Here is a 68,704-nt window from a genome sequence, read left to right as displayed (position 1 = left end):
AAGTTAGTTATGAAGGAGAACTATAAAGCCTAAAATTACTATCTGGACATTGACAGAAAAAGTTTGCTGATCTCTGATCTAAATTAGTGAATTTGTATTAGGATTATTTTATGTAACTGTTGTACATCAGAACTTTAAAAAGGCGTTAATACTGATTGGATTAAAACCTAAGTTTTAAAAAATAAGATTTGTTTGCATTGGCTAATGTAAAGCTATCATTTTTATTCTTTGTTGTAATGTTAGTGTTACCCTGCTCCATGACTTGATAGGTTTAATTAGAAAAGGAGAGACTGAAGCTGTATTTGGGTTTAATTCTTTGCTCTCAGTAATTTAGTGTTTTAATTTTGGGGGGTGATTCCCGCTTTTTATAAAAGTAGCACTGTTAAGGAAATACAACTCTTAGAACTTGATTTTTATTCTGAGTCACATTTGAAATGGCTATTCTGAGGTCCATTTCAGGCATTATTTCTTGACCAAGATGAATATTTTTGTGTATACCAAGCTCTAATTCATTTTAAAATTTGCACAGAATTGGAAAATTCTCCCTTTATACAAATCCATTTATCAGCTTCATGCTTTTCTTAGGTCTTCTATATTCCAATCTGAACTCATTGCCCTTTAGAATTGTTGAATAATTTGAGTTTGGGCTTTGTTATCTTTGGGAGGGATCCCTTTGTCTATCAATTTAGATCCTTCATTTCCTGAATCCCAGAGCTTTTCCTTTTGTGCAGCTCGTCTTCTGAGACCATGTCTAAAAGGGTCTGTTTCACTCTGGATTAGCAGTTTGGCTAGGTAGAGAATTCTAGATTTAGTGAAGTAATTTGATACTATCTTGATTTTTGATTGTCCACATGAAATATTTTTACTCTGAAATAGCTTAGGGTTTTCCCTCTGTCCCCAGTGTTCTCAAATATGACTGCTGGGTACTCAATGGGTTCTATTATTGTGTAAACTTGCTCTTTAATTTCTGGGAAATATGGAACTGATTATTTTCCTTATCCCCTTCACCACCACAATCTCTGTTCTTTAGAATTCTTGTTGTTGGTGTGAGCCCTGGACATCTATTTTCGTATTTTTCATTGCAGTCTGTTACACTTTGAATTATTTTTCACAACTTAATCTTCCAACTTTTTAAAAAGTTAAATTTCATCTCTAATTTCTAAGACCTACCCCCTCCAGCCTATGTTCTAAACAGCAACCTGTTCCTACATGGTCATGTTTGTTATCCATACAAGGTTATTAACTTCATCTGTAAAGTTTCCTCCAAGATGCTTTGCTTTTGTGTTGTTTTTGGCCTCTCCTTTTCATAGAGATTTTCCTCAAATGTTAGGTGGTCCTTGGCTCACATTTAGGAGTGGAGTATTTTAAAAGCTAATTGGATGTTGTGAATTAGGTTGGGAGGTGGGAGCTTGTCAACCATGGGGTTCACTATTGGGTGATCTGGCTGTGTCATTTTGAGGAACCCTTGAATACATTTGTTTAAAACCCGTGGAGTTGGTCAGGTTCACCAGAGAAGTCTTTCTGCTCTGCTGCCTAAAGGGCAAAAAAACCTGGCTGCCAGTATTCTGGTATCCCAGTGGGGAAAGAGCTGAGAACAAGTACTATTATTTTCATCACTATATGCCTGTGAACCCAAGATCACCCTATCTTACTGGAGATAATCTCTAGTTTTGGGATGGAGGAGTTCAGTTGTCCAATGATACAGACGTCCGGGGTGGGGGGCTTACCTGCTTGTCAAACCGACCAATCCTGTTCTAGTCTTCCATTTCTGAAGGTGCCTGGGCTGTGAATTGCTAGCAAGCCTTAGGGGCAAGGGGTGTTCTGTGGTACAAGCACGGATATCCACTACAGGCAACATTCAGTTTTGTTTGCCTAGTCAATTCCCTTTTGTCCACAAACTGCAGCTTTCAAAATTGGCTGTTGTCTCTTCTTTGTCTTTTATGGTTTTTTATGTTGTCCCCCCTCTTTAAAATACTGAGTTTTAGCAGGATTTCAGAAGGGTCTATAAGTGATACGGTCTATTTTTAGCAGCCTTGATTATTTGTGTGTGGTTGGTGATGGAAGATTTAGGGAACAAAAACAGACAGGTAAATTAAAATACAGGTAGCTCAGTACTCTTAAGAATTTGGCCAACAAAGTTCATAAGTAGTTCACTAGTTTATTATAGAATCAATCCCTGCTTATTCATGGACAGTGTTAGGTAACTGATTTCAATTCTCCCGTCAGTTTTGTACCCTTGTTAGAGCTACTAGTCCTTCTTTTCAAGTAATGTATGAATTTTCTAGGTCTGCTGTCCTAATTCAAATTTTGATACCTTTTGATTTACTAGATGCCTGCTGTCAGGTGAGTTAATCTCTTCCTGGGGTTCTGGGTTTCCTTTTATTTCTTTCTTAACATTTAACATGTGTAAGAGTCCAAATCTTGTTACCTTAACTTCACACGGGAATGGTAATTGCTTCATTATTCTTTGTTGGTCACAAGTATTAGAATAAAGTGTGGAATACCTGTCCAGATGCCATTCATGCTGAGATAATTTTGAAAGGTAGTCTCACTAATAATGTTAGGATGTAATTCGGCCTTTGTGTTCTGTACTTTAGTCTGTGCTTTTATTGTTTTACTGCTTGGAAAAGGTTTTTAAAGGTATCTTGTACTTTAAAAAGTAGTTTAGGCTTAGAGCCTTGAGCTATTGGGAATTTAGAAAACCAGGAGCCCATTGTCCACCACAATGTATGTGTTGGTCCTGAAATGTATAATGAGTTTATTTGGTTTGGGGTCATATTAAGCAAGTGTCAAAATCTAGATCCATGCATAATAAACACACTGACATCTCAGTAAATTTCTTTGGGAGGACTTCAATAGTACAGTTTATGAGTGTGTTAATATTTAAGGATGATCCCAAGCTATTCATAAAATGAATTTTATTACCTGCTTTTGACAAGGTTGCATACTTTATCGTTTCTTCACTACTGGTCATACTTAGTTTAGGAGTCTACCCTGAAAATTCCATGGGTAAAAAAAATGATTCTAGCAAGATGAATATTGAGTTGTGCAAATTGAATGCTTGAATGGTTTAATTGCTGTCAGTTGCTTATAATCTGGAAAAATGGGGAAGTGTTGGTTATAATCTAGTTTGCATTTCAAAGAGGACTGTAGACCATTTACATCAGAATCATTTAGTAAATCAGTTGTTGGGGGTGTTTTCTGGGATTCTGTATTTGACACTCCCAAGTGGTCTTAGCTGCATTAAAGTTTTAAGGTCTGTGGCTTTAAGATGGTTCGAGTTATAAACATTGTTTCAGTAAGGACTGTTTTTCTTGTTCTGCTAAAGACAAAGGTGCATGTTTCATAAAACTTAGACCTCTCAAGCATTTTAATCATGGACTCTGTCTAGCTTGAAAGGAAAAATCACAAAAGACAGCATTGTAAAGAGTGTACAAGATGACAGTGAGCAAGTATACCAAGTGGGGAAAGGGACACGGTGGGGGTGGCGATAGGCTGAAAACATAATGAGTTGGTTTTATTATGTTTTAATTCTCTACAGGCAGTACACTCCCCCTGTTGCCTGCATATTGCTCCCTTTGGTTTGTCACTGATCTCACTCATCCATTCCAGTATGAATTGGTCATCAGCAACTGATTGAAATTGACTTTCGCAGTTGTCTTGAGTTGGGCTCGTTAAATTATTGCCTTGTTGTCCTTACTACCTTTTAGATTCTCAAGGATATGTAATTCCGGCAGCCTCAGGTCCTGGGATCCAAAGGACTGTGTAATTTAGGAATACGTCAGTGGGTAACTACTGTTAATTTTGTGCAGTAAGCCCTGTAAAAGGTAACTTTGGGGGACAGAAGGGTACTATAAGGGCATGAAAAAAGGACCTTAAAAATTACTGTACTACTTAAGAAGGGTGAAATGCCTTATAGGAATTAGATCCTAAGTAAGAGCAAGGTATTCCTTGTTACAGCAGTCCAAGTCGCTTATTTTAGTTGTCATAGGAGGAACTGTTTCAAGTCTTCAAAGAAAGTACAGATGAGCATTAGGAGAGGTGCTATTATAAGTCGATAAACAGTGATAACAGGTTATTGGATTCTATTTTGAGACACATCTAAGCCACTTGGGAAGATCGTTTACTTCAAGGGTAGTTGGTATACACTTTTATTTTGTAATTGGACAGGCTATATTCTGTTCACACTTTAGAATTTGAAAGCAAGGTTACTTTCCTGGCTTTTCTCTAAAATACTGGGAGAAACTTAAGAGGTCTGTTAATGCCAGTACATGTGACATTTAACATGTCTTGGAAGCTATGCTTTGAATAAATACTTTAGAAGGAATATATAATTGCCCCTCCCCTTTTTTTGTATGGATGGCCTTGGATTACACAGGGCTTAATCACATTTTTAGAAAATACTTGCCAATCTCAGACTGATGAAGTGGAACCCTTTTTAAAAATAAAAATTGAAAGATGGCTCTTTGATTATAAATTACAGTGTAGTTAAGAGATTGGTTAAGGCAATAAAAACTTCGAAATGCTCAGAAATTTGTTGTAAATTGCTTCTGCAATCGATATATATATAAAGCATGCTACTAATCAATTAGTTTTATGTATTAAGACCTATCAGCATGTCTTTTTTAAGTACCTGGTTGACTTGATTTTAAACTAACATGATGTTCTCTGTATCATTTAACATTTTCAAGACATTTTCCCCAAGCAAATTCTGTTGGAACCAAGTGTTTCCAGTTCTAGAAGCCTACTTCTAGAGTCTTCATATGAAGTTTATAGTGGGCTTTAATGGGATTTTAATTTGCACTAAATTTTCTTTTCTGAAAGATTACTTATGTTCAAATTATAATGTAGTGCTTTTGTCTCACAATTAAACTCTTACAGCACTCATGCATTTTTTGCACTGTCTTTTTTTTTTTTTAATTTTTTATTTTTTATTTTAAGCTTTCCCCACTTGGATGAATACCTTGAATAACAGGTCTTGTTTTCTTAGTTGAAAAGGTAAGGCAACTATTAATCATGTTTAAAATAAAAATCTTATTAAATGATGGGTTCTTTTGAAAGATAGCGTATGCATAATTGGTCAAATAGTATTACAAGTTGAAGAGTCACTAAATTTGATAGAAGAATAAAGGGTAATTTTCCAGTTTTCCCCAAAATGTTCATGAGGAAGGATAGTCAGAGTAGGAAGATTGTATATGGGGATGTTCAGTCTTTGGCATCTACTGGGTTTGCTGTAAAATGTAGTGAGACCACTAAAAGTGCTGATGGGCATTTGCTATCCATGTACTTTTGTAAATTTTTCAGAAAATGGCAAATGGAATCAAATGTGTGTAATAGTAATAGCATTTACCAAGGTACTTAGGCTTTCTCTGTAAGCCTAACAGTATTGTGTCACTATTCTACTTCCTACATTTGTGTCCCCTGAGAACTTGAAGGAATATGAGTCACTCATAGGGCTGGCCTACCAAGAGAGAGGTTGCCATTGTGGCAGGTCATGGTGTGCTGAGCGGGTCTGCTCCTCCATAAATGAAGGGTCTGTAACCAGCTCGTGATTTTCCTTTTCTAAAAATCAGGATGGAATTAAACAGTGAGTTTTGTTATTCTAGGTTCTGCCAAGATTTTATAATGAGAATACGAACTTTTGAAACGAGTTAAAAATAGTCCTTTTCAGATTTATTAAAATGTGTGGGACATTCTATTTAGCAGATTTTTAAAAAAATTCTAGTTTAATATATTCAATGGAATAAATTATTGCAAATAAGTAGTTCTGAGGTCCAGCTATCATTTGCCCTGTAATGGGCAGATAAAATTTAACTTTTCCAGGCATCAGTTTTTCCAACTGTAAAATATCTCCCTTGGCTATGAACATTGAATGATAGTCATGTGAAAAGTGCTTTGAGGTTAGTTTTCAACTTCATCATGGGGTTACAGACACTTTGAGGCCCCATCCCAGCCTTAAGCACAATCTTCAGGGGTGGAGCCCAAACCTAGTACAATCGATCCCTAGGTGATGCTGAGGGTTGAAAGCCAGAGCTTCCTATTTATTGCAATGACTTGAGGAAATAAGGACGGAAATCATGCATATGAGAAAGTACCAAATGTTAACGCCTGTATATGCTGGGCAGTGAACATGAAGAGTGTGGTGTGGCGAGGCGGGAGTAACTGGTCCACCATGAAGCGATGAGTGCCCTTTCCGAAGTTTGCCTGGGCACCTGCAGGGACTCCCTGCTTTCTGTAACTCCTGGGCTTCTCTGGCGGTGAACCTTCTGGAGCCCTGTGATTTTGGTGAGTACATTTGGGAAGATGAGGCTAAGAGAGTTCTAGATTCCGGAATAGCTGTGATTACCTTGATAGAGGAATTAAGGCCAAATGAGCAGTTTTGTGGGGAAAGGAGGAAGAACATACAGTTTTGGGATTTAAAATTTGAGTGTTTGCATGATACGCAAGTGGGTGTGTCCAGTAGAAAGTTGGGAAATGAAGAGAACCAAGGCTGAGCTCTGCTGGAGGCCATCTGAATGAAAGAATGATAGTGTGATTGAACTCCGAAGGCCTGCTCTACCTTCTGCACCCCCACAGCAAGCAGTGTCTTCATTTGTTGATCTCCTCTTACTAGCCCAGTGGACTCAGGCAAGTGACAACTTGTGCTTGCCTTCAGTTTTCGCATCTGTAAAATGGAAACTTCTAATAAGTTGGTGCAAAAGTAATTGTGGTTTAAAAGGTAAAAAGTAATGGCAAAACTGCAATTACTTTTGCACCAACCTGATAGTACCTATCTCACAGTTATTGTGAGGATTAAATAAGAAACTTTAAAGTATTTAAACAGATACTAGCACATAATAAGTGCTCAGTAACTTAATTGTTACTGTTGACTGCCTTTACCTATTGAGATAAATTGGATTTCTAATAAGATCCAATGCCCATCCGACTTAAAACCCATGAAATCTTCCTCAGTGACCAGAGCTGGTGGTGATCGTTATCTTTCCTGAATTTATTCCCTATCGGTGCACACTGAACTAAATGTTTTAACACGCTTAGGATTTTTATTTGTCTTGCCTCCTCAACTGGAATGTAAACTTCCCTTAGGAATTAGGACCATTTTGTATACTTCTATATATGGCCATGAATTTCGCAAACCGGTTATTCTATTAATGTGGTAATTTAGAATAAATCCTAATGTTTTACAACTGTTTTGGAGGAGTTGGAGCTCTACATTTGAAAGCATAAATGAATGAAAAATCTAAGGTTGCCTTAATACTTGTATCTTTCTACTCAGTTATGTTCTGACAGGTGTAGCACAACTGGGAAACACCCTTTACTAAAGGAGTGTTTTGTTTTTGTTTTTACTTCTTCCTGGTAGCTTTCAACAGTTCATAAAAATGCAAGTCATCCTGAAAACTCCTAAGACTATCTAGGAAAACGCATTACACATGGACTTGCTGCCTGGAAGCTGGGCGATTCCTGTGCTTTAAACATGCAAGTGGAGAGGAGCTTGCAAGGCACATTACTCATTTTTAGGCTTCTGGGTCTTGGCATCTTAATATGTAAAATTGGGGGCTAAATTAGGTATTTTTACGTTTCATGTCGTCTAGCAATAAATTTGCCAGTATTCACTGGCAACCAGAATACACATACATTGTTTTATACATAATTATAAATTGTAGAAATGTTAGGCAAATTGTATAGAGCTTCAAAAATAATGGCAGCAAAATACATGACAATACCTCGTCTCACAGTACTCCTTTAATTCCTGTCTCTACCTCCCAGAAACAATCTACCAACCTGGGAAAAAGCCAAATGGTACTGAAGTGTCCCGTCTGGCCCATAATGAAGGGGTCAGATAATATACTCTGATTTAAATACGGGCTTCACGGTCATATACCACAGTCACTACTTGAATCAGTCAAAATCTCATCTTCCTAGCTGCATGATCTTGGACATGTCATTTAATTTTGCCTTTTTCTGGTCTGCAAAGTACAGATAATATGAACTAACATTTTCATAGCACTTAGCATTATGCTAACTTAGTAGTTTTTACCTCTTCATGTCATTGTATAATTAATTAAATGACACCCATTCCCCCAAAGCACTTAGTACATTGAATCAAAGTAAATATTCAATAGAATATTCCATAATACGTGTATTTTTTTCTGAGTATAGATTACAGAAACTCCAAAGTTTCTGATTTAAAATCCTTTAAAAAATTTTTTGTGAATGGCAAGGTGATACTGTACTAGAGGACTTGGTGCCTATTTAAAATACTGGTATTTGATCATTATCAGAATTAAAATGAGTTATCTAGCAGGAAGGAATCACTGTTCTAATCTTATTTTTCCCCATGGATCATTAAATGATTTTTAAAACCAACTTTAGACCTCAAATTCCCATACATGAAACAACTCATGAAACCTTGTTACAAACTGCTAAGTAAAGCTGCATGCTTTGGTTATTAGAAATCTTAGTGATTTGAAGTTAATGGATGAAGTGTATCACTAAAAAAAAGGCTGTTAGGGTGGCAAGACAGGAAGACAGGATCTGTGATAGAGAAATGATACAGCTTCCCAATTTTTTAATCTTTACTCAAGGAAATGCCTAATATAAAACACAATGGTTTGGATTTTCATTTCAAATGGAAGAAGAAGAGGTGAATGTGTATCTCTGGACTGTACTCATGTTCAGGTTCTTATATTTCTAAGGAAATTTCAAGGTCAAGACCATTTCTGAGTAAGGAAGGAGTAAGACAATTGGGATTTAATCAATGCCATTCAATGCTATCATCTTTTTCTATGTAATAGTTAACGGTTAAGTAACATTTAGTGTGTGGTACACATAACAAAACTCCATGTGGTCAGGTTGGTATTACATTTATACTTAGAAGAATGATGATGATTGAAAGGAGAAGTGCCACAGAGATGAGTATAATCTTTTTGAAACGTTTCCACCATATCCTTCTAAGACTCTTTCTTGTTTTTTTGGAGTCTTTGGCCTGAAATAAAAATAAACACAGATTTAAAGTTTTCATTTCTGGGTTAATCGGCACACTCCAATACTTATTAGAGCTCTCTAAAAGAACAGATTTCGTTTGGCTTTGACCAATCTCCAAAAGTCTCAATAGAGCTGAACAGCTTTTATAAAAGGATACACCAAGATTCCAGGTGCCTTCCTTATTGTGTTCAGCTGCACTTTTACTAGCTTTATTAACTTTGTGACCTTGAACAAGTTACTAACACTTTGAGCCTCAGTTTCCTCATCTTCATGATTTTTCTTAAATGCCACTGTCCGTTACAACCCAATTTAAATTTGCAACCCTCATATCTGTATCCCAGAAGCCTTATTCCACTTCAATACGTTATTTTTCTCCAAAGTACTTATCTAACATTATGTAAATTTTACTTATTTACTCTTTGTTGAGAATGTAAGTTCTATGAAGGCAGGGATTTTTGTCGGTTTCATTCACTGTTATATTCACAACAGTGCACAATATAGGGCAGGTGTTCAATTAATATCTGTTGAATTAATGAGTAAATATATTAAATGGGGATAATGATACCTGTCACATAGTAGCCTAGATAGTGAGGATTAACTGAGATAATGAATATAGTACATCTAGTCCACTGTATAAGAATAAATTATGCCGTTATTAATATTTTTGGTAAATAATGAGATGGATTTTGTTAAGTACTTTATGATACAAAAAAGTTTCATTACAAACCTAAATAAAACAGCTCACTGTTACTAACATGCACAAAATTACTGAAAGAACTCAAGGAGCAGTGGGAAGAAATGAAACAAGGCCACACAGAATTGTAAAATTCTTTTTATTTTTTTGTTCTGAGAAAAGCTTTGTTGTTTCCATTTGGTCCACTCCATTTTGTTTTTTAAATCTATATAACTGCTTCTCATATAGGCATGATACAAACAAAATGCTTGGTGCTTACATGGACTTCTGCTGTCTGCCACTTGGGTAAGAAGTAAAACTGCAACCAGTTTATTCGTGCATCAGATAAGTTTCTTTTACTCTCAGTATATACAATGACTTTCCAAGAGCAAAGTCAAGGTACATAATTACAGTGAATGCTATAAATAGCATATGTCCCATTATGCTACTCAGATGGCCTCACAATTCTAATGTACAAGTTATGGGAGCCCCAGGTTTATATACCCAAGATGCTGTTGGTTATTCCCAAGGATCTGGCACATGGAAGCTAGTGGACTAGGTGAACATTCCAGGATGTTATATTTTATTGAATGCTTTAAATGCAGGTACTACTGGTATATGACATACATGATATGTATTTTTGCATCATAATATACAATACTCAAAATACTCTTGGGTGAGTATTCCTGTTTTACATCATTGAAGAAAATGAGGCTCAAAGGTTTTAAGTTTTCAGGTTATACAGCTGGTAAGTGGTGGAGCTGGAATTTAAATCTAGAATTGCATGACTATATTGCCTTGTGTAGAAACATTTAATTAAGATATAAGCGGACTTTACATTCTTAGATTATTTTCTTTCTCTTTTATTAATGTAATACGCATATATAGTTAGAAAAGTCAGAATTCTACAAGGCTTATGAGTAAAAACGGCATACTCCTGCCCTACTCCTTCCCACCCCTGATCCTATTTTTAGAGGTAATCACTCTCAGCTCTTGTCTGTTTTGCTTGTTGTGTTATTCCTATTGCCTGGAACAGTGGTTCTCAACTAAGGGCGATTTTGTCCTTCTGGGGACATTTGGCAATGTCTGGAGACATTTTGATTGTCATGACTGGAAGGGGTGCTACTGGTATCTAATGTGTAGAAGCCAGAGATGCTGTTGAACATCCTACAATGCAGAGGACAGTCCTGCTACCTCCACCCCACCCACCCAACAAATAATTACCCAATCCAAAATGTGCCAAGGTTGAGAATCCCTGACCTAGAACAGTGCCTGACACATAATGGGTGCTCAATAAATGCTGGTTGAATGTACCTTATTTAGCTCTTTATTTTTCTCTGGTGTTTGTTTTCTTCTGCATTACTAGAAAGCATACATATATATTTCTTGAGCTTTCTATTTCCAACTATGGAAGGAAGTGTATAACTCTTAACCATATCCCCAAATCTCCCTTCTTTAAATACACACCTTTCCTTTCTTTCCTATCCTCTCTTTTTGTTTAACACATTGTAAATATTCGCTGAACCATGGAGTATATTTGATTACATTGACTTTAATGTATAACTTCCTGGTTTCTGTAGAGCTACTAACAGGTAGAGAGTTAAATGAAATCTTTTCAATTGTTAGTTTTTACTCTACCAACCAGTAATCCATTCCCAAACTACAAAGGAGCTGAAAAATATCCTTCCTTTGATTGCTCCCGTGTTGGATCCACTTGTTTTATCTTGAAGAAGTTCACCACAGAGCCTTTTGAACCACTCCAGCCTGGTTTGGTTGAGATCTAGGTTTATTTACCATTTCCCTGAAAATAAGACCTAGCCGGACAACCAGCTCTAGTGCGTCTTTTGGAGCAAAAATTAATATAAGACCCAGCCTTATATTTATTATATATTCTATAAGACCCGGTCTTATAGTAAAATAGTAAAATAAGACCGGTTCTTATATTAATTTTTGCTCCAAAAGACGCATTAGAGCTGATTGTCCAGCTAGGTCTTATTTTCGGGGAAACATGGTATATGCTTTAATCTTGGGTCTTTGTTCACCAATATCCTGGATATGCCCTCCTCTTGTGTTGGGCCTTCTGTTTTCTCAATTTCATCCTTCCCTTTCCTGATTTATTCCCTCCTATTGAAAAATATTTGCCAGAAACTACCTTAGAAAGGGTGAGTGGGAGGTATAGTTCTGAATTTCTAAGAACCTATATGCCTAGAAACATCATTTTTTTACCCATACGTTGAGTTGGCAATTTGATTGGGTATAGAAACCTAGTGGAAATCATTTTCCCTCAAAATTTTGAAAGCATTCATCCATTTTTCTTTAATACCCATATATTTCTATTGGGAAATTTGATGCTATTCTAATTGCCAAATCTTTGGTTTCTTCTTTCTCTGAAAGCTTTTAGAATCTTCTCTTCCTTTTTAATATTCTATAATTTCAAGATTACATGCCCTGCTGTGGTCCTTGTTTTTGTTCATTGAATCTGGAAAGTCATGTTATTTAGTTCTAGGAATTTTTCTTGTATTACTCTGATTTTCTTCCCTCTGATTCCTTCAATTTCTTTTCTTGAAACTCCTGTTATTCATATGTTGGATATCTTAGACTGATTCTCTTGTCTTCTTGCTCTCTGTTTTTGCTCTACTTTCTGAAGGAATATTTCAATTTTATGTTACAATAATTCTGTTAACTTAAAAATTTTTACTATTGTTTTAATTTTCAAAAGATCTTTTTTCTATGAATAAGCTTTTATATAGCTTTCTGTTCTTGTTTCAGAGATGTATTATCTAATACTCTTTCTCTCAAGAAAGAGGTTTTTTTTAAAACACTTTCTTTTGCTTTTGCATTATCTATTTTGTCTGAGTTCCATTTTCCCTGTTTCTTTAAATATATATTTTTAATTATAGAGATTTTCCTCAAATATCTCATGATGTGTTGTTGATTTACTAAAATGATGATTGGAAACTGTATAGTGAGTGGGGCCTGTCGTTTGGTGGGCTTCTCTGTAGGATACTGTGGTATGGACCTGACCATTTCATTGGGGGAATGCCTCAATATCTGTAGGCAGGTCAGTAGCTGTAGGTCTTCTCCCTTTGATCTAGTCAGTTTTCCTAGACAGAAATCCCCTAATTTCCTGCCTGGGTAAAGCTGACTGGGAGAGAGGTTGCGGAGTGGTCACCATATTCAGGATGCAGATTTTCACTTAGTCTATCTGATTTTAATATGATGGTTAGTCTGCACCTGGTGTCTAAGTTAAAAACATCTCTGGTCTATTGTCTTTAGATAATAAAATTTATTATCCTTTGTCAGTGATAAGGAGAGGAAGCAATGTGGCTGTGAAAAGTAGGGAAGTGGCAACAGGTAACACGTTCCTTTTAAAGATTTTATACCTAGTCTCTTCTTTCTAGACCTATACTGCATGTCTTCTTTTAGATGTACCATATGTCTCCAATTTCTGATCCTGGCCTGGATCAGTTTGCATTTTAATGTCTTCTGCTTACAAGCTTATGTTTCAAGCTTTTATTGCTCTATTTGGACTAATAATTACTGATAACCTGTTTTCTAGCTTCCAATATTGTTGACATTTCTTACATGTTGTCTTTTCTCTTGTTTTTTTATCCTAGTGGTTTGTACATTAAAATCTCTATTGTTTTACATATCATTTTATTGGCATTTTGAGAGGATATCAAGATAAATGTATATGTTTAATCTGCCAAGTTAGAATCCATGACCCATACTTATCTGTACACAGGCTGACAGAAACCTTATTGGCCTACTTTTAGTTAAAAAACAAATCTGCTTTTTAAGAATATTCAGTAGAGTCTTTTACGAAAAGACCAAGGGAAAAGACAGGGAGAAAACTAATTTAGCTAGACAAAAATAGAGGGTTTAGTGAGAATGATTATGTGCTGTGTGAATATAATGTGTGAAAAACTGTAAAATACTTCAAATTTTATCCTTTATTGAGCTGCTTCTACTCAACTGGCTTCAAAGAGGAAGTCATTTTTTCTCCATATATTCATGAAAATACAATGTATACATAAAAATGGGATTTGTTGGAAGGTAAGGCAGTAAAGTGAAATAAGTTAAAAAAATTTTTGTTTGTTTGTTTTGCTGTAATTTTCTGGGATTTACTATAGATGTTGCTGCTTGTCCCATAAGAAACACACATATAATCTAATAAAAAAGTAATAGGTCTGGCGATATGGTGGATTATGTAACCCCATAATCCTGGCACTATTATTAATCAGAAATGTTAGACAAAATATAAGAACCAAATGTTTAAATGCATAGTTGAACTTGGAAGAAAGTAAGACCAAGGCCAGGTGCAGGAACTTTGGAAAGCAGGGAGAAGTTGCCCTGATGGTGCATGGTGCAGCTCCTCTGGATTTGGGAGGGAGATGATGCTGGCCTCTGTTGCCCAGGGCTTAGGATTTCAGTGCTCATAGGGACAGGAGGCGAAGCCGTGGGCTCACAGGAAGAGAGTGAAGTGATGGAACTATATGGAACTCCCTTCCTGTTAACGGCTCGGAGCTTTGGAGTCTTCCTTGATTCTCTTACCACACATCCAATTTGTTAGCAATTCCAATTTCATCTTCAAAATATAACCACAATCCTACTACTTCTCACGGTCTATACTGTAGTCAATATTCATTTAGTGCTACCAACACTGACACCACTTTCTTTGCTCTTCATTTCTTGCTGAAACTCAAAATTTTCATCTGAGATCATTTTCAATCTACCTGATATACTTCCTTTAGAATTTCCTTTAGTGCAGATGTGATAAAGTGAAGACTTCAGTTCCCCTTCCATAATGTGGAGTTATTGCTAGCAAGAGACTCTCCAATCACAGACCACATTTTTCAGGCCCTTCACCCATCTCATATATGCCCCTCTCTACCCCTTGTACTTATACAAAGCTATAAGACTAATTCTTACCAACGGATTGTGAGTAGAAGTGATGGGTGTCACTTTGGGGCTGAACTGGCTATAAGTAAATGTGTTTCCTCCATTCCCTGTTTAACCAACTGCCACCTGAAACTGAAAGACTCTGAGACCCAAGGCAATGGCAGAGTCACAAAATGGAAAAAGCTTGGGTTCCTGGGTTACCATATGGAAGTCTGCCCATGGAAAAACCTGCCTTAGACTGTTATACAACCGAGAAATAAACCTCTATTGAATTTAAAACACTGAAAACTTGAGGTATGTTGTTACAGCTAGTGTTTCTCTAATATTGAAATTGATAGTAGGATGAGATATTGTTACTACAAAACTCTAAACATGTGGCATTGGCTTAAACATCAAGTGGTAGGCAGTGAAGAAACATTAAAGGTTGGAAAGATAAAAACCGATGCTCTGGAGAGTAAAATATTTGCTAAAACTATCACCTGTGATACCTTGGAAAGCAGACAAAGCACTTATTGAACCCTGTCACTTTAGAAGAAAAGGTTGGAAATAGAATGGTAGTAGTGGAGTTTTTGTTCCTGGCTGCATTTAGCCAGGCAACAATTGATTGGTTTGCAAGAAGAAACGAAAAGGAACAGAGAGGATACAGAAATGTAGAACACTGAAAGATTAGAAAATTGATGGCTTTTTTGGCCAAACAAGAGGAAATAAGATTGAAAAGGTCTTTAAATGACAAATGCCCATTAAGATTCTGTCCTTCCTCAATAACAAAAAACCCCAAAACCAGTAAAAAGTGAGCCAAGGACCTGAATAGCCTTTCTCCAAAGAAGATATACAAATGGCTAATAAGCACATGACAACATGCTCAACATCATTAGTCCTTAAGGAAATGCAAATCAAAATGCGATACGTCATACCCAGTAAGATGGCTACAATTTTTAAAAATGGAAAATAAGTGTTGGAGAGGATGTGGAGAAATTAGAGTCCTCTTACATTACTGGAGGGAATGTAAAAGAGTCCAACTGCTGTGGAAAATAGTTTGGAAGTAACTCAAAACGATTAAACCTTGAATATGATCCAGCAATTCTATTCCTATGTATATACACAAAACAATTGAAAACAAGTATTCAAAAAAAAAGATGTGTAAGAACATTCATAGCAGCATTATTCAAGGAGCCAAAAGGCAGAAAAACCCAAATGTCCATCAACTGATGAGTGGATAAACAAATTGTGGTCTATCCGTACAATGGAATGTTATTCAGCCATAAAGAGGAATGAAGGACTGATACTTGTTACAACATGGATGAACCTCAACATTGTGCTAAGGGAAAGAAGCCAGACACAAAAGATCGCAGATTGTATAACTCCATTTATATGAAATATCCAGAATAAGTAAATCCATAGAGACAGAAAGTAGATTAGTGGTCGCCAGGGGCTGGGGAGTAAATGCTTAACGGGTACGAGGTTTCTTTTTAGGGTGACGAACATGTTTTGGAACTAGATAGAGGTTATGGCTATACAACATTGTGAATGTACTACATGCCACTGAATTGTATACTTCATAATGTTAATTTTATGTTATATGAATTTTACCTCAATTAAAAAGAAAAGATTCTGCCCTGCAGTAGACATCAGATTAGGGGTATAAGCTTCCTATCCAAATCTAATGGCTCAAGGTAGTGCCTTTAAATTAAGAGGGAGGAATGAGGGCAAGGAAGCAAAGAAATACGTCTAGAAAAGAACTTTATATGTGGCTACAGGCACTTGGAAATGACTAGAACCAAAGAGATTAGAAATCAACTAAATTGTAAATGGAATTATAAATAAACCAAAATCTGGTCCTTTGAAAAGACCAAAGAGAAAATCTTGATTAAAAAGTAAAGAGTGGCTAGGAATGAGAAAATTAACCATAGGCAGAGGACAGACTAAAATAATTATACACACACACACACATATAATCTATGTTAATCTAAAAAGTAAGAAGGGATCGAAAATGTATTAATGTTTAACACATGGAGAGGCACTGAGAGGTGTGTATGTGAGATGGTATGTTATGAAAGTTAAGGTGTTTGGGGGGCAGAGACATGAAGAGCTGACCACTGTATATTCCTTTATTCATTTACTTGTAGTGTGTTGCAATTCCTGCAGTAATCTAGGTAAATGAATTTATGGGTAATATTTAGTTTTAATTAAACTAAAAAGTAGACATTTGCCTTAAAAATCATACTAATAGAGCAAACATAACAAGAAAACGACAGAGGCTATATCTCTGACAGAGGCTTCTAGTTTGAGTACTCTATCTACCATATTTATAGTGATATATAATCACATTTGACTTTTAATCACATTATCGTTAAAATACACTATTAATATTTTTCTTAATCAGAGAGAAAGTTTTAATTTTCCTAAAACAAATTGTTTAATATTTTATTTCATCTTTATCTCATTCTTTTAAGTTCTATTTTTCTGTATGTTTAATAATATATAACATTATTATAGAATATATAGAATTTATATATATTTAAATGCATTCTCAAGAATATTTTATGAATAAATATGCATGATCAAAAAATTCTATAGACCACTGTCTTAGAAACATTTTTGCAAAAGTGTACCAAAAAGAATTACCATATGACCCCACAATCCCTCTCCTGGGTATACGTAAAACATTTGAAAACATTTATCCGTAAAGATATATGTGCTCTGATGTTCATTGCTGCTTTATTTACAGTGGCCAAGACATGGAAACAACCAAAGTGTCCTTCGATAGATGAGTGGATAAAGAAGATGTGGTATATATACACAATGGAATACTGTTCTGCCATAAGAAAAGATGAAATGGTGTCATTTGTGACAACGTGGATGGATCTTGAGATTATTATGCTAAGCGAAATAATCACAGAAAAAGTAAAGAACTATATGATTTCACTGATATGTAGGATATAAAACTGAAAGCAACAAAGGAACAAGACAAAAAAATAAAGAAACAAAAACTCATAAACACAGACCAAGCTTAGTGGTTACCAGAGGGGAAGGGGGAAGGGGGGTGGTAGATGAGGGTAAATGGAGTCAAATATATGGTGATGGAAGGAGAACTGACTCTGGGTGGTGAACACACAATATGATATATAGATAATGTATTACAGAATTGTACACTTGAAACCTATGTAATTTTACTAACAACTGTCACCCCAGTAAATTAAAAAAAAAAACCTGTGGAGTTTTCCTTTCAAAATGGAAACAATTTTACTGATTTTCTGCTTATAAATTTAGTGCCTGCTCTTGGGGGGGGGGGGGACGATGGGGAAGGAAGCAGAAAATACATAAAAATGTAAAGCAAAGAATAAACAATTGTTCTTAATCCCTCAAAAAAAAGTGTACCAAGAGACATGTGCAAGGGTGTTCAGTGCACTACTGACCTACATTACTGTTTATTAAAAGGAGAAAGAATAATTACATTGCATTTTTAAAAATAGTAATGATATACTGTCAGAAGTTAAATTGATAAATTAGAGCAGCTCAGTGTATCAAAATGAATACATTTCAAAAACATGTTGAATTAAAAACTCAGGTTGTATAAGGATATGTACATTAATTATGTCATAAAGTTAAAAATGCAAACCAATAATATAGATACATATGCAGCTATACATACATAGCAGAGGAATAAAAATTGCATACAGATGATTCATATCAAATTCACAATAGTGGCTCTTCTGGTGAGGGAGTGGAATGGGCTTGGGAAAGGTGCACAGGGGACTTTAATTATATTTATAATAATTTTGTTTCTTTAAAAAACAAAGGCCAAAAATGTGGTAAAATATTAAGACCAGATTAGGTAGGCTGATGATTCCAAAGATATTAGACATATTATTTTTCAAACTTTTTCATATGCTTGCAATAAATATTTCATTAAAATAGTTTAATTTTCTCAGGATTCGTAACTATGGCCTCTGAGACACACAGTATTTAAATATCATACATGCTTTCTAATATAACAGAATGAGGTAATATTGATTGTGGAATTTTATGACTGCAATTTGAAAATGCTTTGTAAGAATATAGATACTATCAGTTCTCCACTGTTTGGCTGTTATGCTTTATCCATCTATTAGGACACTTAACATGTACTTTATATTGCAGTTATATTTATACAAATCTGTCTCCTGCAGTAGATTAAACTGTGGTAAGTATCTTATTTCATTCTTTCATTTCTAAAAATAACCAGCATATCTTGTACATAATAGGCACCAACAAATGTTTATTAATGAATATGGAATGAATCTCAATGGCTTCGACAGTATTATCTGAACTCTTGTATTGTACCTCTCATATAGTACAACTGCAATCCTAGATAATGGTTTATTAATTTTTCTTTGTAGATTATATAAACTGATGCGATCTTATCTTTTTCCTGCTATAAAAATAGAGTGTTTTGTTTAAGTAAATAGTATTTAATTTAGCTAACATTGAGTGCTTGTTGGCTGGAGTTGTGGCTGTTAAATTCATCATTATATTCTTGGTGTTGAATGTGGAGCCTGGCAGACAGTAGCCCCTCCACAGATATTTGTTGAATGAATCAATAAATACTGTAAAAGGTGCACAGGGATGGCAAAGATGAGAGAGTGATAAACACAGCCTGGACAATGTAATGAGTAGAAGACCCTTGAGTTGGGTTTTGGTGGATGAGAGAACAATATTCTTCCAGGGTAAGGATAAAGAGAGAGAACTATATGTGTAAAGGTGTGACATCATGTAACATATATTTTGGGGAGCTACAAGTAGTTTGGTATTTTTTGAGATTTGTAAACTGCAAGACTGACCTCTGGGTGATATGATTGGTGATACACAGTCAGAAGAAAGCTCTTTATGTTAAGGAGGATGGACTCTACCCTGTATGGACAAAGGTACATCACTGAGGCTTTAAGAAGTCAATAGATAATGCTCATACTTACATTAAAAAAAATATTCTAGTGTCAGTGTGGAGGACGACTGGAGTGGAGTAGAACTAAAAATAGGGAGAACAATTAAATCCGGGGATTACCACAGTTAGTTAGACAAGAGAGATAGACCTTGGTGTGACACTGAGTAGCACTGGGATGGGTAAAAAGTGGATTGAAAAGAGATTCAGCCATTCTGTGGAATACTACTCAGCAGTGAAAAGGAATAAAATATTGACACACACACAACAAAATGAATTAATAACAAAATCTATACTAAGTGAAAGAAGTCAAACACAGAAGACTATGTATTATATGATGCTATTTATATTAAGTTCTAGAAAAGGTAATACTACAGTGACAAAGCAAATTAGTGATTGGCCTGGGTTAGGGGTGGGGGAAGAGTCAACTGCAAAGAGCATGAAGATTTTAGGTTAAAAGAGCTATTTTATAATTTGATTGTGGTTACACAATCGTATACAATTAACACAATTCATCAAACTCCAAACTCCACAGTTAAAGTGGCTAAATATTATTATTTGTAAATAATACCTTAATAAGTTTTTCTTGTTGTTTTAATTTTTCAAATACAGTTGACAGTCAATATTATATTAATTTCAGGTGTACAGCATAGTGGTTAGACATTTATATACCTTACAAAGTGACAACCCCTGGAAATTTACTACCCACTTGACACCATACATAGTTATTACCATATTATTTACTATATTCCCTATGCTGTACTTTACATCCCCATGACTATTTTCTAACTACCAAATTTTACTTCTTAATCCCTTAATGAATTGTTTTCAAAAGTGATAAAATGAGGCTTAGAACAAAAATGATTTAGGAGGTAGAATCAATAGAACTTGGTGAGTAAAAATTATGTGTATACTTTGCTTTACATTGTGGTTGTGTTTCTAGACAAGATCTGTAAAAATAAAATTTAAAATGCTCCAAGGGAACTTTCCAATCCTTAGTGATTGCTTTAAAACTATTTTCTAATAGAGAATTTTGAACACATACAAAACGTGACAGAATGGTATAATGAACCCTTACATATTCAAAATCCAGTTTTAACAATTATCAATTTATGGCCAATTTTGTTTCATTTATACCTATCCTTCTCCCCATTTCCTGACCTATTCTGAGGCAAATATCAGATGTTATATAATTTGATTCATACTTATTTTAGTGTGTATCTCTAATAAGTAATGACTCTTAAAAACATAACTACAATACCATTATCACACTTAAAAAGTTAGTATTTCTTTATGTCATCTACTATCCAGCCAGAGTTCAAATATCTAATTGTCTTATAAAGTTGTAAATTTTCATTTTTATAGTTTGAATCAAAATCCAGATAAGGACCACGCATTGCAATTGCTACACCTTCTAAGTCCATTTTTTGGTAAGTTCCCTCTTTTTTTCTCCTTGCAATTTATTTATTCACTAACCTGTTTCTTAAAGTAAGAAACCCCTCTGTTAGGCAAATAATCACCTCCTACTTTAATGTTTTTTTAAAATTTGGATTGTTTCATAATTATTCTTTTATTATTTTAGCTGTATTCCAATAATTTTTTTTGTAAAGCCATAATGTGGTCACATAGGATTCTCTCACAGTGTCCATGGTATGTTTTTGCTTTTTGCCATTTGTCTCAAGGGCATTAATCCTATGGCGTAGATTACTGTTTGGATCTCAGGACAGGTGTGGATCACTTACAGTTGTTTGGAGATCATCTGTTCTGTCAGGGAAGATATTCAGTCTTTCTTCACTTTCCAATAGTTTATCAATATTTTGGGTCATAACATTTTTTACATCAGCTACTTGACTCCCCAGTGTGGACATCGAGCTGTTATCTTGAATTTTATTGTATTTCATCTATATGGAAGTGAAATATAATACAAATTTTATTGTCTATAAATGAACTCTATTATACAAATTAGAATGAAAGTGTCCAAAGACAATATCTCACTTGTAGTTCAGCACATGGAATCGACTAAGCCTCAACTTGCCCTACCTTAATCTTGCAAACAAAAGGGGGGTCCGTGGGAGAGGGATATATCAATGTATTCAATCAGCAGTGGGGTGTTTGTTTTTTAATTTAGATTGTTTATTTTTCTGAATTTTTTTAAAGGAGCAGTGCTAGGTTCACAGTAAAACTGAGTGGGAATTGCAAGTACAGAGTTCCCACGTGCCCCTCACTGCCCCCCCCCCCCACACAGCCTCCCTCACTGTCACCATCCCACACTACAGTGGTACATTTATCACAATGTGTGACCCTGTTGATGCATCATCATCACCCAGAATCCACAGTTTACATTAGGGTTCACTGTTGGTGTTGCACATTCTATGGGTTTGGACAAATACATAATGACATGTATCCACCATTATATTATAGTATCGGGCAGAACAGTTTCACTGCCCTTAACATCCTCTGTGCTCCACCTCTTCCTAAGCTCTGGTCTTTTTACTGTCTCCACAGTTTTACCTTTTCCAGAATGTCATATATGACGTATGACAATTAAGTTCACGAACCCATCCTGAAAAAGTACTACATACCTCATTGCTGAATGTCACTATGGACACCTTTGAAGTACTCCCTTTAGGAAGCTATGCACAGACGCCAATACCTAGTCCACCCTTCAATTTGTGGAACTCTTTTTCTGGAATGGCCATCAGAGCTGTCATACTACTCTTGATGTCCTGCATGTCATCAAAATGTCTTCCTTTCAATATTTCCTTTATCTTTGGGTAAAGAAAGAAGTCAGTGGGGGCCAGATCAGGGGAGCATGGAGGGTGTTCCAATACAGTTATTTGTTTACTGGCTAAAAACTCCCTCACAGACAGTGCTGTGTGAGCTGGTGCATTGTCATGATGCAAGAGCCATGAATTGTTGGTGAAAAGTTTAGGTCTTTTTTGTCTAACTTTTTTATGCAACCTTTTCAGCACTTCCAAATAGTAAACTTAGTTAACTGTCCAGTTGGTACAAATTCATAATGAATAATTCCTTTGATATCAAAAATGGTTAGTGAACTCGGTGCAACAAGTTCGTGAACTTAATTGTCCAATCTCGTAGTTGGAATCATACAGTATGTAGCCTTTTCAGATTGGCGTCTTTCACTTAGTAATATGCATTTGAGGTTCCTCCATGTCTTTTCATTACTTGGTAGCTCATTTCTTTAGTGCTGAATAATAGTCCATTGTTTGGATATACCACAGTTTATCCATTCACCTATGAAAAGACATCTTGGCTGCTTCCAAGTTTTGGCAATTATGAATAAAGCTGCTACAACATCTGTATGCAGGTTTCTGTGTGGACAAGTTTTCAGCCCCTTTGGGTAAATGCCGAGGAATGTGATTGCTGGATTGTATGGTGAGACTGTGTTTAGTTTTGTTAGAAACTGCCAAACAGTCTTCCAAAGTGGCTGTACCATTTTGCATTCCCACCAGCAGTGAATAAGAGTTCCTATTGTTCCACAGCTTTGTCAGCCTTTGGTGCTGTCAGTATTTTGAACTTTGGCCATTCTAATAGGTGGTATCTAATAGATAGTGGTATCTAATAGGTACCACTACTATCTCATTATTGCTTTAATTTGCAATTCCCTAATGACGTATTTGGAAATAAAGTCTTTGCAGGTGTAATCAAGTTAAGAAGAATGGTTAATCTTTTTCTTTTTGATCCTTTCTCTGTTTCTCTCCTTTTTAAAATACTTTGTCTTTTTTAATTTAAGAAAATTGTTTAAGTTTTCTTAAGATAATATGTTCATAGTCCATTCAATGGCATTTGGTATGTACATATATATTTAAATCTGTCAAAACTACTTTTTTGTGTGCTGTGCATTTTCTTAATTACAGTATAAGAAATTCAACAACTTATATAACATTGTCTACAGATTTAAAAATTACCAGGTTAGCTTTTAAATGTTAAGCAGAAATTTCTTTGATGTCAGATGTGTTAACTGCTTAAAATGTACATATTTTCATGTAGTAACTAGTTTGCAGGGAGCTATGTTAATATATTTTGGTTGTCTTGAACATACTGAATTCTTATAAGAATATGTATGAATGTAATATAAATGCATCTATTCTTAGTTATTTTGTCAGGCATTGTGGTAGACATACCCTATGGTGACCCCCAGGGAGTCACATCCTTATAAAGTCCCCTCCTCTTAAGTATGATTTGCTTCTAACTAACAGAACAGAAGTAAAGGTGACGGAATGCCACGCCCATGATTATGTCACATTATATAATATTTAGTGGATTACAGTGAGAGAGATTCATTTGCTGGCCTTGAAGAAGCAAGCAGCTGTGCTAAGGATGCCCACCTTGGGTGGCAAGGAACTGATACCAGTATCTAGGACCTGAAAGTGTCCTCCAGTTAAAAGCCAGCAAAAAAACTGCATCAGAGAAAAAAAAAATACATTTTTAATTTTAAGTGTTTATTTGAGCAAAAATTGATCCTAATCCAGCAGCACCACACTGGAAGTAGTTAAAAGAGCTCCTAGGAAATGAATTCTGCAACAACCTGAATGAGCCTGGAAGCAGATTCTTCCCCAGAGCTTCCACATGAGAACAGGCCTGGCTGGCACACTGAGAAGAGAATATAGTTAAGCCATGCCTCGATTCCTAAGCCACAGAACTGTGAAATAATAAATGTGTGCTGTTTTGTAATTTGTCACACATAAATAGAAAACTAATACAGGTAAACTATTTTATTATAGAAAAGCTCAAATACATACAAAAGCAGAGTGAATAGCAAAATGAACCCCTATATACCCATCACCTAGTTTCAGAAATTATCAACACACGGCCAATCTTGTTTCATCTATGGTACTACCAATTACTTCTTTCTCAAATGTATTATTTTAAAGCAAATAAAAAACATTCTATTATTTTAGTCTGTAAAGGCTTCAGTTTATATCTCTAAAACAGGGGTGTCCAAACTTTTTTCAACGTTTTTGACCAAGGGCCATAAGCAGTAAAATACACAAACAGCCGGGCCACTCACTTGAGGTGAAGTACGTATTGCCTCACCTGGTTTATTTAAGTAAACTAAATATATTTTTGGAATTTGCTGCGGGACAATCAACAATGGATTGCAGGCCACAGTTGGCCTGCGGGCCACAGTTTGGACACCCCTGCTCTAAAAGATACATTTTTCTTCAAAACATAATCACATCACTATCACATCTAAAAAAATTCCTTAATATAATCAAATATCCAGTTTATATATAAACTTATCAAAAACAAATCATAGCTTTTTCTTATAGTTGTTTTGTTGAACCAGGATCCAAAGTCTACATATTACATTTTGTGTCCACATAGTGATATGGGTCTTAAGTTTCTTTCAGTCTATGGGTTCTCCTAAACTTCCCCCCCACCCTTTGCAATTTATTTGTGGAAGAAATTGGGTCATTTGTCTTATAGACTCTCATATTCTAGATTTTGCTGATTGCATTGCTGTAGTGTCATTTAATGTGGTCATTGATGGTAGTTACATCTAAAGGCTCAGTCATAATCAGGTTTGATATCTTTGGCAGCATACGTCAGAGGTGTGCTGTAGACTACTCATTTGGTGACATCAGGAAACACATTAACTGCTGGCTGATTGCCTCTTTATTGTGACCGTAGGAATAATTAGTGGGTTTAGGTGTTTTGAGCCTGTTTCATCCATTATGAAGTCCTGCATCAGCTTTTCACCTCATTTTTTATCCATCACTGATGATGACTGCATAGAACCATTATTTCAATTTTTCATTAAGGATATTTTATCACCTCTTCTTCATTTATTAGCTGGAATACTTCTATAAAGATGAAAAAAAATCTTTTCCCAAGTCAACTATTTGGTTCCTTTGAGGTACAGTTCATATAGGAAAGATACAATAAATGCTTCACCCTTTTATTTATTGGTTTTCAGAGTGATGAGGTGGAGGCTTAGTATCTTCCACAGTTGACTTGGGAGTGATTCCCCCCCGCCCCTTTTGCAGTATCTAAGAACTCACAGAATTTAACATATATGATGTGTTACAATCCACTGCAGTTATTATTCTTTTTGATGTTCAAATTATTCCATCATTGGCCAGTGGCAGCCTCTTCAAGTTGGCTCCTAAAGTCTTTTCACATTAAACCTAGATAGCTTCTTGGTTCTGGTATGACAAAATGTTTCTGACTTATGTGTTTTCTTCCCCATATTTGGCATGAGGTTCCTTTTAGTATAAAATTACTATTTAGAAACTATAATCTACATACCGAGAGCCATGCTGCTGCCGGATTGGCCATTTTGGGTTTTTTAGTGAGTAGGCTAGGAAATACTTTTTTTTTTTTTTTTAAGAGAAATATACCATGATATATTTTCAATTACATATTTCTCAGTATTTAATTTTCAACTAAAATTTAGGTTATAAAGTTTTACTTAATTCTTTGACTTTATATTTGTAACTCCTCTTGCTGAAAATCTTGATTCCTAATAACATTAACTGGATTATTCAGGTAATGTACCTATATATCTATATCTATATAAATCAATTTCAGAATAGCAACACCAATGTTGTTACTAACAATGTGACACTTGAAAATAAATAATGTATTATTTATTTTTAGTCCTTTTTTCATTAGGGTATAATCTCACTAGGAATATACAATCAAATTGTTGTGTCTTAAAGTCATTTGAAATAAATTTTCACTGTCTTTTAAGCCATCATCAACTCAATATACAGTTGGGTTTTTTGTTTGTTTTTTTTTCTTTGAGTTTTAGGGATTAATTTTTAAAATAAAAGAAAATTATTATGGTAAAATATACATAACATAAAATTTAAAATTTTAACAGTTTTTAACTGTATATTTCAGTGGCATTAAGTCTATTCAAATTATTGTGCAACTATCACCACCATTCATCTCCAGAACTTTTTTCATCTCCCCAAACTGAAATTCTCTATCCATTAAACAACTCCTCTTCTTCCCTTTCCACCAGACTCTGTCAACCACTATTCTACTTTCTGTTTCTATATGTTTGACTACTCTAGGTATCTCATATAAGTGGAAGTGCACAATATTTGTTCTTCTGTGACTGTCTTATTTCACTTAGCAGGGAGTATGTTTTAAATATTTAGTTTGATAGTATTTTAAAATTATGTAAGATATATACATGGTTCCCAAGTCAAACTTCTAAAACAAATTTCATTCAGAAAGGTCTAGTTTCTATTCCTGTTCCCTCATCCCTACATAGGCAACCATTGGAATGTTTTTGATTTATCTTTGTCTTGCACCTCCACCTTTTTTTTTCCCTTTCTGTAAGTAAACAAATACATATATTTGTATTTATTCCCTTTCTTAAACGATTGCATGTAAGAATGGTAAATAAATAATAGTGTACCATACCTATTTTCTCTAGCTTGCTTTTTATTCCTTTATCAATACTATGTTTCCCCAAAAATAAGATCTAACTGGACACTCAGCTCTATGCATCTTTTAGAGCAAAAATTAATATAAGACCCGGTATTATATTATATTATATTATATTATATTATATTATATTATATTATATTATATTAGACCCGGTCTTATAGTAAAATAAGACCGGGTCTAATATAATATAAATTTACTTATATTAATTTTTGCTCCAAAAGATGCATTAGAGTTGATTGTCCAGCTAGGTCTTATTTTTTGGGAAACACAGTATATCATGGACATCATTACTTATCATTTATACAGAGATAGAAATTCTCAGTTCTCACTCATCTTTACAGCTTTTAACTCATAATTCCTAACTGATTTGTCAGCTGTAACACTAACAATGTTTAAGAATACAGTTGGAGGTTACATACCATATACTTTCCTAATACTTGTTGAAAATCTGCAGCAACTGCATTTGAAGGAGAAAAATGTTCCTGTGACATCAAAGGATTTCTCACAAAAGTATCACTAACCTGGGGAAATGAATGGAAATATTTAAGCTATATAGATAATTTCAACTGGAGAATTACAGTGAATGTTTATTTGAAGCAGTCTAGCAGAAACCTGAAATAAAAGAAACCAGAACATTTCTAGATTTTTAGTGGCAGGGTGTCCTTTTTAATTTAAAGATGCAGTATTTCTGAAAACTGCTTGCCCAGTCTTCTCCACTGCTATAGTACAGATTACAACCCCACACCATGAGATGGTAGGTGCTACTTTCATTCTTTAGTGTATCTGAGGACTTGTAGGGAAGAGCAGATGTTTACCTCTGGCAGACAAGGAAAGATGGGAGTCCATGATATTTTCTAAATAAGCACTTATTTTCCCCTCCTGTCCCTGACCTCAAATTCCATTCAACGATAACAAAACAATCCCAACTAAATGTCATGACACTATCTTTCAAACTCTATAGGGTTCTTACAGGACATTTCAACGTCTCAAGAAGAAGGAATTATGACAACCATTTATATTTAATGTTGTATTCCCCACAAGTAGTGGTAAAATTATATGGTTAGCAATTTTGTGTCATCTGGTTTTGGAAAGGTGGTAAAATTGGGATGTTTTGTCATAATGGCAGAGAGAAAAAAATTTAGAGTATAGTCAATTTAAATGGCTAACAGTGTTTAGCATCTAGACTCTAGCAATTGTCTAGGCATAACTGTAGAGTGACAATATTGAGACTTATCCTTGATTCTATATATGGTTACAGTTTCAACTGTGTTAAAAGAAGTTGGTACACTAAACAAATGAAACATATGCATGAGTCATGAATGTGACTGGAGAATAACCATTAGTAATTATTAAAATAGTATAAGAAATTACTTACATTTTTAAGAAATGCAGATGGTGTTACAGTATCCAAGACATTGTCTGAGGCACATAGGTAAGTGATTCCATCAATAAAGAGACTATGATAGATAAAGCTTTGAAAAGAATACATTCATTTACATGATAATGTTGGAGAAATTAAGTACTCATGCAGAGAATTTCATTTTCAAGCTCTTGTTAATAGTATAAAAGATATATAGACAACTTTTTACAATCATAATAATTAGAATATCTTTTATATATTTGAAAAAAGTAAATTGTGTTAAATGAAAAACTATAAAATTTGAATATGTATTTAAAATAAATTATATAACTAAAAACAAATTACAATAAAAAGAAAAATCTATTAATTATATATGTGTGTGTATATACATATATACATACATACACATATATATGTATTAATTAAATGGCTTTGATAGAAGTAACTCACATTCCATGACTGAATCAAGATTCTGATCAAAGAGAAAATGCTATATTCACTGATTTTTTTCTATCCTTATATTTTTAGGCAGATATATTCAACTTTGACAGTTTTTGGCTCTAGTTCTATCACAATAGATTAGAATTTAAAAATTGTAAATTGCCAACACCAAATATTCTGGAAAACAGTATGAGTTGGGGAGGAGGAATTAAATTCCCCTATACCATGCTAAAGTGTACCTTATAACCTGACCACTCCAACTTCTAGACCTTTCATGCCTTCTCAGAGTCACCTATGAGGAGGCTAGAAGAATTCTGGAACACGCCTCCCTCTTTACTGCCCAACAAACCAGAAAATTTAGGGAAATGCAACAAAAATAGTTGCTTGGTGCCTAGGCTTTAATCTACTCATTCTGAACAGTTTATATCCAAATGGTTTACAGGTAACTGACCTGGTCAAATGCTAAACTGGATAGACACGAGAATGAGGCATCTCAGAAACAGGTAGAAAAGATAATCCTAGAGGCAGAAAATTTAAAGTATGTGCCCTTTAAATATGAATCCTTCATATCATATATCATGAACACAATATGCTACAAATATATATATATATATATTTAAAGATATTATTGGGGAAGGGGAACAGGACTTTATTGGGGAACAGTGTGTACTTCCAGGCCTTTTTTCCAAGTCAAGTTGTTGTTCTTTCAGTCTTAGTTGTGGAGGGCGCAGCTCAGCTCCAGGTCCAGTTGCCGTTGCTAGTTGCAGGGGGCGCAGCCCACCATCCCTTGAGGGAGTCGAACCGGCAACCCTGTGGTTGAGAGGACACACTCCAACCAACTGAGCCATCCGGGAGCTCAGTGGCAGCTCAGCTCAAGGTGCTGTGTTCAATCTTTAGTTGCAGGGGGCGCTGCCCACCATCCCTTGCGGGACTGGAGGAATTGAACTGGCAACTTTGTGGTGGAGAGCCCACTGGCCCATGTGGGAATCGAATCGGCAGCCTTCGGAGTTAGGAGCATGGAGCTCTAACTGCCTGCGCCATCAGGCCGGCCCCGCTACAAATATTTTTAATGATGAAATTGGGATACAAAATCCCTGCTTGGAAAATATTTTTATTTCTAAGTTGGGAGGAATCTTTGCTGAAAAAGAGTTGCTAATTCTACCATTTCTCTGAAAGTAATTTATGTGATTTGAAGTAAATTGATAGTGGATGTGAAAGGAGATATTTTAAATTTATGCTTAGTATGTTATTAGTGAGTTACATCCAGAAAACATCTTTCAATGTTAAAGTTGAATACCTTAAAAAACTTCAATAACTTAACAGTATGTCCAGGACATTCTGTTAATTGAGAAAAACAAGGTGGAGAAAAGTGTATATGATGTATTACCATTTATCTATCATTCTCATATGCTAACATAAGGAAATACAAATATATGTAGGTGTCTCTTATAGAAAAAAGGGTAATGATAAACTAAAAACTTATTCAAAATGGTTACCTATATAAGGGGAGAGAGTGTAGTGTGGATAGGAAAGGAATGAAAATTAGACTTCTCAAAGGAAACCTGTTTTGTAGGTTTGACATTGGAACCATATAAATGTTTTGCATAATTATAAAATGTCATGAAATCAAATTTTAAGAGTATAACCCTTAAAAATCAAAAACAAAATGAAGAAAATGAACCTAACTTTATATCAGGTAGCTCAAAAGATGATGGTAATGGGGCTGGTACTGGTTTTGGTGGGGCTGGTCAGACTCTGGATATATTTGGAAGGTAAAGACGAACAGGATTTGCTGATGGACGGGATTCAGAAGTAGAAGAGACAAAAGTCAAGCATCATAAAGGTTTTAGGCCTAAGAAACTGGAAAGTTAATGTGTGGAAGACTGCCAAGAGGACGCTTGGTTTTGCACCTAAGTTTGAGATGCTTATCATACATCCAACAGAGATACGGAATGGGCAGCTGGATACACGAGCTTGGAGTTCAGGGAAGAAGTCCTCAAAAGATTGAGATGAGAGTGTACAATACAGGTAAGCATATCGTAGACGGGGAAAGTGTCTCTTTTTTGGAATCATTCATACTAATAAGTGAAAACAACTAGAATATCACCATTTTAAAACCTCCAATAAATGAATGGCTCTAGGGTGTAGACAATGAATATCAATGGCTGCTAGCATGTCAAAAGGAGGTATAAGCAGACATTATGTACCATCTGATGAAAAAACACCCATAGTCTTGCCGAAGGGATCAAGCCTCTTGATCCAGCTGTTTGGAATGTGATGAACTTCATTTTGAGTATGCAATCAGCAAACCCAGTCTGTGGGAAACTCTATAGGTTCTTCAACAATAAATTGTAAGGATAGGAAAGGGAAGGAAGGGAGAATAAATAGATTAAAGAAATTTAAATAACACCACACCAAATTAAAAATGGTCAGGACTGAGCTGTACTAACTGAAGGGTGTATTTAGGTGCTAAGGCAAGAAAGAGACAGGCTAAGTGACTGCTATAGAAGCTGAAATGGTGGGTGATTTCGGGGAGAGGAAGGAAGCTGTGAATGGATAGGACACACGGTGGGGTTTTTGGGGTGGCTGGCAGTGTTCTATTTTTTTGGCTTAGGTGGCAGTTGCAGTTGGTAGAGGGGTTCCCTTGTAAAACTTCATAAAGCTATAAATTCGTTTGATATGTTTTTTGTATTTTTAAAAAATCTTTTGACCCCTTTCACCCATTTCTCCTACTCCTCCCCTCTATCTCTGGCAACCGCTAATCTGGTCTCTATTATCTGTGAACTTGGTTTTTCTTTTGTTATTTTAGATTCTAAATATAAGAGAGATCATACAGTATTTGTCGTTCACTGTCTGACTTATTTTACTCAGCAAAATGCCCTCAAGGTCATCCATGTTGTCACAAAAAAAGATTTCATTCTTTTTTTTATAGCTGAATATGTATTTTGTTTTATTTTACCATATGAACGTTAAAACAAACCTACTCAGACAATGACGAGTCTAACAATAATGGAAGTGCTCTTATTCCCTACCTGTTCCTTTACTATCAAAATGTTTTCAAGACTGTTCAAGCCCATACCACGCAATGTCCCAAGTAAAGCTTAGAGTGGTCTTATTAAAGGTATTTACAAGTGGAACTTTCCTTTTTTATTAATGAAATATTTGGGATATACCAAAAAAGTATGGAGAATAAGATAACAAGAACATTTGTAGATTCACCATTCAGTTAAAATGTTACAGATACAATTAATGTCCCCTGTATATCTTTCCTCAATTTCATGCTTCTCCCTTCCCTTTGTAGAGGTAACAACTACGTATCTTGAATTTGGTGTTCCCATTCATGATTTCACACTTTTACATATAGACGTTCTCATTTTTGAGGGTTCAATCAAGAGTATATGCAACTCATATATGTTTTTCCTCATGACATTACCATTGGAATGATTAGCTGGTAATTGTTAAAAAGCTGAGTTTTATTAGAATATACCTTACCTTCCCATTTGAATTGTGGTGTTTCGTTCAGCTCTAAGAAGCACTAGTTTAAGCACTGTTGCTGCTGTTTCCTAAAAATAAATTGTCAGTGTTTACTTTGTAGAAGATTGTAGTATTGTTCATTATTCTTCTCCTAAATTTACCTATGCTCTGATTAGTTAGTTTATTAAGGGACAGCTGTTTACTAGAAGAATGGGTGGTTATTCATAATTCATGGTAAGAGGCCAAGTTATCATGAAATATTCATATGAATCTGAAGGAAAATATTAAAATTACATAAATATACATACACTGTGAATATACATATAAGTGTGCAAATATAGGTTGTACCAGATAATCAATCTTATTTTTACAGTCACATCTTATATATGGCTTCAAGACTGGGAAGCACTATCTAATCAAATATTTTTTCAGTGACTACTAGTCACTGAAACTATAAATAAAATGTTAATGGATTAAAAGTATTCATCTCTTATTCTCTGAACACCATAAGTCTTTATTAAAGATAAAAAAATTTTATTGTTATTCACTGATCTCTTTCTATAAAACAAATAATTGCTAAGATGTATTATATCTGTTTAGAATGGGGCTCATTCTTTGGTTAAAATTTGCAAGGTGTTACAATTATCCAGAATATTTTACAAAAATGAACTGTATGGAATCCCATTAACTTACTTTAGAAGTATAAAAGGAAACTGAAAGTTATGTTAAGAAGCCTTGAATAGCCACACTCCTAATGAATTTTTCAATTTTCACAAAATGACACTTGAAATAAAAACTTTTTAGGAGGTAAAGCTTATTATTAACAGTAGAGAGTAAAACTTGAAAATTCTTGGTATTGCCGGGATAATCCAGGTGGCATTCTCTAGGAAAGGATTTCCTAAGAACCGTGAAAAACTAAGGGAATATATAAACCTTCATTTACTCTATTATTATCACTGGAACATATTCCCCTAGCTATCCCCAAGTGTCTCTTTTAGAGTGTGTAAACAATAAAATCATAGCAAAATTTGAAACAAAGAAAATGGCCACATGAGGCAATAAAATGAGTGACAAAGTGGGCTCTAGTACTGTTTTTGGAACTAACAGTGCCGCACAATTTCAGAAGAAGACTTGTCTGGCTTTGTTTCTTTGTGTGAAAAATGAAGGAATTGGGCAAGATGATCTCTACAATCCTGTCCATCTCAAAGCCCCTACAATAGCAGTCGCTTTGATTTCATAATTAAACTTTGGTAGGTACCAACACTTCTCTAATGAATATAAAATATTTGTGACATTAATATTTAGCACCGAGGAAAGACATAATAGAACTGTCCCTTAAAGCACCTTGTCATTTCCTTTTCTTCTCCCAGGTTGGCTTTTTGCACAACAGTCATTCTAAACCTTTAATCCTTTCCTCCAAATGCACACTGCTCCACCCCCTTCCACTTTCTTTCCTTCCTACAGTCTTCATAAAGAGAGGCCACTGGGCTTATGAACTCCTTCGACTTTTCCCCTTCTTAATTAATTAAATGTTTATTGAGACCCTACTATGTGAAGACAGTCCCTGTCCTGACGGAGTCTGATGGCAGAGACTCAGAGGTAAAAAAAGATTCTAATTCAGCTTGTAAGTAGTTTGTAAAAGGACGTTTAGGGCAGAGACTCAGAGGTAAAAAAAGATTCTAATTCAGCTTGTAAGTAGTTTGTAAAAGGACGTTTACTCAGAGGTAAAAAAAGATTCACATTCAGCTTGTAAGTAGTTTGTAAAAGGACGTTTAGGGCATAGAGAAGGCTTCAAGGACAAATTGAGAAAAGTCTCAAAGTGCAGAAGAGGTGATACAAAAACTGGAGACAAGTGGGTTCCAGGGAGAGGGAACAGGCGATGCAAAAGGAGACCTTGGTGACATTGGAGAACAGCATGAAGTTCAGGAGGGCTGGAAGAGAAGATGATAATCATGGAAAAGCCCTACTAGGGAGGGCCTTGAATGCCAGGCTCAGTAGTGTAGGCTTTTACTCTGAACTGTAGTCAGGTGCCACCAAATGATTTTCAGCAAGGGAGTGACACAATCATATTTGCTTTTAGGAACAATCACGTGAGCAGCAGTATGGGGGCTGGTTTTGAGAGGGACAAGGCTGAAGCCTGGGAGATCAGTTAGGAGGCACTTTCAATAACCCTGGTGACAAGTCATGAGGGCCTTGATGGCTACGTGGTTCAGAAACAAGGAGATGGATTCAAGACATACTCAAGAGATAGAACTAATAGAACTTGGTGACAAAGAATAAATGTGAAGGTGAAGTCGAGGGGAAAAAAATCGAAGGTGATTCCTAGTTTCCAGCTTGAATGGCTCAGTAGAACTACTTAGTGAGACTACAAATACATGAGGAGCGTCATTTAGGAAATAATTAATTTAGTTCTGGACATGATATGTTTGAACTTCTAGTAGGCAAGCTACCTTGGAGATTACTTTGGAAATGGATTGGACAGTGATGAAAATCAGGGTGTCCATGGGTGTGAATGAATGTGTCAAGGTAAAAGAGGACTCAAGTTAGAACCCTGAGAAACACAGCATTTAAGGGACTGGCAAAGAGAGAGCCCCAGAAGGATACCAAGTTCTATGTCTCTATATCCACACTCCTAATTTCTGCAAGAGAAAGGGCATTCCTGAATTCAAGGCTCACATCCCCACTGCCACATTGGATTCCATCCCTTTGTGCTACTTCATTTCTCGCTCCACCAACAGACCCCTTCTCTCTGATATCTCCAACCTCTTCTCCTTCTCATTAGCCTACATACATGCGAAAGTTTTCCCTGTATTAAAAAATGAGGCCCCTTCCTGGACAATGCTTCTTCTAGCTTTCCCCATATCTCATTCCCTTTCTAAGTTCTTGAAAGAACAATCTAACTTCACTCTCCCTATTTCCTCATCTCTCATTCACCTGGCCTAAAGCAATCTGGCTTCAGTCTCTACCACTGCTTCCAAACTGCTAACGGTCACCAGTCGTCTGTTAATTTCTAAGTCCAATGAATATCTTTTAGATCTTGTTCAACTTCTTTGGGGTATGAAACATTCTTGTAACTTTCTTCTTTTGGCTTTCAGGACACCACTGCTCTTAGCTGGTGACCCAACTCTCTATTCTGTTCTTAAACAGTGTCCTACCTTTTGGTCCTCTTCTCACTCTCTATACTTTTCTTGGGCATTCTTACTCACTTCTGCTATCTTCAACTGTTAGCCCTGACCCTCTGAGTGCTACCTAATGGACGTTTTTATAACTTAAAGCTTTTGGAAGGAGCTGGAGGAATAAATACACAAATGATTGGCCAATTCCAACAGGCAACAAAATTCAAGCTGTCTCAAATTATGCTGTCCTCCCCTGCATTCCCTCTGACTCCCTCCCTTACAATCCTGCTCTTCCACGTAGTTTCTATCTTGTTTAATGCCACCTAATAAAAAAATTGACAAATCATGTTGTATACTTTAAACTTACACAATCTTATGTCAATTATATCTCAATAAAGGGGGAGAATAAACAAAAAAAATTAAAAATCATAGTAGGCATGACCCTGTCCCTTATCTCACGTATTCAACAGGTCACTAACTCCTGAGTTCCTATTAGTTTTTCAAAGTCTTTTTTAGGATCTGCCCCCTTTCAATCTGCACTGTCATTACCTTAACTCAGGCCCTTAGATCATCTACATAAACTATAACAGTATCATCCTAATAGGTTCTTTCTCCTCCAGTCTGCCTTCTAGACTGTAACCAGAACAGATTTGCTGAAGATGAATCAGATCATGCTATTCCTCTATATTTAATTGCTTCAGAGTTTCTCTAGGGTAAGGAAAACAAACTGAACATAGGACACTTCATTAACTATCCTCTGCCCACTTCTCTGACCTCATCTTTAGCCTCTACATGGTATTACCCTGTGACTGAGGTTCTTGAGGTTCCCCAAACACACTGTGCTGTTTCCTCTGCACGGAGTCCCCATCCCCCTTTCTGTGCCTGGCTTCTAAGCCAAGCACCCTAACATCACCTCCTTTGTGGTCAGCAAGCAGCCACTCACCCTGAATGCTAGAGAACCTACCTCCATTAAAACACTTTTTACATCGCAGGATACTGTATACAGCCCTTGGATATAAAGGGACAATGAGCTTATCAAGCTATAACTCCACGTGCGTTTTCCCGTCATTGCTGCATCCTCCACACCTTTACCCAGGGATTATGCAACTAACACATATTCAATAAATGTGTGAACAGTCAGTCATTTCTTTAAGGAGCCTCAGGAATTGACAGGGCTGCGAACCATCACCAAACGGGGCGCGTGCAGCACCAAGCCTAACCCCTAGGAGGCGCACGCGCCGCTCCGTTGTTTTCCGGGCCTGGAGGGCTGCGGCCTGGGATTTACCGTTTCACAAGCACGGCCGCCGCGCGTGCCCTCTCGCGGGGGCGGGGCCTCTGCTCCCCACGCACTGCCTGCTCCCCACCGCCCCGCAGCGCCGTGTCCTGAGGGGCGGGGGGGAAGGAACCACCCTGGAAGAGAAGAACGCGCGAAGGAGAATGTGCCGACTCAGGTGTACCTGATAGGAACCACCGGTCAAGGCCAGATCCGCTAAGATCGCTCGGCCATTAGCAATGCAGCTGTAGGTGATCGTCATAGTAGGCGGGCCAGTGAAGGAAAGGTTCGTGCCGGACTTAACCGCCAGAGACAGCCTTGGGGCGGGGCTCCGGGAGAGGGCGGTGCCTGCGCAGGCGCGGGGAGCGATTGATTGGCAGAGAGGGAGGCGGGGTCACATCTTGCGTGGGCTGAGCTTGTGGTGAGACTGGCGGTGAAGTCTGTAAAAACAGGCTTAGGTGAGTGAAGCCTTTCTTGTAGTTATCTCTAAAATTATTTAAGAGTCAGTTTACTTCACAGTGTACTTATCTATACACAATTAATCCACAATATAACACAAGTAAAATATAGGCATTGATTTAAAATAAAACTTATTAAGAACTCAGCAAGCATTTGTTGAACTCCCACAATGAGGTGAGTGCCTTCGGGGTTAACAGTCATGCAGACTTGTAGGCCCCAGACCCTCACTGTGAGGCGTTCATATTCTAGTAGTGGTTACAGAGGCACATGCAGATAAATGCCAAGTGTGCGCCTTGATGGAAAGATGAACTAAGTTGCAGAACCTGGAGTGGAGGCAGCTAATCCTTGGGAGAGGGAGCAAAGCTTTCAAAGTCGCTATCTGGCTTAGAAGATGGGTTGGAATTCTCTAAATGGGAAGGAAAGATAGTAAGTAGAGTCTAAGCAAAGGGAAGTGCTCTTAAAGGCTTAAAGGATGGCAGGTGGTTTTAGGGAACGGATGTAAGTGAGGGTGGCAGAGCAAAGGTGTGTGGTAGAGTGGGCAGGAGATGAGAGTGGTAGGAGTGTGGTAGAATGACTTTTGTTATCCTAGACCTTGAGTTCCTTGACAAGAATTTTTAGAAGTATAAGTTTAAGATAAGCTTATATATTTTCATTAGCAAGGCATTGTGGAAGAGTGGAAAGAAGTCAGACAACCTTTATTCACACATAGACATTGCTGTTTACTCTGTGCCTTTAATGTAACAACCTTTCTGAGACTCAGTTTCTGAATCTATAAAATGGGGATAGTTGTCAAATTTAAGTAATTGTGCAAAATAGCATACAGTAGATATGTAATTACAATCCTTATTGTGATAAATACATTAATGAAAATTACTTTCTGGCTCCCAATGGTATAACTTTAAAGGTAAAACAATCATTGTCCTTCTGGGGTCCACGGCAGGATGTGACGACAGGTAGTCAACTGAGTTTATACTAACTCAGTGCAATGAAATTGGATTTGACAAGCAAGCAGCAAAACTGGTCTGGACTGTAGCTCTTGATAAAAATGCCTTGTTGAATCAAGTATCTTCCTATATAAAGGAAATCTCGAATCAATGTGTCTAATCTGCTTAGAGATAATGCTTTGTATTACAGGTGGGGTAACTGAATTAAAAGCTCTGGTTACATTACTTACATGAAGGAAAATAAAATATGTCACTTCTGAGGTAATGTGTTGGTATATTCTTGCTTACAGTAAAAATAAGTTGAGTAAACTTGGCCACATTGCAGTGCCCTTTCTGGTTAGTAAATAGTGGAGGTGAAAGTGACTAGGCAATATCATGAGCTGTAGTAATGACAACAAGCATCTGATAGTTGGAGAAGTATATATGGGACCTCCTTGTCTCAGTTTCACCTCGTCATTAAAACAGTCCTGTGTAGTGGGTTCACTTTGCACAGTCCACAAATTCAGGTCTACAGCAATGTAAAATGTAATTTATAACACAACTCTATCTTTCTTTAAGCCCCATTTTACCTGATCTCTGAAGATTAATCTAGTCAGTGTCAGGTTTCCTCAGTTAACTCAGGAACTCCCCCTTCCCCTTCTTTCTACATGGAGTGGTATCAGTGTGTGTGGGGAACTTGCTAGAGGGGGAGATCTTCTGATTTATGACCTTCATCTCTCTCTAAGGTAGCATCTGCTGTTAAAGTTTGTTTTTTATCTGTTTCTGGTCATTAGTTGACATACTCTCTATTTGGAACCTCAAGGCTCCTTCAGGTGCTCTGGTTCTCTCGCAGCCACATTTGTGGCCCTCTTGGGGGTGAGGAAAACTTTCTGCTGCTCCCTCATGCCATTCTGAGGTGTTGGGAGCCTTGGGATGACATGCTTGCATCCTTCCTATGGTGCTGTCACTCTGTTGTTATGTGGGGAGCAGCTCTTACCTGGGAAGCAAGCCCTGGATCCCCAATTTACTGATAGTCTTATCACCATCATCCATCACTTCTCACCTCCCAGTGGGGACTCTGTGACTAATTGGACTGCTTCCTTTGGACTCTCTGCCCTCCTTCTAAGTTGTCTGACTTAGAAGATGGGTTGGAATTCTCTAAATGGGAAGGAAAGACAGGACAGTCTAAGCAAAGGGAAGTGCTCTTAAAGGCTTGAAGGAAGACAGGTGGTTTTAGGGAATGGATGTAAGTGAGGGTGTGGAAACGTCAGCAAATCTAGTTTGGACCCTCCTATCACCCCAGACATTCTTCTCAATGTGTGGCACCAGTGTTGGCTTCTGCTGTCCCAAATCTTTTCTTTCTATGTACTCTCTCTTCAGGGAGTTTCCAAAATCTATTCTGAAACATTAAGAGGTAAGAATTTTTTTTCTTCTTTCCCTGCTCTTGCCCCTCTGTCCTTCCTCTTCCTCCTCCATTTTCTTTGTTCTCTATTTTTATGCAAAAGAAATAACTGAGAACAAAAACCACATCAGGTAATATAAAAAAACCATCACAGATATTTCCATCTTTCCCTTGATAGCTTGACAAAACCTTGAGGATGGAGCAGAAAGAGTGGTGAAAAGCTGGATCCTTGGGAAGGAGAAATGGGACATTTCCTCATTGTCCATTTCTTTTAAAATAAGCTTTTAGACCTCATAACTACTTTTATTGACCGGCAAATCTGCTGTCATTGCTTTTTAGAGGTCACCTTCTCAGAAGGAGAAGTCACTAATTTTTGAATCATCCAATTTCTAAGGTCACTAGAGAGTTTGTAAATATTCCATAAGCTGGAGACTTTCAAGTACACCCTAATTCAAGATGCTTTTTATTAAGTATCGACATTCTCCTGTAAATATGTAAGAGCTCTCTTTTACTATTGTTCTTCAAAATGGAATATTTTTATAGTTTTTTTCCTTATATATGATCTATATAGAAATTCAAACAATATACCAGTAAAAACCTCTTTATTTTTACCATCCCATAAAAGTATCCATGTCAATAATCTAATTTATATTTGCCTTTTTAAAAATTTATTTTTATATTTAACATTAATGAATACATGTCTACACATTTTTCTGAAAATTCTTTTTTGATTAATAATATGTTATCTTTGACTAATGATATGTTTTTCAAATATTTCCGCTGAAGCTACCATGTTCTTTTTCTTTTTGGTGTCTGTTCTTTTGCAGATATATTTACTTCTTACCTAGTCAAACATTTTTTATTATGATGTAGGACCTTTCTGTCATGTTAGGTAAGGCTTCCTTTCTTAGCCTCATATAAAAATAGTTCCTTATTTTTCTCCTGTCACTTTTGTTTGTTTAATGTTTAAATCTTTAATCCACTTGGAATTTGTTTTCGTGTCTCTTGTGAGATAGGAATTTGTGTTTCCCCAAATTCATACAATTGATTGACTATCCTTTTCTCACTAATTTGAAAGTTCACTTGTGCCATAGACTAAATTACCCCCATACATTGTAAATTGGATTTGAGAGTTGATTTTTATGCCTGTTTCTGTGCTGATATCACAATGATTCAATAACTGTAGTTCAAATTACTTTAAGAAATTGGAGAGAATTAATGTATTTAGAATATTGAGTCTTTCCATCAAGGGACGTAGGTTGTCTTTCTAGTCATTCTTTATTATGTCTTCCTGTAAAAGTTCCGTAAGTTTCTACATAAAGGCTAGACAAATTTTAAAATGTTCCCCTGCCCCGCGGTATTTTGGATGCTTTTGTTAATGGAATTTGTTCCCCGTTATGGTTTGAAACTGGCTGTTTTTGGCATATAGAAAATCTATTAGCTATATTAATTTATTTTGTATATAGCCCCTGCCCCATTATACTGTGAGCTCCTGAAGTGCAGGAGCTTCATAGAGCACACAGTACTTTGCCCCGTGTGAACATGATGTAGGATACTATTGAATGTCGGGTTAGATTTTTCCATTATACTCAGCAACCAAGTGGAGGGCAACCTCAGGTAGCTATGATATTTGTGGAAACTGGGTAATGTCTGAGGGTAGTATAGTGGGAAGCAAAGCAGGCCTGAATTTGAATGCTGACTTTCCCACTTTCTAGGTGAGTAACCTTGTCATCTTTGAACCTCAGTTTCTTCCTTAGGCCCACTGCTGAAACTGGTTTATAAAATGAGCTAACATACACAAAGCACATTGTGACTGGCTCCTAGTAGGTGTTCCATAATGGATGGCTGTTAAGATCATTATGAGTCCATAGTGTTATGTAACCAAATCTCTCCAATAAGATGCATGTTTAAGAAAGCACAGTCTGGCTATGCGAGGAGCCTCATTATAGGTTCAGTGAACATATTTGAATCATCATTCAGGGCACATGTTACAGTAATTTTCTAAAATTCTTCCTTTTTGAGAAATATGTTATATATTGGTCTCTTTTCTCTAACTTGTAAGATTCCTGAGAACAGAGGCCAAGTATTACTAATCTTTTTATCCCCGGCACCTCACACATTGGTGGACACAATTTAGGTGGCTGCGTTTCATAGAATGAAGTACCATTCATTTAACCATTCCCTTCCTACCTCCCTTTTCTTTTCTTGTTGCTAATTCTCATCTTTGTCAGGAAGTTTAGCCAAGTGTAAGAGAGGATATGTAGATGGCAAATATCCCTGCAGGCCACTGAAATGTAACCAGGGTACCCTAGTTGGTTTTAAATCTAATTGCCATGCAGGGCCAGCAGAGGGAGCATAGAGCACAGCTTTGAAGGAGAAAGCTGCATGCAGCTGTGCTGAAGATTTTAAAAAGGCCACTCAAAGCTTTTACAGAGGAAGGAAATGAGAGCCAGGAGAAAGGTCATTCCTCATTTTCATTTCCATCTGCCTTTTCCTCTTTGTAACTCATTCAGGCCCAGACAGGTCAGTGCTCAGCTTGTCTTTTGTCCTTTGCTGAACAGTTTTTCACAACCCTTCCCTTTCCTCTAGTTAATTACACAGAAAAACCAACAAGTGCCATCACGCTCTTCAGGCTGGTTTCTTTTTTAGCCAGCTTAGTTATTTATCTCCGATTCAAGGGATGGACATTGGTGATGGTCCCAGAAAAACACTTAAGAACCTAGGAGTCTTGAATCACCATCCCCATTGAATAAAGCCATTTGAGGGGACTTGTAAGGTGGGGGAGAGGGCTGGGGTCAGTTTCTTCTCTGCATGAGGAACTTAGAGGCAAATGAGAGCTCGACAGGAAGGGTTGTAGGGCGTGGGGTTTCTAGCAAGTGGGGCAATGCCACTTCCTGCTTTATTACGTTATGTAAGAAGATCTATGGTGGGTACAGAACCACATATGACCTGTCCGCAACCACATAGGAGCTAATATAGGCCAGTGTTTCTCAATCTTTTCTATGGAATAAACTAGAATATTAACAGGTATTATGTAAGAGTAAGATCTGTGATCAAATAAGTATGTGGAAACTCTGGTTTCTCTGCTGTGGGAATTCTTCCATCTTTTAGTAGACTAATTAATGTGGTTTGTGAATCTCTGTTAGAAGGGGATATGATTTGTGGGATTTCCCAGACTTATATGAACTAAACCTTTTTAAAAGATGGCCTCTATGGAATGAATAGTCTATGAATTTACATTTTGGAAAGTACAGAAGTACACTTGTCTAATGTTTAGGAAGGCAGTTACACCATGAAATGCAGTCATTGAAGCAGTTTCAAAAAGGCAGTGTTTTCTTCAACAGTTCCCTGTGGCTTTTCATTCCTATTGAAGGAAGTGTGGAGGCATGAGTGGGGTGGTGAAGGAAGGAATATCAGAATCTCAAGTGGTGCTTTTTGAAATCTCTCATGCCCCTCACTTCCCACCTCCCCCCCCACTGAGATTGATACCATTCTTACTACCTCATCCCCATATCTGAGGATCTCTTGAGTTGTGAGTCATTGCTGTTACTGGGAGTGATTGCATTTCTCAAGTGTATTGGAGGAGAGAAAATGGTTGTGAACCACTGTCCTAAAGTCAAATTCAAAATTCTCTGCCTGTTATTTGAAATTTCCTATTGTCTTCTCCATCCTCAATATCTCCCTAACTTTAACCTTCGTCTCCTTCCCACATTACTTACCACTATAGCCAATTAGTCTGCTCACTGATCTGAGGTCATATGCTGTTTCCAGACTGGAAGGTTGGCCGTATAATCTTTCTCATATTCTCCTAATTCTTCTTCTATCCTTCAAAATACAGTTTAAGTGTTACTTTCTTTAGAGGTCTCCAATAATCTACCAGTTTACACCACTTATTTTTTACAATATTGATTTCAGCCATTAATTGCATACAACCAATTGTTAACAAACTTGTTGGGCTTAAAAAGTTTGTAAGGTGATTGGAATATAGAGCACATTTCTCTGTAGAAATGTAACGGAGTCAAGGTGTATTTGAAATAGAAATAGTACAAAATAATCGCTAATAATTAAAACAGTAACTCTAGTGATTAAACAAAATGGAGTCAATAAGATTGAATTAGCTTACTCTCATTTATCTTGGTGCTGTGTCTAAGGAAGAGCAGGTTTAATTAAAGGAGGAAGAAGAAGTGTTGGAAATTAGTGCATATTCTGAATGGGCCTTATGGGGCAATTCACAGAAGACACATCTTTTTGTTATGTCTTCATTACTTTACAACTCCTGACTCTCCACTTCCATGATGCTGGTGGCTGGCTACTAATGTTTTTGTATTTAGCCATGGTTTTGATTATTTTTGGTTTAAAAAAGGTTATGGGAGAATTTCAGCAAAAATGGCAGAAAAAAGGACCTCCCCAAATCCTCCCCTACTTAAGAGCAATGAAAAAACTAGCAAAATTTTTCAGAATTACCTTTTTCAGAATTCTAGAAATTAATGAAAGGTTTGCAGTAACTTGAGGATTGTTTATTCAAGAAAAATGGCTGCATCTTAGTAAGAACAGTAAACTCTGTGGCATTTTAACTTGCCCTAGATCCCCACCCCGACTCACTTTCCAGCTATACAATAGCCTTAAAGAAATAATAGCTCACATTCCTGTGGCAGCTCTGCAGCCACAGAGAGAGCAGAACGTATTTGGAATTCTTTCAAAGCCTTATTCTCATAGAAATGTCATTATCTGACCTGTCTGGTGGTTACCTAGAAGACTTCACTTACAAAGTTGACTCAGAGTTCACTCAATGCTGAAAAACTTCTCCCCACATGGGAAGCATTGTCAAAAACGATTATAGGCCGGGTTTTAACTTTGCATATCCTTAGGTGATGGATAACAGGGCATAAAAAAGGAATAGTTGGTGAAATGCACAATCCGTAGAGACTTTTAACAGCTTCAACATAGTCTTGGCAATCTACAAGGACATGCACATGGACGAGCTGTGAGCATGCTTAGGAAAGACCTAAGCTCTCACTTCTGGTTGACCTTGAGATACTATGCAAGCAGGAAGTGAAGGCTAAGGTGGAACTATGAACTGTGTTTCAAAGGCTTGCCCCAATATTCACAGAGAGCCACTCACAGCAAAGTCTTGGATATATATTGGTTTCAGGTGGTTAAGGAAATTTCTGTCCAATCACTACTGACCAATAAGCTAACCAAGTAGAGGCACTAAAATGACAAAAATGTAGACTTCACAGAATTAGTTCAGAAAGTTACTAAATAAGCAAACAACAACTATAAGAAGTGGCAACAGCAACAAACTATAGGTGAAGGTGGGTGGATCTTATTGCCAGAGTTGTCACATTATATATTTTAAATGTCTGGTTATTAACAAAAAATTATTAGACATACACAGAAACAAGAAAATAAGCTCCATACAGTGAAAAAAAGCAATCAATAGAAATTGTACCTAAGTAAACCCAGATGTTGGACGTATAAGACAAAGACAGTACATCAGTTGCTTTAAATATTCCAAAGAGCTAAAGCAAACCGTATCTAAAGAATTAATGTGTGATAATGACCTCTCATCAATAGAATATTAATAGAGAGATAGAAATTAAGAAAAGGAAACAAAAAGAAAATTTAGAATTTAAAAGTATAAAAACCGAAAAAAAGAAAAATCTGTACAGAAACTCCACAACATATTTGCACAGGCAGAAAAAAGAATCAGAGAGCATTAAGATGATACATTGATATTACCCAGTCTGGGAACAGAAAGAAAAAGAATGAAGAAAAATGAACAGAGCCTCACAAACCAGTAGGGCACCAACAAATGTACCAACATAACCATAATGAAAGTTCTAGAGGAGAGGGGAGTGAGAAAAGGGCTGAACAAAATACACAAAGAAATAATGGCTAAAATCTTCACAAATTTGGTGGACAACAGTTATCTACACATCCAAGAAGTTAAAAAAAACAAAAACTCTACATAGGGTAAACTTGAAGAGACCCACACCTAGACACATCACAGCCAAATTGTTGAAAGTCAAAAGCAAAGATAGAATCTTGAAAATAACAAGAGAGAAGGGACTCATCACATATATGAGAACCACATCAATAGTAACAGTTGATTTATCATCAAAAGCCATGGAAGCCAGAAGACAATTGGATGACATATTCAAAGTGCTGAAAGAAAAAAACACACACAGAACTTGTCATCAAAGAATTCTTTGTCTGGCAAGGAGAAATAAGACATTGCCAGAAAAACTAAATGAAAGAACTCTATACCATAACTCAAATCCACATTAAAAAAAACAAAAAAAAAAAACACAAAAAAAGCAATAAAAAACAAAACAAAACAAAACTGGTAAAGTAAGCACATAGGTAAATAATATAAATGTAGCTTTTGTTATTCCTTTTCCCACTCATACCTGATTTAAAAGGCAACTGCATAAACAATAACTGTAAATCTATGTTGATGAGCACCTGGGGTATACAGATGTAGTTTGTGATAATAGCAGCATAGAGGAGTAGTGGGGAATGGAGCTATTTACAGTAATTTCTAAAAATATACTATTGAGGAGTTTAAGCCAAGATGGTGGAGTAGGTAAATGCTGTGCTTGCCTCCTCTCATGCCTACATAAAAATTACAACTAAACTACAGAACAATCATCATTGTGAATCACCTGAAGTCTAACTGAACAGAAATCTGAAAACTAAGGATATACAGAAATCACATCGAGACTGGTGGAGTGGAGATGTGGAATGGGCTGGTTCAATACCTATGTATGGCAGTTAAAAACCAGGAGGGCTATCTTGGCTGCAGAGGTCTCGTCTGAGGAGCAAGGGGTCCCAGCCCTACACGAGGCTCCCCAGCTCAGGGTGCCAGTGCTGGGAAGAGAATTTACCACAACTTCTGGCTATGAAAACCAGTGGAGATTAAGGCTGAGTGAGATGGAGGGCAGTGGAGTCCCAGGCATCCCTTTTAATGGGCCTGCACATAGACTTAATCACTGATGGACTCATTTGCTCTGAGCTCCAGCTCTGCAGCAGCAGTGTGAAAGGTGCCAGGGACATATGGAGAGGAACTGCATCGTCTGGCTGCAGGTTGAGGGCTGGAGGGGCAGCTTTCTCCCAGACAGAAGTGCTGGCAGAAGCCATTGTACCTTTGTTGAGCCCTCCCCTCACCCAACAAGCAGATGTCAAGTGGCCACCATATCAGAACCTCCAACAATCTGGCTAATACCATTTGTCCTGCTCTGGTAATTCCCTGAGACCTCCCCTCACCCAACTTGTGGGCTGACCCACGCCGCTTCCAGTGGCTTTTCCATACAAATGACCTGTCTTGGCTCATGCTGTGGACTTTCCTAAAATCTCTCAAAGGTTAAAAAATGCCATACATGTAGTATCTGGCCTTGGCATGCCCCGTACCTCTTGCTAAGCGGACCCAAGTCTGGCACTAGAGGCAGCCAGCCTCACTTTGTAGATTAGCCTCTATCAGGCACCTCCAAGTCCAGCACAAGTCACAATCATCTGTAGATCACATTATAGCTCTTACAAGTGGCCTCAGGCAGGGCACAGACAGTGGCTGACCTTGGCCTACACCAGAGCCCCTCCCGGAAGGCTTGAGAACCAACACACCTGGTGGCCAATTTCAGACCATACAAGAGCACACCCAACCACCTCCACAAGCAACACAACCAAAAAGCAGACTCAGCAGGCACCAGAGCCCCACTAAAGCAAATCCCGTTCCATGGAGTCAGCCCCTACACCACTCTTCCACTGTAGTGACCACCAGTCCTTACAATCAATTAGCCTGAGAGTCAATCCCTTCTACTGACGTGCAAACAGAAGTCAAGGCTCAAATATTACAGGAGGGCACATACAACTCACACAAGGGACACACCTGGAGCACCTTGTTCAAGTGCCATTGGGCACCACACGGCACAGACTACATAAAGCCAGTCTACTAAGACAGTGAAACATAGCAGCTTTACCTAATATATACCGTGTTTTGCTGAAAATAAGACCTAGCCGGACCATCAGCTCTAATGCATCTTTTGGAGTAAAAACTAATATAAGACCCAGTCTTATTTTACTATAATATAAGACTGGGTATAATATAATATAATATAATATAATATAATATAATATAATAATGACGTAAGACTGGGTCTTATATGAATTTTTGCTCCAAAAGATGCATTAGAGCTCATGATGGTCTGTCTAAGTCTTATTTTGGGGGAAACACAGTAGAAACAAACACAGCCAAAATAGGGAGACAAAGTAATGTATACCAAATGAAAGAACAGAGGAAAGCTCCAGAAAAAGAACTAAACAAAATGGAGACAAGCAATCTACCAGAAGCAGAATTCAAAACACTGATTACAAGGATGATCAATGATCTCAGGGAGAATTTCAACAAAGAGATAGGAAACATAAAAATGGGGATAAAAAGCATAAAAAGGAACCAGTCAGAAATGAAAACTACATAACAGAAATGAAGATTACATTAGAGGGAATCACAGTAGATTAGATGAAGCAGAGGCTTGAATCAGCGATTTGGTGGATAAGGTAGCAGGAAACATCCAATCAGAGCAGCAAAAAGAAAAACGAATCCAAAAAGTGAGGATAGTTTAAGGGGCCCCTAAGACAACATCAAGCATACCAACATTCGCATCATAAAGGTATCAGAAGGAGAAGGGAGATAGCAAGGAACTGAAAACCTATTTAAAAAAAATAATGATGGAAAACATCTCTAACTTGGGGAAGGAAATAGACATAGAAACCAAGGAAGCACAGAGAGTCTCAAACAAGATGAACCCAAAGAGGCCCATACCAAGACACATCAATTAAAATGCCAAAGATTAAAGACAAAGAGAGACAGCAAGAGAAAAGCAGTTAGTTACCTATAAGGGAGCTCCCATATGACTGTCAGCTGATTTCTCAACAGAAACTTTTCAGGCCAGAAGGGATTAGCATGAAATGTCAAAGTGATGAAAAGCAAGGACCTACAACCAAGATTATTCTACCCAACAAAGCTATGATTTAGAATCGAAGGACAGATAAAGAGCTTCCCAGACAAGAAAAAACTTGAAGGAGTTCATTACCACCAAACTAGTATTACCAGAATTGCTAAAGGGTCTTCTTTAAGAAGAAAAGATCACAAATACAAATCATAAAATGGTAATAACTATATATCTATCAACAAGGACTTTAAGTGTAAATGGATTAAATGTTCCAATCAAAAAACAGGGTTGCTGAATGGATAAGAAAATAAAACCCTTACCTATGTTGTCTACAAGAGACTCACTTCAGATCAAAAGACACACACAGACTGAAAGGAAAGGGATGGAAAAGGTATTTCATGAGGATGGAAACAAACAAAAAGCTAGGGTAGCAATACTTATACCAGGTAAAATAGACTTCAAAAGAAGGGCAATAATAAGAGACCGAGAAGGACCCAGTAATTTTACCTCTGGGTATTTATCTGAAGAAACCTAAACTGTTTTGAAGGTACATGTGCATCCATATATCAGTGCAGCATTATTTATAATAACCAAAGTAAGGAGGAAACCTGGGTGTCCATCAATAGATAAATGGGTAAAGAACAGGTGGTACATATATACAATGGAATATTACTCAGCCATAAAAAAATAATGAAATTTTGCCATCTGCAACAGGATGGATGAACCTAGAGGGTATAATGCTGAATGGAGTAAGTCAGACAGAAAGACAAATGTCATATGATTTCACTTATATGTGGACTCTAGAAAATAGGATAAATGAACAAACAAAATAGAATGAAACTTAGAGAGAGCATTTTGATGGTTGCTGGATTGAGGGGCTTCTGGGGTTTGGGTGAAGGGGGAGGGAATTAAGAGATACAAATTGGTAGTTACAAAGTACTGATGGGGATGTAGAGTTTAACATGGTAAACATAGTAGTGTTATAATAACTGTATGATGTCAGATGGTTACTGGCTTTATTGAGGTGATCACTTTGTAAGTTGTGTAAATGTCTAAACATTGTACTGTACACCTAATACTAATATATTGTAGTCAAATGTAATTGAAAAATAAAAAAAATGTTTGAAAATATACTATTGAAATTAAGTTGGTATTAATCGGAACCAGATTGTTACTATGAATTAAGATGTTAATGGTATTCACCAGTTAGAAAATAACTAAAAATATATATATAATAAAGTAATTGACAAGGGAATTAAAATGGTACACCAGAAAATATTTATTCAACACAAAAATAGGTGGTATTGAAGGAATTGAGGAACAACAAAAAAATCAGATATGTAGAAAACAAATAGCAAAATGGCAGACATAAATCCGACCTTACCAGTAATTAAACATAATGGATTATATACTCTGATTAAAAGGTAGAGATTGGTAGGATGAATTAAAAAATATGATCCAACTGTATACTCTCTGCAAGAGATTCACTTTAGTTTAAAAGACACAAGTAGGGGTGGACAGGTGGCTCAGTTGGTTAGAGCACGAGCTCTGGGCAATAGGGTTGGTGGTTTGATTCCCACATGGACCAGCGAGCTGCGCCCTCTGCAACTAGAATGAAATAAATGAGCTGCTGCTGACCTTCCAGGTGGCCAGATGGCTCAGTTGGTTGGAGCACGGGCTCTCAACGACAAGGTTGCCGGTTCGCAAGGGATGGTGGGCTGTGTCCCCTGCAACTAACAATGGCGACTGGACCTGGAGCTGAGCTGCACCCTCCACAACTAAGATTGAAAGGACAACAACTTGACTTGGGTGGAGCTGATGAATCCTGGGAAAAACACACTACTCTTCCCCAATAAAAAGTCCTGGAAGTACACACTGTTCCCCAATAAAGTCCTGTTCCCCTTCCCCAATAAAATCTTAAAAAAAAAAAGACACAAGAAAAAGTGAAAGGATGGGAAAGGTACACTATACAAATAGCAACAAAACAGGTGGTGTAGCTATAATAATCTGAGACAGATAGACTAAGATTAAAAAAAAACTCACTAGAGACAAATACGACATTTTATAATGATTAAAGGGTCAATTAATCAGGAAGACATAGTTATAAACATCTATGCACCTAACAATCGAGCCCCCCTTACATGAACTAAAACCTCACAGAATTGAAGGAAAAAAATGTTTTTAAAAGAGGGGACTTCAATACCCCACTTTCAATAATAGAACCACTAGGTAGAAAAATCAACAAGGAATTAGAAGAATTGTATAATACTATACATCAACTAAAGTAATAGGTAACTATAGAACTCTCCACCCCAAAGTAGCAGAATACACATTCCTAAATGCACATAGTACATTCTACAGGATAGACCATTTATTGGGCCATAAAACAAACCTCAATAAATTTAAAAGGATTGAAATCATTATGTTTTTAACCACAATTTAATAAAATTAGAAATCAGTAACAAAAGGAATTTTGGGAAATTAAAAATATGTGAAAAATAATAAACTCCTAAAATAACCAATGGGTCAAAGAAGAAATCACAAGATAAATTCATTCATACTTTGACATGAGTGAAAATGAAATCACAACATGCCAAAATATAGGATGCAGCTAAAACAGTTCTTAGAGGGAAACTTATAGAAATCAAAATCCTAAATAGAAATTCTATTAACAAATAAATAAACACAGAAGGCTATCTAGGGCATGTTCTCATGGTGATAGCAGAGGAGCAAGAACTAATAAACTCAACCAAGCAAACTCTTTCCAAGTCTCTGCTTGTGTTACATCTGCTAATATCCTATTGGCTGAAATAAATTACATGACTGAGACAGAGTCAAGGGAAGGGGCACAATACACTTCCCACAGTGAGAGAGACCTGGCGCTCTCACTATTATACTTTCCTGTAATGTTGCTTTTTTCTGTTTCCCTGTTTTTGAAGTTGGTATGGAATTATCAAAACTCAAGATAAAAGCAGTGAAAACCATGTTGCTTTCATTGTTCTACATCTGTGGTTGTGAATTAATATTTAACATGAGTTCATATGTTATACAACTGCTTTAACCATGAATTCTCATCACTGGTGTCCATGAAGGGAATATTTGCCTATTGTTATATATTCTCTGATCAGCAGTGTCTGTTCTGTTCATGTGCCATTGTTTAACTGGTGCTGGAAAATGATTCTTTAATGTGTCTTATCTTTTGAGGTTGTTCATCTTCAAGTTGTGACTTCTGTTGGGTCTCTATTAATTAGTTGAGGATTAATAGGCCTTCACTAACCTGTGTAGTTGGAGAATAGAATTGGTAAAAGCCTGAATATTGTGTCATGTAAACTAATTTTTGTATTGTCCACTTGGTGGTAGAATTGTTTTTAGGAAGCAGTGTGAAGAGTAATGAGCCAAGTAAAAGACAAATAGAATCTCATGAATTCTTAGCCATGGGAAAAATGCGGCAGACGTTTTTAATAGGTATTCTTCTAAGAAACATCATTATTTTTATTAAAATATAAAGGATAATGTGATCCAGGATATGTCTGTTCAGATAATAGATCTTTTTTGGTTGTTGTTTTGCCAAGGAGGCGTGAAAATTTCATTTCCCCACATATCAGATGAAGCTGCTTGCTTACTGGTTAGAGTTCAATGCTCAGAAATACAGACTTAGAGATTGTTGAAATTTGGGTAATCCTAAAAACTGTATAATCTCTCTGTTTTTTAATTTAGAAAATTCCTTGTGTTAAAGTAACACTCCTCATACAATGTTGTGTAAATCCTTCCTACTTACTGTGTGGTCTCCTGATCAGCAACACTGGCATTACTTGGGAGCTTGTTAAAAATGCGGCATCTTGGCCCTCACCCTAGACCTGCTTAATCAGATTGTAATTTAACAAGATCCCCAAGTCTTTTGCATGCCCCATTAGATGCATTCTTTCCCACTGGTCAAATACAAGCAGTGGATGATGAGGTACAAAAGAAGAGAAGTAGGGCAGGTATTAGGACTGGAATCATCTAGCACATTCACAGATTTGTCCTGAACCATCATTAATCGCTTATTTGAAACTGTCCTGAAATACCCATGCTCCAGCACGGGAGATGATATCCATGAAGACACATTGAGTTCTTTTAGATTCTGAAAGAAAGAAAGAGTTATGTCAGTCATTCACACACTCATCAAAATTATTAAAATACAGGAGATGCTGAAGACTGGTGTTTTATTCTGGTCCAGCCAGTAACTGACAGTGTGACGTTTGGCAGGCCATTCATCTCTTAGTTTTCAGCTTCTTTATTTGAAAAATGAGATGATTGGACAGGTTTATCCTTTTCAGCTTTTCTAAAAATGCTGTGGTTTTAAGTATAGTGAGGGCTGATAATTACCTGGTACACCCAGGTAGCTCAGTACCTATCTTTATGCTGGCATCTGTTTGGAGTGGCTGGTTCTGGTGCCCCACTGGTTGTTATGTAGTTTGACTATTCTGTCAACTGATGATTGTAGGGGAATTACATGAGTTCCAGGAACTGTTAGGAACTAAATATTATCACTGTAGGTTCCAGAATACTTGCATGTTGTGGGCTAAATCCATGTAAATACAGGCCTGAGGTATAAGAAAGCTGAACGAAGCAGTGCAAGGAGTGGAAAGTTACACGGGCTTTGGTGTGAAACACTCTTGGGGTTGTATCCTAGTTCTGCTACATACTGGCGATACTGGCTACATGGGTGTGTAAGTACATTATATAAACTCATTTGATATCAGTTTTGTTTTCTAGCTGAAAAATGGGATTAATATAATACTATGTACCTAAAAGTGTAATTGTGAGGAATTAAGGTAAGAAATGAGATAATTTATGTAGAGAGTCTGGCAAATAATAAATTCTCAACGAATGTTAGTTTCTTCTTTGCTTATGTATCCATACTCAGAATAACTTGTACATAGACCTTTACTTCTGGAAACCTCTGTAATGTGATATAGTGAATGAACAGAGACACTATGTGCCTTCGTAATTAATAACCATAAAAGAAAGATAGTTAACTATTACAGCAATTCTAATAATCCTAATTGGGGAGGGGAAGGTTATATGTCCACCTGGGGCTCTGGCTAAAATCAAAGATGACTTTCTTCTCTAGGTCTGTGGTCTTTAAACCTTTTTGCTTGCATGCCCTCTCTAAGATGCTTAAAATGCTTTGAGTGGTTTCTGTTTCTTGCACTGAATCTTGACTGGGTTCAGTCACAGTTAAAGGAGAAAAGTGAATGGTACAGAATTTTTAACTTTTAAAGAAGAGCTTGTTTATTAATATGTGAGACTGCATATCAGATTACTATGGTATTCAGATTCAATTGTATATGTTTAAAAATATCAATGTTTACAGCATGTCCAAAATTATATCCTTTGGAAGGATATTTATGATGAAAAATTTGGGTGTTTCACTTAAAACTATGTAAGAAAATAAAGTTTTCAAAGTTCTTATAGATGTAATACAAGCAAAGGAGTCCGAAGTCTTGCTTTAGGCTAGACATCATTATCTCTAGAATGTCCTTTGAAACTAAGGCTTTAACTATGCTTTCTGGCTTCAGTTAAAAAGAGGTTACTTTTAACAAATCATTTTTATTTGATTCCTTAAGTAACAAACCAACATGTATTTATTATTTAAAACTTTCAAACAATACAGATGTGGTGGTACCACCTTTAACCACATTCCTTAGAGTCATTAACAGATATTTGTCTTTTGAGATCTTTCTCTGACACAGTAGCTGTAAGAGAAACTCACTGGCTACATTAGATGACCCCTCAGGTGCCTCCCAGTGTCTAAGATTTAAATACAAATTCAGTGCATTTCACTGGGCTCTCTTTGAATACCTAGCACAGTGCTCTACCTCTCTGGTTCTTAATGAATCTTTGTTGATAATTTAAATGATTCAAATCCTTGACAAGGAGCTAAGAAGTAGAGTATCTAAGATGTGAGTCGGAAATGCACATCTTTATTTGTAACAAAGATCCTCTGCAAAGCCAGTGCTTTTTTTTTTCTTTTATAATTAAAGATTACAGTCACTTTTTTAAAAAGTGGATACTTATCACACAGAAATAACAAATGTCTTTTTAGTCAAGTATTACCTTCTTGATCTTGCCAAAATGAAGTGATTTCTCATGCTATATCATTCCAGTAAATATAATACTGACAATATCTGACATTTATCATTGCTTTATATTTTACAAAGTACTTTGAGATAAATTGTATTTGATCCTAGTGAGGCAGACTTAGTATCGGTTATGAGAGAGATGAGTGAATGAAGGCTAAGAGAGGTTCATTGATCTACTCGAGGTCACACAGTTAGTGGTAGAGGTTGAAGTAAAACATTTTGACAAGTGTTCTTTTCCCTACCCACACACAAAACATTGCCTAGAAATTGTCTTTATTAAATAATAATTTGGATAAGATGCCTTTGGGGGGCAATTATGGAATGGCTGGCATACGCTTCTACAATTTCATTATTGTTACACAACTTTCTCATCTTGGGAGCTAAGCGACAGTTTAACACTGTTAAAATAACTCAATAAATTAGTTGTGGCCTGATGAGGGTGCTCTTATTCAATTCATGGTTTGAAACCTGATGTTAAATGCAGATTGTAACTTCACATATTGCTTAAATAAGTGAGTGTGGGTGTGATTATATTTATCTTGGACCAAATAGAATATTTCAGTTCAGTTTCATTTACTTTTTTTTTAACCTTACAAAGAACCAGAATCTTATCTTTTCCCTTTACTGTGAGTATACCACAGTGTAGATTTAAAACAATAAAGATCAGATTGATTTAACTCTGATTGTGGAGCGAGAGTGTAGAGAGGAAATGAGGCAGGTTTTGTCCAGTACTGAGAAGATGGTCAGCAACTGGTGAAACTACAGTAAGGAGACCTCCTGACCCTCTTCTTCCAACCCAGTCCTAGCTGTCCAAGCATCACATAAATAGGACTGCCTTGTGTGCTCCCTTAGTTTTATTTTATTTATTTTTCAGTTTTATTGAAAAGTATTTGACATACATAACTATTCAAGTTTAAGGTGTACAGCATGATGGTTTGGTTTACATTTATTGTGAAATGATTATCACAGTAGGTTCAGCTAACATCCATCTTCTTATATAAATATATAATAGTAAGAAGAAAAGAAAGAAGAAAAGAAAAAAGGAAAAAAATCTCCTTGTGATGAGAACTCAGGATTTATTGTCTTAACAACTTTCCTATATATTATTTAGCAGTGTTAGCTAGAGCCATCACGTTGTACATACATTCCTAGTACTTATTTGTCTTATAACCAGAAGTTTGTATTTTTTGACCACTTTCCTCCATTCCTGCCACCTGCCCCCCTAACTCCTCTTTTTTTTTTTTTTAAAGCAGAAGCCATCTGCCTTTTTTTTTAAAGATTTTATTGAGGAAGGGGAACAGGACTTTATTGGGGAACAGTGTGTATGTACTTCCAGGATTTTTTCTAAGTCAAGTTGTTGTCCTTTCAATCGTAGTTGTGGAGGGCACAGCTCAGCTCCAGGTCCAGTTGCCATCGTTAGTTGCAGGGGGCACAGCCCACCATCCCTTGCTGGAGTCGAGTAGTCGAACCGGCAACCTTGTGGTTGAGAGCCCATTGGCCCATGTGGGAATCGAACCGGCAGCCTTCGGCGTTAGGAGCATGGAGCTCCAACCGCCTGAGCCACTGGGCCGGCCCCCTAACTCCTCTTTAGCTCTGGTAACCACAAGTCTGATTTCTTTTTCTCTGAGTCTTTTTTTTTTTTTTCATTTAGATTCCACATATAAGTGAGATCATGCAGTATTTGTTTTTCTCTATCTGACTTATTTCACTTAGCATCATGCTTTCAAGGTCCATCCATCTTGTCACAAATGGTAGGGTTTCCTCATTTTTTTATGGCTGAGAAATATACCACAATTTCCCTATCCATGCCTCTATAGATGAACACTTAGGTTGTGTCCATGTTTTGGTTATTGTAAATAATGCTGCTATGAACATGGGGGTGCAGATATCTTTTCCAGTTAGTGTTTTTGTTTCTGTTGGATATATTCCCAGAGTAAAATTGCTGGATCATACGGTGGTTCTATTTTTAATTTTTTGAGGATCCTCCATACTGTTTTTCATAGTGGGTCTTCAGTTTTTAGATTACCTTGCCTAAACTTTTGGCTAACACCAAAAGTTTTGAAGTTTACATTTGTCTTTCTTGATTTACTGATGGAAAATTTAACATTAGCTTCTGCTTTTGTATCTGAGCTGCCTATTGATAGGATACCTTGGGTAATACCTTTCTGGCTGGGCTGATTCCCCTCCCCTGCACACCACCATCACATATGCACACTCAGGTCTCTCTTGAGCAGGTGCTGTCCCATTGGCCTAAGCCTGGGAGGCCCTAGACAGTAAGGGACATCACATGGTCTCTCAGCCCAATAATCACTCTGACTGGCTAGCCTCTGGGCAATACAGTAATTTATTGGAACCCATTATACCATGGTGCATTTAATTCTATAAATTAAATAGTGTCAGACAGCAGTGACTCTGCTACTTCCTAGCTGAAAATTCTGGGTGAGTTCCCTAATGTCTGTAGGTTTCAGTTCCCTTGTGTGGAGAGTGGGGCTAATAATAGTACCTATCTTAACATGTAATTGTGGGGACTTAAAGCTTCTGTAGGAAAACCACTAAGCATATGGCATGTAAATACTCAGTATTATTAACCATCCTTGGTTATAGGCCCCAACCTAAGGGGATAGATTTGGGGGGTGGGCAGAACCAGTAAGAATAATTTTAGGAACAATAGCTTGAAATAGGGACCAAAGAAAAATTCATATAAACTCAAAGCAGGAACTTAATGGGGGAGAGATTCAAGGTCTACACAGGAAACTAGTGGTCATTTTGGGAGATAGCATCCTGGATATGAGTGGCAGTAAATAGGGCTCAGGTTATAATTGGAGATCCCAGCAACTTCTTTCCTAAGCCTCCAGTAGGAAGGATGACTCAGTGTTAAACATATCCTTGTTGAGGGCTGGAGCAGCTCAGGTAACGTCAGATCAGTGTTAGGAGAAGTGCACAGGTTGGCACCTGACATGATGAAATTCAAAAACATTTTATTGCATGTCTGCCCTTCTTCCCCCCTCAGTGTTTTACTGTTTTAAAGTTCATGTAGTTGAAATAATATATGTGCCTAGAATTTTTTTAGTCAGGAAAGTGTTCATTTGGAGATCTCAAATATTTTTGGTTTGGAGTACTTTTTAAAACAATGGACTATTGAATTCTTAACAGAGCATTTGAAATGATATGTTTGATATGATATGATTTTTAATGCTGAAAATAGGACTCTCTGAATATGTATAAAACCTTCCAGTGAAATTCACTTTCTTACCATCATGTAAATGTGTGTTTTTAACTTATCCTCATCATCCTTCTCTGTTTTCAACTTCCTAAATGCTACAGAGAAAGGATGAAATAGAATGGATGTGAACAAGACTTCCCTAAGAAAGAAGCATGTATTAGAAAGATAGGATGCCTAGTGGACTCAAGAAAAGATACCAAATAGTAGTGTGTATTTCTGTGTATGATCGGGAGATGGGTTGAGATAGTTATGTAAAGGAAGGATATGATCAACTTAGAAGACTAAATTTCAATTACCTGTCTATTTTAAAATCTTAAGTAGAGTGTAAAGTCACTGGTGGAGACTGTAGTAGTTAGGCTAGGTTAAACTGTTCTATGCAACACATAACTCTGAAAATCTCAGGGCCTTAATACAACAAAAGTTTATTTCTCTTTCATATGGGGTTTTTGAACGTTTGAGAGGTTTTAGGAAAGTCCGTAGCATGAGCTAAGACAGACCATTTGTATGGAATGTAGATTGGGTGGCTTCCGTGCATGGCTGTTCTCCAAGTGGTGACTCAGAGATCCAAGTTTCTTTTATTTTGCAACTGTGCCATCTTGGAATATTTTGTTTCCAGCTGCATGAAGAGGAGAGAGAGGGTGTAGATAAGATACATCCTTCATGGATGAGAGTGACACATCAGAGACCCCACTCTACTCAACTTGCGGGCCCACCCAAGCACTTCCAATGGCTGTTCCATACAATTTTTCTGTCTTGGCTTATGCTGTGGACTTTCCTAAAACTTCTCAAAGGTTCACAAACCCCAAACAAGCAATATTCAGCCTCTGCATGCCCATACTGCTTGCTAAGCAACACCAAGGCTGGCACTAGTGTTGATGGCCTCAGTTCAAAGCTTAACCTCTCTCACGCACCTCCAAGCCCAGCACAAGTGGCAACCATCTGTAGGTCACTTTATAGCTCTTACCAAATGGCCCCAGGTATGGTACAGGAAGTGGCTGGCCTTGGCCTACACCAGAGCCCCTCCCAGGAGGACCCAGAACTAACACACCCAGTGGGCAGTTTCAGACCATACCAGAGCACCACCCAACCACCTCCACAAATGACACAACCAAAAGGCAGACTGGGCAGTCACCAGAGCTCCACTAAAGCAAATCCTGCTCCATAGGGGTCAGCCCTTGCACAACAACTCCTCCACTGTAGTCACAGACAGTCCTTGCAAATAGCCTGAGGGTCAATTCCTTCCACTGATGTGCAAATAGCAATCAAGGCTCAACTACAACAGGAGGGCACACACAACCCACACAAGGGACACACCTGGAGCACCTAGTTCAAGTGACCAGGGAGACTGCGCCATTGGGCCCCACAGGACAGATACTACATAAAGCCTGTCTACTAAGACGGGGAGACATAGCAGCTCTGTCTAATACATAGAAACACAGGGACGCAGCCAAAATGGGAAGACAAAGTAACATATAGCAAATGAAAGAACAGAACAAAGCTTCAGAAAAGGAACCAAACAAAATGGAGACAAGCAATCTATCAGACAGAGTTCAAAACACTGGTATAAGGATGCTCAATGATCTCAGAACTTCAACAAAGAGAGAGGAAACATAAAAATGGAGATAAAAAAACATAAAAAAGAACCAGTCAGAAACGAAGACTACAATTACTGAAATGAAGAATACATTAGAGGGAATCAGCAATACATTAGATGAGCCAGAGGATCAAATGAGCGAATTTAGAAGATAGGGTATCAGGAAACACCCAATGAGAGCAACAAAAGAAAAAAGAATCCAAAAAATAAGGATAGTTTAAGGGGCCTTTGGGACAATGTCAAGCATACCAATGTTCCCATCATAGGGGTACCAGAAGGAGAAGAGAGACAGCAAGGAACTGAAAACCTATTTAAATAAATAATGATGGAAAACTTCCCTAACCTGGTGAAGGAAATAGATCTAGAAACCAAGAAAGCACAGAGAGTCTCAAACAAGATGAACCCAAAGAGGCCCACACCAAAACACATCAATTAAAATGCCAAAGGTTAAAGACAAAGGAGACTCTTAAAAGTAGCAAGAGAAAAGCAGTTAGTTACCTACAAGGGAGGTCCCATATGACTATCAGCTGACTTCTCAACAGAAACTTTGCAGACCAGAAGGGATTGCATGTAATATTCAAAGTGATGAAAAGCAGGGACCTACAATCAAGATTACTCTACCCAGCAAAGATGTCATTTAAAATCAGAGGACAGATAAAGAGCTTCCTAGACAAGAGAAAGCTAAAGGACTTCATCACTACCAAACCAGTATTACAAGAAAAGTTACAGAGACTTCTTTAAGAAGGAAAAAAAGATAAAAAAATATGAATAATAAAGTGGCAATAACTACATATCTATCAACAGGGACTTGAAATGTTAATGGATTAAATGTTCCAATCAAAACACAGGGTTGCTGAATGGATAAAAAAACAAAGCCCTTACATATGCTGCCTAAAAAGACTCACTTCGGATTGAAAGACACACACATAACTGAAAATAAAGGGATGGAAAAAGATATTTAATAAAAATGGACACAAACAAATAAAAAAGCTAAGGTAACAATACTTATACCAGACAAAATAAACTTCAGAACAAAGGCTATAATGAAACAAAGAGGGACCCAGTAATTCTACCTGTGGGTATTTATCTAAAGAAACCCAAAACACTACTTCAAAGTGACATGTACATCCATATGTTCATTACAGCATTATTTACAATAGCCAAGATATGGAAGTAACCTAAGTGTCCATCAACAGATGAATGGATAAAGAAGTGGTACACACACAGGCACACACACACATACACACACAATGGAATATTAGTCATAAGGATAATGAAATCTTGCCATCTGCAACATGGATGGACCTAGGGGGATTATGCTAAGTGAAATAAATCAGAAAGAGAAAGACAAACACCATATGATTTCACTTATGTGTAGAATCTAAAAAACATGATAAACAAAAAACAAACAAAACAGAAACAAACTCGTGTATACAGAGAACAAACTGATGGTTACCAGATGGAAGGGAGTTTGGGGGGCTGAGTGAAAAAGAGATGGGATTAAGAAGTACAAATTGGGGCCAGCCCGGTGGCTCAGGTGGTTGGCGTGCCATGCTCCTAACGCTGAGGTCGCCAGTTCAATTCCCACATGGGCCAGTGAACTGCGCCCTCTACAGCTAAGATTGTGAACAACAGTTCTCCCTGGAGCTGAGCTGCTGTGAGCAGCTGGAGGTTGGCATGAGCAGCTGAAGGTTGGTGTGAGCTGCCGCCGGCTGTTGTGTGCTGTCACAGGCTGCTGTGTGCTGCTGTGGGCTACTGTGAGCCGCAATGAGTGGCCCGCAACCATCATGAGTGGCTGGCAGCCGGTGAGAGCTGCTGTGAGGGGCTGACGGATGACTGGTGACTGACTGTCTCAGCGGGGTTGGGGGGAGTGCAAGGCTCATAATACCAGCATGCACCAGGGAGCTGTGTCCTACACAACTAGACTGAGAAACAACGTCTTGAACCAGAGTGGGGGCAGGGGCTAGGTGGAAGAAAGGGGAAGAAAAAAAAAAGTACAAATTGGTAGTTATAAAATAGTTATGGAGATATAAAGTATAGCATAGGGAACAGTCAATAGTATTGTAATATGTATGATGTCAGCTGGGGACTAGATTTATTGGAGTGATCACTTTGTAAGTTATATAAATGTCTAATCTCTGTGTTGTACACCTAAAACTAATATAATATTGTATGTCAACTATAATTAAAAAATAAAAACATTATTTAAAAAAAAGAACAGGAAAAAAAGCCAAAAACAATATGAATGTGATAACTGGCAATATTCTTCCTCATTTTAACACAAGTGAAAAAAAAAAAAAGTGACTCATCACTTTAGCTCACATTCCATTTTTAAGAATTAGTGACGCGATGCTACCAGGATTCACAGGGGCTAGGAAATGGAGAGGAGCACATGGATATTTGGGGAGCATCAACAATCTTTACCACAGACACATTGCCTCCATTCTGTTATCTTGTGTCCTTTATCTTCTCAAGGTAAATTTCTCTTAGAATTAGTATCAGGAAAAGATTTTCCTCTTCTAAGGAATTGGTATGCCCCTTCTTTCCTCCCTCCCTCCCTGGGCTCTCTATTCTGTTTCATTGATGTATGTGTCTCTTTTTATGCCAATACCATGCTGTTTTGATTACTATGGCCTTGTAGTATAATTTGGTATCAGGTAGCATGATGCCTCTAGCTTTGTTCTTCTTTCTCAGGATTTCCGTGGATATTTGGGGTCTTTTATGGTTTCATATAAATTTTAGTATTATTTGTTCTAGTTCTGTGAAAAATGCCATTGGTATTTTGATAGGGATTGCATCGAATCTATATATTGCTTTGGTTAGTATGGACATTTTAACTATATTGTCTTCCTATCTATGAACATGGTATATATTTCCATTTATTTATGTCTTCTTTAATTTTTCTCGTCAGTGTCTTATAATTTTCTGAGTACAGTCTTCTATTTGCTTGCTTAAATTTATTCCTAAATATTTTATTATTATTTTTGATGCAGTTGTAAATGGGATTGTTTTCTTAATTTCTTTTTTTGGTAGTTCATTATTGGTGTGTAAAAATGCTACCAATTTTTGAATATTAATTTTGTATCCTGCTACTGTACTAAATTTATTTAACAGTTCTAATAGTTTTTTGGTGCAATCTTTGAGGTTCTATATAGTATCATGTCATCTTCAAATAATGGCAATTCTTCGTTTGCAATGTGGAAGCCCTTCCTTCCTTCCTTCCTTCCTTCCTTCCTTCCTTCCTTCCTTCCTTCCTTCCTTCCTTCCTTCCTTCCTTCCTTCCTTTCTCTGATTGCTGTGGCTAGGACTTCCAGTACTATGTTGAATAAAAGTGGTAGACGTGGACATCCTTGTCTTGTTCCTGATCTTAAGAGAACGCTTTTAGCTTTTCTCCATTCAGTATGATATTAGCTGTAGTATTGTCATGTATGGCCTTTATCATGTTGAGATGTGTTCTCTCTATTGCAGCTTTGCTGAGTTTTTATATTAAATTGATGCTAGATTTTGTCTAATGCTTTTTCTGCATCTATTGGTATGACCATAGGATTTTTATTTTTTATTTTGTTTATGTGGTGTATCAAGTTAATTGATTTTCAGATACTGAAACAACCTTGCATACCAGGAATGAATTTCAGTTGATCGTGGTGTATGATCTTTTTAATGTATTGCTGAATTTGGTTTACTAGTATTTTGTTGAAGTTTTTGCATCTATGTTCATTAGGGATACTGGCTTATAGTTTTTCTTTTTTTGTAATGTCTTTGTCTGGTTTTAGAATCAGGGTAACTGTGGCCTCATAAAATGAGTTTGGGAGATTCCTCCTCTTGAATTTTTTGGAATAGTTTGAGAAGAATAGGTGTTAATTCTTTTTTGAATGTTTGGTAAAATTCACTTGTGAAGCCATCTGGTCCAGGACTATTGTTTGTTGGGAGCTTGTTGATTACTGATTTGGTTTCATTAGTAGTAATCGGTTGGTTCAGATTTTCTGTTTCTTCTTGATTCAGTCTTGGAAGATTGTACGTGTCTAGGAATTTATTTCTTCCAGATTGTCTAATTTGTTGGTTTATTGTTGCTCTTAGTATTTTCTTAGTGTATGTATGTATGTATATATATATATATATATATATACATATATATACGTATATATATATACATATATATGTATATATATGTATATATATATACGTATATATATGTATATATATACACACACACATATATATACATATATACATATATACATATATACATATATACATATATACATATATACATATATACATATATATATATATATATATATATATATATATGTTTGTATTTCTGTGGGGTCTGGTGTCACTTCTCTTTTATTTCTGATTTTATTTATTTTGGTCCTTTTTTTTCTTGAATCTGGTTAAAAGTTTGTCAATTTTGTTTATTTTTTCTCAAAACCAGCTCTTGGTTTCATTGATCTTTTGTATTCTTTTTTTAGCCTCAATTTCATTTATTTCTGCTCTGATCTCTATTATTTCCTTCCTTGTACTCACTTTGGGCTTTATTTTCTGTTTTATTTTCCAGGTCTCTAAGTTGTAAAGTTAGACTGTTTCTTTGAGATTTTTCTTGTTTCTTGAGGTAGGCCTGCATTACTATGAATTTCCCTCTTTGGACTGCTTTTACTGTGTCCCATAGATTTTGGGTCATTGTGTTTTTATTTTCTTTTGTTTCGAGGTATCTTTTGACTTTTTTCTTGATCTCATTGTGGCCCATTAATTATTTAGTAGCATGTTATTTAGTCTCCATGTGTTTGTGTATTTTTCAATTTTTTCTTGTAATTGATTTCTAGTTTCATACCATTGTGGTCAAAGAAGATGCTTGATATGATTTCAGTCTCCTTAAATTTACTGAGACTGTTTTGTGGCCTAACATGTGGTCTACCAAGTGCAATGTTCCATGTGTACTTGTAAAGAATGTATATTCTGCTGCTTTGGGGTAAAATGCTCTAAAAATATCAATTAAATCCATCTGACCTAGTATGTCGTTTAAGGCCACTGTTTACGTGTTGATTTTTCTGTCTGGAAGATCTGTCCGTTTGTATCAGTGAGGTGTTAAAGTTTTCTACTATGATTGTGTTACTGTTGATCGCTGACTTTATGTTGGTCAATATTTGCTTTATATATTTAGGTGCTCCTATGTTGGGTACATAAATGTTTACTGGGGTGATATCCTCTTGTTGGAGTGATCCCTTTATTATTGTATAATGTCCTCTTTGTCTCTTATTATAGTCTTCATTTAAAAAAAAATTTATTGGGGAATATTGGGGAACAGTGTGTTTTTCCAGGACCCATCAGCTCCAAGTCAAGTCATTGTTTTCAATCTAGTTGTAGAGGGCGCAGCTCAGCTCCAAGTCAAGTCATTGTTTTCAATCTAGTTGTGGAGGGCACAGCTCACTGGCCCATGTGGGAATCAAACCGGTGACCTTGGTGTTATGAGCACTGTGTTCTAACCAACTGAGCCAACCGGTCACCCCTATAGCCTTCATTTTAAAGTCTGTTTTGCTACCCCAGTTTTTTTCTAGTTTCAATTTGTGTGGGATATCTTTTTTGATCCCTTTACTTTTGATATATGTGTGTCATTCTATCTGAGATGGGTCTCTTGTATGTAGAATATGCATAGGTCTTGTTTTCTTATCCATGCAGCTATCCTGTGTCTTTTGAGTTGAGCATTTAAACCATTTATATTTAAAGTGATTATTGATACCCGTGTTTCCCCGAAAATAAGACTTAGCCAGACCATCATCAGCTCTAATGCGTCTTTTGGAGCAAAAATTAATATAAGAGCCGGTCTTATTTTACTATAAGACTGGGTATAATATAATATAATATAATATAATATAATATAATATAATACTGGGACTTATATTAATTTTTGCTCCAAAAGACGCATTAGAGCTGATGGTCTGTCTACGTCTTATTTTCAGGGAAACATGGTAGATATGTAGTTATTGTCATTTTGTTATTCATATTTTTGATTTTTGTTTTTGTTCTATTTCTTAAAGAAGTCTTTTTTAACATTTCTTGTAATACTGGCTTGGTTTGGTGGTAATAAACTCCTTTAGCTTTTTCTTGTCTGGGAAGCTTTTTATGTCTCCTTCAATTTTAAATGATAGCCTAGCTGGGTAGATTTGTCTCAGTTATAGGCCCTTGTTTTTCTTTCTTTTTTTTAAAAAATTTTTATTGGGAATATTGGGAAACAGTGTGTTTCTCCAAGGCCCATCAGCTCCAAGTTGTTGTCCTTCAATCTAGTTGTGGAGGGCGCAGCTTAGCTCCAAGTCCTGTTATCGTGTTCAATCTTTATTTGCAGGGGGTGCAGCCCACCGTCCCATGTAGGAATTGAACCAGCAACCTTGTTGTTGAGAGCATGTGCTCTAACCAACTGAGGCATCTGGCCACCCCTCCAGAAACTCAGCGGGAGCCTGTTGTGGAGCGTGTAGCTCATTGGTCCATGTGGGAATTGAACTGGCAACCCTGTTGTTCAGAGCTCAGCTCTAAATAACTGAGCCATCCGCCTGCCCTTAGGCCTTTGTTTTTCATCACTTTGAATATTTTCTGCCACTCCCATCTGTCCTGCAAAGTTTCTGTTTAGAAATCAGCTGATAGTCTTATGGGAGCTCTTTTGTAAGTAACTAGTTGTCTTCCTCTTGTTGCTTTTAGGATTCTCACCTTTGCCATTCTAATTATAATGTGTCTTGGTGTCGGCCTGTTTGGGTTCATCTTGTGTAGGACTCTGTACTTTCTGGGCTTATAGGTCTATTTCCTTCTCCAGGTTAGGGAAGTTTTTAGTCATTATATCTTCAAATAGGTTCTTGATTCCTTGTTGTTGCTCTTTTTGATGTTGTCCCACAGGTTCCTTAAACTATTCATTTATTTATTTTTGTTTTCATTGGGTGTTTTCTGCTGCTTTGTCTTCTAAATTGTTGATTTGATCCTCTGCTTCATCTAATCTGCTGTTGATTCCTTCTAGTGTATTCATCATTTCTGTTACAGTATTCTTTATTTCTGACTGGTTCTTTTTTATGGTTTCTACGTCCTTCTTTATAATTCCTATCTCTTTGTTGAAATTCTCACTAAGTTCCTTAAGCAGTCTTATAACCAGTGCTTTAAAATCTACATCTGGTATGTTGGTTGCCTCCATTTCATTTAGTTATATTTCTGGAGGTTTCTCCTGTTGTTTTCTTTGGGGAGGGAGACATGTTTTCTTTGTTTCCTCATTCTGGCTGCCTCTCTGTGTTTACTTCTATCTATTAACTGCTGTAATCTTTGCTGGGTGGCCTTATGTAGTATGTGTCCCTGTGTCCCGTGTAGCCCAGTGGCACAGTCTCCCTGATCACCTGTGTGTGTGCTCCAGGAATGTCTGTTGTGTGTGCTCTGTATACTCTCCTATTGTAGTTGAGCCTTGATTGCTTTTGGTGCATCAGTGGGTAGGATTGACTTCCAGGCTGATTGACTGTGAAGGTTGGCTACATCCACAGTATTTGAGCTGCTCTATGGGGGCTGACCCCTCAGAGTAGGATCTGCTCCTGTGGGCTCTTGTGCCTGTTGAAACTACCCTCTGGGTGTGCCGCTTGCAGGGCTAACCAAGCAGTGCTCTGGTGTAGTCTGAAGCCGGCCTTTGGATGTGTTGTTTCTGGTGTCTCTTGGGATGGGCTCCCATGCAGTCCAATTTCAGTCTTGCCCTATGACTGGCCTGGGGCTATCTGGTAGGAGCCACAACACTATATGTGGTTGGTTGCTGCCTGTGCTGGACCTGGGGTGTGTATGGGTGGCCTTGCTGTGAACCAAGGCTGGCTGCCATCAGTATTGGGCCTGGGGCAGCTTAGCAAAAGACCCAGGGCCCCCAAGGCCTGTTGCCCACTGCTAACTGCCCATAAGGCTCAATTGTTGAAAGAGCCTCCTTAGGTGCCCTGGCTGGGCTGGCTGACCTGATGTTGACAGTGCCTCTAGCAATGTAGCACTAGCTGGATGGGGTGGGGTCCCAGGTATTCACAAGGTATGGCAGGAGGTTTTTACAAGGTTAATGCAGATTCAATTCTTGCACCAGACCGAGGCCTGTGACTACTTCACAAAACACCCTGAGAACACCACAGCCAGCCACTGGTCTCTTCAGGTCCACAGATCCCCAAGAACTACCCAGGAGAGGCTGCAACTCAAGTTGTGGCTCACTGCCCACCACCAAAAGTTCCCTGGGCAGCCATGAGCTGTCCACTGCTGTAAAAGTCTTCTGCAGCTTGTGGGGTGGGGCTGACCGCCCAGGAGCCAAGAGTGCCCTAGCAATGAAGTGCTAGGTGGATGGGGCCAGGTTCCAGGCAGTTACAGGGATGTGGGTTTTTACAAAGTTAACGCAATTTTGGTTCTTTACTGGTGCCGGGCCTGTGATCGTTTTGCAAAAACGCCCTGAGAACACCTGGCCAGCCACTGTTTGCCTCGGGCCCACAGGTCCCTGAGAGCCGCTCAAGAGAGACTGCAGCACAGGTTGTGACTCATTGCCCACCACCGAAAGTTGGACCATCCGCTGCTATAAAAGTCTCCCACAGCTTGTAGGTTGGGGCTGGGTGCCCAGGATCCAAGAATGCTCCTGGTGATGCTGCACTCGCTGTGCAGGGTGGGGATTCAGAATGTCACCAAGGTGGTGTGCATGCTCAGATTTCAGCAGACCAGTGTGGTCTCAGATTTGGCCCTTTGGGGGAGGGTTCAAGTTAGAAAAGATGGTGCCTTTTTATAGGCTACACATGAGACAGCCTCCACACAGGGACAATGGCTGTTGTCCCTCCAGCCCTCACTCAGGAGCCACATAGCTCAATCTTTCCCTATATGTCTTTGGTGCCTCTTGAGTTGTTGCCGCTCCACTAGAGTGAGTGAGTCTGTGTGCGGGTCCTTCAGGAGGGCATCTGGATTTCTAGCCGCCTCTTGTCTCACTGGGATGGACAGACAGAGTCCTCACTGATATTCACTGCCAGATGTTGTGGGAATTCCTCTTCCTGTCACGGGATGCCTGAGTTGGGCTGCCCATGGTGGGGCTGGGACCCCTCCCTCTTTCCAGTGTATCTCTGCCACCGAGGTGTCTCTCCCAGTGTTCAACCACTATATGTGGGTTTGAGATCAGCTCCTTTTGCATCTCTGCCCCTCCTACCAGTCTCGATGTGGCCTCTTCTTTATATCCTTAGTTATAAGGGTTCTGTTCAGCTAGTCTTCAGATGATTCTTGAGATTGATTGTTCTGTAATTTATTTGTAATTTTGATGTGATCCTGGGAGGCAGTAGGCATAACGTTTACCTAATCCGCCATCTTGGACCTTCTCTGACCTCTACTTCTTCACCCCAGGTTACCAAGTTATTCTTCCAGAAAATTTTCATGCATATGACATATATGTGTAAATCCTTTTAAGATGTTTACGAGAAGATCATATCGCACTCTTTTGAAA

General features: G+C 37.3%; 1 protein-coding gene across 1 annotated transcript; it reads right to left on the bottom strand.

Annotated features, from left to right (window-relative positions):
- Positions 1 to 8,555: 8,555 nt before the first annotated feature.
- On the bottom strand, positions 8,556 to 36,897 carry LOC109447228 (uncharacterized). Its single transcript, XM_019731364.2, has 6 exons — positions 36,752 to 36,897; positions 32,197 to 32,267; positions 28,279 to 28,375; positions 27,323 to 27,424; positions 21,218 to 21,376; positions 8,556 to 8,983 (listed from the first exon to the last, which is right to left on the bottom strand). Exons 1-6 carry the CDS (start codon positions 36,827 to 36,829, stop codon positions 8,846 to 8,848), a joined length of 645 nt encoding a protein of 214 aa, XP_019586923.2. The 5' UTR covers positions 36,830 to 36,897; the 3' UTR covers positions 8,556 to 8,845.
- Between the last annotated feature and the right edge of the window lie 31,807 nt (positions 36,898 to 68,704).

This window comes from Rhinolophus sinicus, chromosome 1 (assembly GCF_057876585.1).
Source record: "Rhinolophus sinicus isolate RSI-liver-muscle chromosome 1, RSI-T2T, whole genome shotgun sequence".
NCBI classification, from domain to species: domain Eukaryota; kingdom Metazoa; phylum Chordata; class Mammalia; order Chiroptera; family Rhinolophidae; genus Rhinolophus; species Rhinolophus sinicus.
This window is presented reverse-complemented; position numbering and strand designations above follow the sequence as displayed.

Excerpts from the sequence above, each read along its gene's own strand:
- LOC109447228 (XM_019731364.2), bottom strand. The coding sequence starts at position 36,829 with ATGACGATCACCTACAGCTGCATTGCTAATGGCCGAGCGATCTTAGCG. Across the intron at positions 32,268-36,751 it reads TGACCGGTGGTTCCTATCAG|GAAACAGCAGCAACAGTGCT; the intron begins GTACACCTGAGT and ends ATTTATTTTTAG. Across the intron at positions 28,376-32,196 it reads ACCACAATTCAAATGGGAAG|CTTTATCTATCATAGTCTCT; the intron begins GTAAGGTATATT and ends TTCTTTTCAAAG.